Source organism: Kryptolebias marmoratus, linkage group LG16 (genome assembly GCF_001649575.2).
Source record: "Kryptolebias marmoratus isolate JLee-2015 linkage group LG16, ASM164957v2, whole genome shotgun sequence".
NCBI lineage: Eukaryota > Metazoa > Chordata > Actinopteri > Cyprinodontiformes > Rivulidae > Kryptolebias > Kryptolebias marmoratus.
In genome coordinates this window covers 18,305,902-18,370,144 of record NC_051445.1, presented here as the reverse complement: position 1 = coordinate 18,370,144, position 64,243 = coordinate 18,305,902, and the positions used below count along the sequence as shown (strand labels likewise).

General features: G+C 37.5%; 1 protein-coding gene across 1 annotated transcript; it reads right to left on the bottom strand.

The window, feature by feature from the left end:
• Positions 1-25,116: 25,116 nt before the first annotated feature.
• Positions 25,117-29,739, bottom strand: irx1a (iroquois homeobox 1a). Its single transcript, XM_017409824.3, has 4 exons — positions 29,114-29,739; positions 26,995-28,072; positions 26,578-26,653; positions 25,117-25,761 (listed from the first exon to the last, which is right to left on the bottom strand). The coding sequence occupies exons 1-4, from the start codon at positions 29,354-29,356 to the stop codon at positions 25,686-25,688; spliced, it is 1,473 nt and encodes a 490-aa protein (XP_017265313.1). The 5' UTR covers positions 29,357-29,739; the 3' UTR covers positions 25,117-25,685.
• Between the last annotated feature and the right edge of the window lie 34,504 nt (positions 29,740-64,243).

Here is a 64,243-nt window from a genome sequence, read left to right as displayed (position 1 = left end):
AAGTACCTGGGAATACCACAAGCAAATGGCAACCTCGATGAGGCCACAAGGAAAGGAGCCACAGCCAAATACCTCCAACGAATAAGGCAAGTCCTGAGAAGCCAGCTCAATGGCAAGAACAAGATCCGTGCGATAAACAGCTATGCCTTACCATTAATCAGATACCCTGCAGGAATAATTACCTGGCCAAAGGAGGAAATGAAGACCACAGAATATATATATATATATATACACTGCATGTAAATTTGTACATTCAGGATAACTGAATATGGTTTGTATGTTTTATTGTTTGTTGGACCACATCACAAGAATCTGGTGGTAAGAAGATTTGGAAAAGAGAAAACTGGAATACATATGAGCATTGTTTCATTTGCTGTAATGAAAATCAGGTAAAAAAGAACCAAAAAATAAATAACAGCGATTACTTTAACTCTGGCAAAGCAAGAAATGTTAACAAACATCAGATCTCCTTACTAATAAATAACAAATTTATTCTAGATACAATTCAATGAATAAATAAAAAAAGATAACTGAAACTGGGAGCTGTTAAAGGTAAGGAGTCACATATTGCCTGAGAGCATGGAGTGAAAGCTGGGTCACAGCAGAGTGCAGAATATTAACTGCAGAGCTGAGAATGTGTGTGATAAATCTTGGTGCAAAGTGTCACATTGTGTTTATGGTGTAAAGATTTCATACAGCTTGTTTTCTCCACAGCTTTGGCCAGGACAGACTGCACTGACTGGTTGCACAGACGTGCTAAACTTTTGCCCTGATGCTTTGAGTATGTTGTCTTTAACAACCTGGCGAACTAGCTAACTGAACAACAAACTGAGTGGTGGATTAGGTCACAGCCTTACAGTCTGATCAGTTGTTTTATTGCTGGTTGGCTTGATGCCTCAGAGCCTGACTGGTTGACAGATTGGTTTGCTGGCTGGCTGTCTGAGAGAAGTTGTGTGATATATGATGTGGTTTAGAGTGGGTGCGATTAACGGATTGGCAGAACAGTTGCATTCATTAATAACTCCACCCTACAGGGCTGGAACAGACTCTGTCTGCTGTCTCTGACTGTGCTCGCATCACTGTTTTTTTTTTGTTGTTGTTGTTCTTCTTTAAGAAACATTTATAAAGCTAGTTGTATGATTTGTAGACTGTCATTTTGAAACGTGTTTACGCTTCCATTTGAGAGTAAATATCAGCTAAGTCGTGTTTGTGGCAAAAAAGAAAATCATCAGAGGTGTCATCATCACTATGCCTGACTGTCAAAGCACTTCCCTGCGCTGCATACAGATCTTTGAATCTCACCCACTCATTGCTGCAGGGTTTGAAGAATTTAAGTTAATAAACTGGCTCATATGGGAAGATTAAAGATGGCATGTAATTTGATTAACTGAATGGGAATGAGAGAGGCCACAGATGGGAAAATAAGCTTTTCTAGGGCCTCATTAAAGGAAACAATCCTGTAAAACCGTCTGAGTAAAATTTTACTGTGAAAGAGCTCTGAAAAAAGGATTTTTTCAGCAAACCGTTGAAAATTTTCTGCAGAGCATTTTGTAATATTCTCCACTTTCAATGGAAAACATGCTTTTAGTTGTTATTTCTGTTCTGAAAGAGAATATCCTGCACTTGATCCCCATTAGTGTTATTTTTTTTTTGTCAGAACTTGGTTAGCCTTATTGTTTAAACTTGATAATTTTGTTTCGTCGTTCTTAGTCCTGCAAAAGGAAAACATACATACAGTGATAATCCAAATGTGTGACTAATTCCATCCTAAGCTTTAACAATATTTGTGTTCTCAGTTGTATTTTATTTTATAAAAGGTCTATATTTTTAACCAAAATAGTAAAACATCAAGTCAATAAAACATGAAGAAACAACATTGTGTACTTGATCTCATGGTAATGTTTTTTGCCAATTGCATGCTTTCAAAGTGAATAATACAATCTATATCTTTAGTCTTATTGCTTTAGAAAAAATACTCTAAATGTAAAATGAGATGACTGCAGACAAACTACGCCAGGCACAGTTTTACATATCATCCATTAGCTTTGAAATGTTCATCTAAGAACTTTATGAAAAAGAAAGAAACCATGTGCCAAGTTCATTCAAATTCTTTCTCAATATGGGCACATTTTCAGCACTGTCTGACTTCATTCCCTCATCCACATGTGCAGGGAGATCAAGATTAGGTGTCTGCAGAATGAAAACCCAGGAAGCTCACCTGCTCGCCCTTGATATTACTCTGGAAATATAAAATCCATCCCCAGATTTAGACATCTCTCGCCACCAAAAAAAAAAAAAAATGTTCTTTTCTGTCTGGAGCTACAGACTGCCTGTCTGCAGCTTCGTTCTTTATTGGCTCAAACTAGATGTCTTAGTTATTGGGATGAAGAAATCCCTGTCAGTGGACATTCATGGGAGAATCCCCCACTTTTCTCACTCTCAGCGAGGTGAGGTTAATTTATATTTCTCAGACCTGTTTCTTTCTCCTTAGAAATAGATTCAGTTGAAGTGTTGGCGCTGGATCGTTATCGCCGTGCTATCATTCCGCTGGGACAGCCTAGCCATCGTCACAAATGGACGTTTTTCACTGGAATAAAACATATGAATTAAACTTCATAAGCTTATCTGGTCTTTGATATGTAGAAAGCCCAAGGTTTATTTCCACATTAATCCCCACACCCGCCTATTGCTTTGGCTCTTTGATGCATGAAGGTGGGTTTAGAAACTGAAATTTTCCAGGTGTATATATAACTGCATGTTTTACCCATTGCTTGAGCTTCAGCCCCTCTTTTCTCCCATCTTCTTTTCTCTCTGTTTCTCTCACTGACACAGGTTTTCCCTAAGAATTTCATTACAAAAGGTAGCCATATGCATTGAAATACTGCCGGCAAGCAGGGGTCATGTAGCCCGATACTGAATTTCCCTTGCCTTTGTGCAATCTTAATTGTCTGTCATTTCTGTCTGCAGTCCAGTCTATGCGTGCTCCAAATAAAAACCTATGGAAACATGAAAGGCGGAGCAGTGCCCTCACTTTCATCAAGAGATCGCTTACCTGGCCTTGCTGTGGCTACCTCAGGCTTGTGTTACGTACCTCATAAAAGTAGCTCTTGTTTCACCAATGCACTGCCCCATCTGAGCGCTGGGTTAATCTGTCAAGCCGAGCTCCCAGGCAAATTCTTCTGCAGCGTAATAGACACTCTTACAAACTCCACTGCCTGCCCCCCCTCCCCTTGTTTTACCCCCTCATTTTTGCAGCGGGATCCCCTGATGCCCTCTGATGTTGCTGACAGTTGAAGCTGCGGATGCCATGGCAAATTTATACTGTGCTACTGCATCTGTCATTGTTTTCACTGAGGTGTTGACCTCCACACGTCCTCATCAGAATGTTGCCTCAGTTCTGCAACTCCAAGCAAAACAGATACCCACGACTCGGTTGCTCACAGAGGGTATTCCAGCCATAAAAATTTCCTCCCATTCTTTGATAGTTGGAGCAAAACTTTGACAGGCAGTTGGAAACCTCGAGGGAATTAGGTCACAGAGGGATGGGAGAGACACAGAGGCCTCTGGAGAGTTGGGCAGTGTGTCTATAGTGCTCACTGTACACTGCCAGCACAGCATATATTCACAGGACTGAGATACTCTGTCAAGCTGTAACCTATCTAGTGTCCTTCATGCTTCACCCTGGCAATCCTTTTGATCTTCTCAACTTTGATCTCAATGTCAGTTTTAAGCCCTTGTTTCCATTATTTGGAAAAAATTCTTCTTTGTATAAGTATGTGTGGAAAGTGCTCCATGAAGGACATTATCGCTATAGAAAGTAACATGACTGAATAGCTCAAAATATTCATTGCTGTCTTGCTTTTATAGCAGCTGATATAAAACCTATTCTTTCTTGCTAAGTGTGGACGGCATCAAGGCAGACATATGGGCCAGAGTAGGACAGAAACAGTGACAACCTTTCTGTTTTTTTGATGGCTTGTGCCAGTTACTGGGCCACGAACAAAGCAAGACAGTCACCGAATTGAGTTTATTACCCTTAAACCAGACTCGAATGATCGCATCCTCCATAGGCGAAATACAAGACAGTCATGGTATTTTAAGCAGATTTCCTCTTAAAGAGGAGGAGAAGCGGGCTTTTCTCCTTTAAAGTGGTCTTATCACCGTGGCTGTCGACTCAGTGGAAAGCCTGACAGCTACAGCCTGCTGAGACACTGAGTGGCCGTGCTGTGTCTTCTGCTGTTAGCGATAGACAGGGAGGACAGCCGTGCTTCTCTGCCATTCTTTCCATTATAACCGAGAGTGGCATAAATCTTTTGCCTTTTTATTTATAGACCTAATTCTATTTTACATGTTAAACTGAAAATTAATAACACCAATATATCTATGATACTGGCAACTGAGAAAATCTACAGTACACAAACAATATCTCCTCCAGTAAATAGAGCATTAGCCCCAATACATTTGCTTACATCCAAGTGAGAACTTCGTGTTATAACTGTTTAAGCTACTACACACCAGTCTCTATCTAATATCAGACAATGATGTATTAAGAACACCAGTTTCTAGATCAATTATAATTCTATGCAAGTAAAAAACAAAAGCATAAACCATTTTTTTTGTCTAAAACTATTTTACCATTACGTTTTATATATATTATTCCTTAACATTACCTTACTTTGAAAAGTTGAGTTATAATTATAAATGAAGTTAGGTATTTATGCATAAAATAATTCTCCTATCTGGGCCGGGGGTCAATGTTCACTTACAGGTCTTAGTCATGTGAAGTAAACTTAGTCCTGGCGTTGTATACAGAGGGGCCTATAATATTCATTATCCTTAACATCACACCGAGTTGAAAGTTAAGCTCTCCTCGCATTCCAGCCAAGTTATTAGTCAGCATTGTGGTTTATTTGTCCAGAGGTAAGATAAACCAGAATTCTCAGAGCCCCTCTCGCTCTTGCTCTGGACCTGCAGCACTGACTGATTTGTTTGAACAGAAGAAAGTGTTCTTTTATGACAAATAGTCTAATAACACAAGATAATGCACACACATATCTTTGCTAACAGATAACACCACAGTCGAGCTGTGATTAAAACCTACTGGGCCTTTACCTTTTTCCTTTCTTTTAGGTGGACTTTGATGTTGAGTTTTCCAACATCTATAGTTGATCAGTTATTACTACATTAGGACATAATGTATGAGTGAAACCCAAGAAGAAACTTGTTGTCTGTCAACTATATTATATTCTGAAAAGAAGATAGCTGTTTTACTTTACCTGCTTTCTTTTATATAAAAAAAATGTCCCAAATATTCAATTTTTGAACATATCATCCCTAATCATTTGACAAACATTGGAAGATAAATGTGTTGTGGTGCACAACAGTGGTTCCCAAACCTTTTGACTTTCATCCTGCAAAATAAAACCCACAGAGACTTGTGATACCGACAAAACATTTTTAAATAAGTCTTTTTGACAAAAATAGCCATTATTAGTTACCATATTAGTGGTTTTAATGCCTTTTGGCAGTTACAGCGAAATATGCAATTGGAAACCACTTTTTACATTATTTTGATTTCTGTAGACCTTCTTAGGACTCCACACTTGATCTTTCACAACCCACATGAGGTGTGGATCTTTGGAAACACCAGCATAGAACACATTTAGCACAGTCACAATAAATCAGGATCAAATTTGTTACTTAAAAAGTTAAACCTATACACTGCCAAGTTATGTGATAGTGTATCTGTGCTGTATTATGTGGCCAAGAAGACAAAAAAAACATGCTGCTTTTAGTACTGTTCACGTTGTCCAGATGATCTGACACAGTAACATTGTCCCAATGATGACACTCAGAAGCTTGAACTAGTGAACAACCTTCATCAATATTCCCAGGTGCCAAGTTGCTGGTATAATTGCCAGACAACTACAAATTGGTCAGCCTTGATTCTAAAGAAGTTCATTCCAATGCTGACACAAAATAGGTTCAGTTTTAACATTCATCCTCTTGAAAACATATATTTCTTAAATACCTTGCAATGAAGAAAAAGTTACATAGACAAATAAATATTTAAAAAATGTTATGTTGATGCTTGTATTTTGTGCAGTTTATAAACAAGTAACTCATCTTGTCTTCATTTCATCAGACACACACTAACTCTAAAACAATGGGAGTCTAGGACCACATAGCTCCACAAAGACTGAATAAAAAAAAATACTGGATAATTGAGTAAAATATTTTTAGAATACTACTGTCATAGTTTGGTGGTCTCTGTTTTAGCTTTTGGCATTTTGAGTTTATTTCAGTTTGGTATTAGGTTTCACCATGGTTTTGAGTAGTTTTGGTTTTTCTGTTTTAGGTTCCGACATCCACACTACTCCAGATTTTTTATTAAACTGATATATTTTCTGCTGCTTTTTAAACTCTTGTCCACACAAAAATAAAGCTTTTAGTGAGAAAAAGGCTATTTCTTTCTTTTTTAAATAAAGCTGTCCTGTGTGGAAAATTTATATATAAAGCTGCAACTTCTTTGTGCCTGTAGAAGATTTGTACAAAACCCAAAGTCCATACCACAGTGACTCAATGGAAAGCTTCATTTTTTGAACTGCCTGAAACCTTTATTTGTAGTCCAAGCATTGTCTTTACTTATTTGTCAACATGATGTTGGCACAACTCAAACAAAGAATGGGCGGTTGTTGCACAATTCACCATTTGGAGGCAACTGGTTGACAAAAGAGTGCAGTTTGAGCTTTTTGAAACTTGGGCTTTAACAAGAGCAGTCAAAATCCAATGTTTTAGACAGGAAATGACAAAAGATGTTGAGAAAAATAATGGATTGTTTTTTGTTTATGTATAAAAATGTTAGCCCGTTTTATTAAATCCACAATAAAAAAAAACTATGTGTTAATGTTTAATGCTTTTGAGTTCTTGACTGTGACAGCATACGGACTTTGCATGGATATTTTTAAGTGACTGATGAAAAGTTGGTACAAATCTAGGATGAAATTAAATTATGTTTCAACAAAGAGTTTTCTGTGACTTAAGTTCAAGCATTTTTCATACAAAGACCGCAGATAATGACAGTGAATAAATAAGTAAAGGGGTGACCACCCCACCCATCCTACCGACACACACACACACAGGCACAAAAAAAGCCACATGCTTTGTCAAACAACTCAAACCACCCATGAATCTACCCGTTTGCTTTTGACTGCCTAAATGTTTTTAATTAACTAGGAGTGGTGGTATTCCCTCTGTGACTGCTTACTGCTGTCCTATCTCACTCACTAACTGATGTGTCCTGAAGATGAACTTTGGGGGGGAAAAAAGCATGGTATAAAAAAAATCATCTTCTTTTTCTTAACCAGAACCAGACTAAAGTGAGGTGGCTTGTGGGTTGCCTGCTGCTCCACAGAAGATTCCCATTAGAGTCATGTTCAATTGTCCCATAATTGTCCTCTTCTTTCTCCCCAGAAGAAGTTGCTGACATGAGAAATTAGGCAATCAAGATGGCATTGGTGCTCGAGCGGAGGACTGGGCCATGGTTATACTATAATGTATATGCCCCATTGGGGGTGCAAATAAGCAGGAAAATACTCAGATCTCCCTTTGAAGTGATGGCTGCTCCCAAATTAAACTCTTAGTCACACTGCTATCAAAAGGATATGGTTCTTAGTGGTACCCTGCACCGATCTAAGTGCACTTTTAAAAAATGTGGCAGCTGATTGAAGCCCTTTAGGGTGGATCACTGGGAGGACACTTACATATTCCTGTGCCTTTAATGTATGTCTGACAAAAAAAGTAGGGGTTACTATTCTACTATTAACACAAGTACGGAACAGAAATGGGACTTTCATTTAATGTGGTTTAATGAGAAAATCAATTACTTTGAAATATTATATATGTTAAATCATGATGATGGGAAGAAGAGTCTTGCATTTTCTCGGTAAAATGCCTTGATTAAGTAAAGTAGTTTATCATAGTTAAAGCTACATAGTAATCAGTTTTTACTGATGACTATCAAGTTTTTGCAGTGAAGATCTGGCAACCACAGCTGCCAGTATTTTACTGCAAATTCAACTGTTTTTTTCTTTGTTTTTCTCATTGTAAATGAGAACTAATTTTAGGGTAGTCACATTTGTCTCTTTAATACATAGAAGCAGTAGTCAGAACGAGAAGAAATAAATAGTAATAATAAAAAAGACTTTCCAATATACTATATGTTGAGTAACCTTTGTTACAGTGATATTTCCAGAAATGTTACAAAAAAGTTGTTTTAAGACAAAACCTAAATAAATAAACAAATAACTTTTTGTCAAAATGAACTAGGTCACGTATAGCAGTAGGAAATAAAGGAGGGGTTAATAAAGAAGAAAAGTTCCTCCAAACCTCCTGAGGGACTCAATGAGATTACCCCACCACCACCCTTTCCCGCCCCCACTAAAAAAAAAAAAAAAGAAAAAAGATTGAATTAGTTTAGCCAACAGAAGGAAGAAATGCTAGAAACTAATGGCAAATAACAAGCTTGTGACAATTCATCAGGGAATTTCACAGAGGGGAGGGCTTCAGTGGAATGCCTGAGACGGGACCTTTCCCCTGTGCTGTGTTATTCTAACAAACAATGTCAATGAGATGGCATCCTACCTCTCACCAATTTGCATGGTTGTCAGAGGAGTGAAAGCCAGTTTAAAGGTACATCCTTTATGTGCTGAAGAAAGGATTAGGGCCAGCCCCACAAAGACGCTTTGATTTTCTTGCAAATATGTATAAGAAGTTTGGCTGAGAAGAGTGAGTTTTCAAAGCTGCAACTTTTCCAAAGCACATGATTTTCTTTTTCCTCTGGTGTGCATGTGAGTGTGTCTTCAAAAAAGAATATATAAATAAAATGTTACAATGAAACTTTTAAATGGTGTGAAATTTAAAAAAAAATAACAAACTGAAACAGTTTCATTTCATTTTAATTGACGTTAAATGTATACTCCAAAAATTTTGAAAATTTCTTTAAATGTCAGATTCTTTCTTTCTTTTGATTTCTTGGTTTGTTTCTGACTGAAATGTGCTCAATGCTCAGTTCAATGATCGACACGCTGATCCTGTTTGAACACAAGCAGCAAGCCTGTGCTCACCATATGCACTTAGCAGTGAGGTTAGAGTGCAGTCCTCATTAGCATGTATAAACTCCCCATGTCAAGAGGTTGCCTTTGACCCCAGCACATAAAATATTACTAAAAACTAGGCCGACACAAAGTGCATTGATGTGCATTTGGAGCATGCACTGCTGTTTAGTTTTTGTTAGTGAAAGAAGATTCAGCGCTTAAGTTCATTCAAAACCATGCCTAATTTTAGTAATTTCCCCTTAATTTTAGTAAAAAAAAAAAGATACATTTTTTGTTTATTTTACATACTTGGCAAAAATTGGAAATGATCATAAAATCTTTACATATGTAACACAAATGCCTCCTCATATGCCAATGGTCGTGTAAAAATTATGCAAACATTTTAAATGGTATGACACACTAAGTAAATAGTAATGGAGAAAGGCTCATTTTTTGTATATTTTTTACTGAAAATAAGAGATGCAGCAAAATGGCTTTCCTTCAGTCCTTTTTAAATCAGCACTCGTCTACATCAGATATGAAAATCCTTAAGTGTTTTATTTGTACTTTACAAGTTTAGGTCAGTAAACAGATTTATGAGTACAAGGTGACAATATTTATAAATGATCCTTTTGGCATTAAAGGCTGTAAAACACACACACAGCCTCACACACACAAAAAAACTTTTTCATGCTTAAAAAAGATCACCACAGAGCCGATGTCTCTTCGGTCGCAGTCCAGCACAATGTGTTCCAGTTCACTTTCATCATGTTGTACCAGCTGAACATGGTGTAGCTTTCAGCCCTGCCCTGTGGGAAACCAGCCTGTCTTTTCTCTCACTGTGTGTTTGTGTGTGTGTGTGTAGGGCTGTGTGTGTGTGTAAGACAGAGATGCTGAAGAGCTATGCTGTCCCAAGCTTTCAGCAGCACAAACTCCCTTTCCTAGGGCCTCCAGCGTGGATTGGCCACTGTGGCTTCGTGTGCCATGCTCGAATGAATACTATCCTGATTCTAGGAGGCTACCAATGCAACCCCTTAAAGCGTGTCTGCTGGATGAAGCCAGGCTGCCAAGAGAGGACCACTTTCTGCATTTATTGTTCGGATTTTCTTGTTGTCTTTCTTCCTTTTCTTTTTTCAGGTCTTTCTCTTTAAAGGTAAATAAATTAACTGGGTCTCGTGTCCTTCTCATCTAATACAACATTTTCACAAACAAGCAAATGTAAATGCAACCCAGTTTTGTCTCCACAGCGGTAATTAGCACCAGCTCATGGGAATATTTCTCTGTTAACACCTTGTAAAAATGTTCCTTTGTTCAAAACATGAAATCTGATCATGTGTGTAGAAATGATAAAGTGGTAGTTCAGATCTTTTGAAGTAGGTTTCTGTGGAAAGGTTATGAACCTTTAATATTGTGTTGTAGATAGCTCTTTGAATGGCAACAGTATGGCGAAGATGACCTATTGAGTAGTTGGAACAGGGCCAAGAGCAAAGTGGATAACTGATGTCTTAAAACAACTCTGACCGCAAAACTCATGTGAACCCTGTTTTATGAGCTTTTATCACTGTCACTCTCACAGTACAAGATATTTTGGGAGAAATATTATATTTGAAGGGCTCCGGGCTGCTCTGGAAGTGCTACAACTAGCTGCTGCTGCCACTATTTGTTTGCAAACAACTGTCAAATTTGATGTAAATACCTGTAATTAAAAACTGACAATACTGTAAAAGTTTATGAAACAGTGTTTGCATTAATCGCTATAAAATTCTTGAGACTTGAGTTGTTTTAAGATGGCATCCACTTGGATTAGCTTGGCAATTCGGTTGGAACTGAAGTCTGTTTTTCCAAACCGAGGCTGTTAAAATAGCTATTTAAAACAAGTAAGATACCAATTGTTGACAATCTGTTCACAGAGCCTCATTTCGAAAGATCTGATCCATCTCTTTAATTCTTGTCAGAGTCCACTTTAGACTTCATCAGACTGGGTGCAGCAGTAGTCAGTAAATTCCCTGCCTATAATTGTTTGATTACAGCATACAGACTGGGACACTGGATAATGTAATCCTTCTCCAGTCAGCACTTTACACATGCTTTTTGGGTTTTTTTTTCTTTTTAATTTTTCTCTCCCTTTCCATCCCATCTTTACTCGAGTTCATGTCAAAACAGCTGTCTGGCAAACAAAGGTCCACACTAACTTGATTCAACAGGTTTATGAAAATAACAATGTTCTCATTGTTTAGATAGGTCGGTGCTCCAGACATTCTGAATCTTAAGCCAGTTGTTCTCAAATACTTTGAGATAATAATTCTCTCTCTCAAGGTTACTTAACATGACCTAATAACAAGTGTCCTTATTATTTTTGTATATAGATTTGACATATATACTAGTCAGCTCCATCTCACTTTACGTGAACATGTTGCCTACCACAATAAATTAAAGCCCTAAATAACATAAATGGGAGCAGGAATAATACATGAGAATTCTGTTCAGCCTTATACATGAAGGGTGTAATCTAATTAGATGGTTGTTTAATTCAAGTATCAATTCTTGTCTGTAGAGGGAGGATTTTAATCACATTGTAAGTCAGAAGGTCTTTGGGCCTGGCTGCTTTTTAAAACCTGATAGAGATAGAGATCTTTAAAAAACTTTATGCAGTTTATCTTAAAGTTTTCTGCTAGTCAACACTTCAAAATGAGGCCAACCACAATGTCCATTACATTTTTTATTAACTTTTTGGAGTTGTTACATTTCTTCAGAGACTTTAAGCAGCTGTGGACGTTCTGCCGGTTCACCAATTAATACTTAGGGGCCAAATGTTCCCTGTCTCGAGGGAACTCAAAACTAAACAAACCCCAGGTTTCCACTTTCAAGCAACCTTAGAAAAGTCAATGTGAGAGTTTGAATCAAATATCTCAGATGTCCGCTTTGTTTACATTTTGCTTCCTTTTGTATTCCTTTGGGGAAGCTTGGGAATGGTAATAATGTCAAGGCATGCTATATCTTTAATGGCTCAGGCGAGGTGGAGCTTGACTCCAAATGTCCGTGTAAAACTAACACCACGTGGTGGGTATATGTAGAAAAACCCTAATCAATTCTGAAGCTGATATGTAGGTAAAATAAATGAGACTTCAAACAAGGTAAAGTTGTCCCCGAGTGATGAAAAAAAGGCACAGGGGTCAGTGCACTTTGTGTGACATACACAATGTTTCACCTGTGAAACATGCCAGACACCCGTAGCCTGTTCAATTTAAACTCAGAGTTCTTGAATTTGGTGTCAAATCTTGTAAATAATTAGCTGATTCAGAGCAATGTGGAATTCTTCAGAAAGCCACAAGGCCAGAATCGCACAAAAGACCCTCTTCCAGGATTATGTTGTTGTTCAGAATACATGTGCATTGCAGGTTAAAATAAGGTACATAGTTACACCTCATTTTCTCATTTCTTTTAGAAAACAAACCTGCAATCTTTAATAAAAGTAAATTTAGGATTATGGTTTGTCAGTTTTCTTTGGGTATAATAATTAAAAGCTCAACAATTTCAAAAACACAAAACCTTTGTATTTTTATAGGAGGCAAATCAATTTGAAATATTCTTGCTTAAAGTAAATATTAGATATTTAAATTTTGACATAAGCAACCTGAACCATTTTAAAAGAAAATACTTTTTATTTTATAAATAATTGTTAAACTTACATTAACATACCGTATACAGATTTTTGCTGTAAAAAGTTATGACACTGTAAGCCAAAATATTGACACTGATTTATGATTTTTGTCATCAAACTGCGCATTCTGACCTCCTAACAAGGCCAATTTCAATCTAAGCAGATGTTGTTACTTTCAGACTTGTTAAAATCTTGTCCTCTATGATGACTGAAAAATAAGTGACTCAGCTCCAGGAAAGCCAAAAGCAGCAAATCCTTCCCAGATTTGCAACGTTTGCAGTGATTTGCTGAAACCTTCTCGTTTACAAGTGAAATCAGTCCTCACAAATGTCTCTGCTAACCAAACATTATCTGTTGGAGATTATGCAGCACTGCTGCTGATGGAGCAAGATCCAGTGGACCAAAGTGGCCCCAGAGAACCCTCCCTTACCTTGAAAACTAATGTTTACAATCATTTAGGGGCGTCTTTGGAAGCCATACAGGAGACACAGGCATATGTTTGTCTCTGTTTTCAGGATTGTGGCTCAGCTGAAACTCATCTGGCAACCTTATGTTGCTTATCCACTCCACAGCGTATGTTGTTTCTCTCTTCCCTTGCTTTTTGTTTCTTTTCAACCTCGTCTGCTTTATTTTGATTAAATAAGCTGTTTGTTCCTCTTACATTTTGCATAGGTTTTAAAAAAATCTTTTTACTGGTTTCTGCTCATTCTGTTGAACAAGTTTTATCTATTGTTGTGAAGCCACTCATTGCATCAGTTGTCTCTAGTTATGTGTGCCATCCATATGTGCTGATGGCTGAGGTTTAGAGATCTTTCATGTGTGCATCATGTGTTGCAACGGCTGGAATGGGACGTAGCTTGAGTAAATCAATTTGTCATATGAGTAAAATCTGCTGAGCGCAAAGGGGTCATGAGCAGGTTTTGTGGCTCATTTTCTGTTTTCCCCCATTACAGATTCAGTTTGTGCCAAACAGCGCCAGATATCCATCCAAGTAACATATTTACAGAAAACATATTACTAATGTTGCAGGGTTTTTTTGGTTTTTTTTACATGGGTGATTACAGAATGCTTATCGTTGCCAGTTTTTTAAAGCCATTTAATTACATACAACTGTCTGAGTTAATGCCACACTGACATAATAAATATATTATCTGGCTGATGTTAATGTATGTCTGAGAGTCGTAGCAACTTATAGAAAGAACTGGTAACAAGTCTTTCATTCTGAACAAGACCAAAATATTAAAAACAATTATCAAAAGGTCATGCAAAATGACTGCATGCAACACAGCACCAATCGTCTGAATGTGCCGGAAGACAATTTTTAGAATGGCTTCTGCATAGAATAAGGTCCCTTGACCATGTTTTTAGAACACCGTCAACCTGTAAAATGTAAAATGAAACAACCATTATTTGAAGTCTTGAGTTCCAAAATTTTAAACAACGGTATTATGTGATCTATTAGCACTTGTATTGGGAATGACACCTATACCACACCAAATTTTAACTCAATATGTGTAAAACAGACTAAGTTATAGCAATTTTTAGGTTTGCTAAGTTACCTGTGGTGAACCATCTTGAATAACTCTAAAGGTTAATCAGGCGTAGATATACATGAAGGGATTATTTTTGGAGAATTTCATTAGTTTGTCAGTAGTTTATGAGATATTTTGCTTAGGGACAGACAAGACTGACTTTATCATTTATTGGCAAAGTTTTAAAGAAATCTGTTAGCACTCAAAGAAAGTGTTGGGGATGACTCTCAGCTCCTACCACACCAACTTTTGCTTAATATTAGAGTTATAGTCATTTCTGTGTTTGCCAAAATCAATTAGCTGTGCAGGCCATATGGATCAGGTTAACTTCAAAAGTTAATAAGTTTTCAAAGGACACCCAATGATTACTTTCTGTGAATTTCATTCAAATCAGTCCAGTGGTTTATGTGACATTTCACTAACAGATAAACAAATGGACACACACAGGCAATTATACAATTGCCCACCTTTCATGGCGACAGGCAATAATGAATTTATTTTGTATACATGGAAACTAAAGCACAAGGTAATATTCTATAAAAATGAAGAAAAGGGTAATAAAGGGTAACAAGTTTAAGAAAAAATAGTCTTGACAGTGAAAGGCTGCTGGAACGTAACGGTGCAGTGGTTGGAGTTGTGGGAAGCCATCTGTTTTCAACTTCACATAGCTGAGATTTAGACTGCTTAAAAAATGCTTTATCTGCTTAAAATCCTTTTTTTCTGGGGGCAAAAACTTTTTTTCCTTACTGAGGCATAACAAAAACCTTTGGGTTTTGGGGTTAACCTAAATTATTTCTGAAGAAAGTGTATCCCTAATTTTAATTTTCACTGTTACTTTGTTGAAACAGTTGTTAACCAGTGTATCTTACATTCAGAGGTCCAAGCCCTTGCTGTTGTTAGTCCTTTCTCAATTTTTTTAGAGAATACATTATGAAAATTGAAAATTTAAAAAACATTGGCATCATTATTTCACTGCACTACATGGGTTTGATCAAACTCTATATTATGAACAATTGTCCTGGAATAAAACTTTGCAACTTTAGTTTTTACAAATTATGGAGAAATGTAATTCTACATCATAATACATGTCAAATGACAGCCTGTAATCACTCTGATGTTATTGATTTTTTAAATGCAGATTTAAACAATGGATTTTGCATCATACCAGGATTTGTCATGAACTGAGTAGTTTTTGTGCCCAAACCACGAGAGTCTTGTGCCAAAGATTTACAGCACACTGGATCTGTGGAGTGCAAAGCTAAACAAAGAGAAAAAACAAACAAACAATTCTCTCACACACAAACTTAGTTTCTCAAAACAAATCTCCTGGGTCTCATTTAAACTCCACTAGTTCATACTTTGGAACCAGATGGTTTGGTGGTTGGCAGTGGATGTTGTGATTGTTTTGTTGGTTATTTTATGAAATGTAAAATTTAACCCAATAAAGTGTTATACATTTGGAAACATTAGTCCATCTAATAATTTCTTACATTTTTTTGTTGTTGTTCAATAAAACCATTAATATGCACAGGTATTTATAAAATAAATAAACACAAATCAGATTAAACAACAGTTCAAAAAACCAAAACTCTTACTTCCTCTTCAAAACAAAACAGTAACAGTGTTTGTAAATTTTTTTAGTGACCATGTTTGGGTTGGCTGATGCACCAACTTTACTTGTTAAGTTTTTTGCACCAAAAGCACCTGTTTAGGGTTAGGGGAAAAATGCTCTTCACATAGGATTAATAGGTGATGGAAACACTGTTCTCCACTGTATGAAATACATTACACCTAAAGATCTTCCTGATTTCCTGACTTGTAAATTAGCAACATATTTATCTAGTGACCTGACTGGTGCAAGAAACACTGTTGATATTCAAGCTTGTAGTTTTTAGTAATGCACAGGGAAAATGTTTTGTTCTAGCTCCTGAGTCTCTGAAGGTTTTGATTTTCAGCCCATCATAAAATCATAATTAATTTACTGATTCCAAGTGTGATTCCATGTTTTTATTTGTAAAGCTTTCATTCTAGGATTTTTCAGATAAGTTCTTGAATTGTATTCATAGACACACAAGCACTATTTCATCTCACTGCAGGTGTTACTAAACAGCTAAATATCACTAACACACAGCTAGTAATCCAACAACACCCCCTCACACAAGAGAAAACACGGCTGAGGATGAAACTGTGTCTTGGGATCTTTATCTAAACCTATGTGTTTGTTTTCCTTTTATAGTGCTCCAGATTGGAGCTATGTGTGTGAGGCGGTTTGTGTCTGTATGTGGATAACAAATTGGTGATCATTATCTGTAGTTAATGTTATTAAATGTTTCATTAAAAAAAATCGTGTTTTTAAAGGGACAGGCTCTTTTATTTTAGTTTGTGTGTCAAAGTGATATTAAAGTAATATTTTCCATTTTGCTGCACTCAGTGAAGAGGTGGTAAAAGTCCTATGCCTCTGTTCTATACTAGTGTAAGTAAAGGAGAAGGACCAGAGAGTGAGCCTGAGGTCTGAGTGTTGGATAAACATTTGCTTTTCCCTGCTGCCTCTGCTTGTGTCAGGATTATGAAGGGCAGATATACAGCACTTCAGAGTGTGCCAATTAACAGCCTCAGCAGCAACAGCCACACAGGAGGGCCCTTCATAAAGACTCACCCGATGGTGTAAGTCCTGCCACTTCCAAGTGCTTTATCCAGGGCCGAGCCCGTATACACTGCTGTTAAAGTGGTGGATTTTTAAGCAGTGCCAGTAACACCGACAGGCCCAGGAGTTCATAAAGATTTTCTCAGCAAGTGCCCTCCAAAGGAAAGATAAAAAGATGAGAGTAAGGAGAAGGCAAGGCAGCTGGCAAATCAAGTGTGCTGACCTTGCTAAGAGAGGAAGAGCCACAACACTTCCTGGCTTCATCCCCCTATCTGTCACTCAATCTAGCTATCTCTTTTTTTTGTTCTGTTTTTCATTGCACTCTCTCCCCTCTCTGTTATGTTTTTTATGTGAAGAACCAGTGATTGCACGGCTGGGCAAGCCAAAAACAAGCATGGGGTGGCTTGCTGGGATCTTGGAAGTTGGAATAACTCCAATCGTCCAAGCTACTGACACCCCTGCCTGCCACATACCCACTGCTGGCATTTGAACAGCTTTGATACATATTTTAAAAGGCTGCAGAGCATCACAACTGTATTAATCTTAGTTAAAAGGCAAGGACACATATAGGTCTACCATTTTGTCCCCTGTAAAAAGGCGCCGTGACTCATACTGCAATTTCCTTCTGCTGAAGGACAAACAACCAGTGGATGAATCAGCGTAATTAGGAAATTAAAAAGTATGGTAAAACTATGGTCAATCTATCTATCTATCTATCTATCTATCTATCTATCTATCTATCTATCTATCTATCTATCTATCTATCTATCTATCTATCTATCTATCTATCTATCTATCTATCTATCTATCTATCTATCTATCTATCTATCTATCTATCTATCTATCTATCTATCTATCTATCTGCTTTGCACATCAAAAGTTAAGATATCTGCAGTAATGAACTTTTAATTTTAGTTTCTGCCAGTTTTCATTTCATTAAATTAATCACACTCTTAATTATGTCGCTACACTGTTTGAATGCATAAAATGAACCATAATAAAGTTACAAAAAAACAAAAAAACACATTGTTTTCAATTTGAATTACTAACAGTAGTTAGCCTGCTACTGAGCACACCAATTAGCATATCTGAGTGCTTTGCCAACTTGCAACTGGAACATGTGACTAAGTTGCGCATGGCATCTTTCCCAGATCTAATGTCCGACTTGTGGGGTAAATGAAACACAGCACATCATCTATCTAGTTAGCAAGCAAAAAGATAAGCTAGATAGCAGTGTATCTACATAAAACCTACCTAACTAGCATATTCTTTTACAAGATATAGTTTCAAACTTTATTCTCCAAAACTGTTTTCTGTTTTAGTGACAGTAGAAGGAGATATCCATCTGAAAGAAGTAGTTGAATATGCATCTGTTCATATGGCTGTTGTGTTTGTGCCTTGCTCATAGCCTAGAGCCCACTGCCATTGTTCTCGTGGACTAAAGCAAAGATAAATCAGTTGAAAGTGAGCTGACCAAATGCTGAGCAGTATTTGCCACAGATGTGCCCAGATAGATCACAGAGAAAATGTGATGGCATTTCCTCAAGATGTGCGTGTGTATTTTTAAACTTTGAAGTGAACATGATTTGCCATGAAAAAAACGCTTTGTTCGTGTGCTTCACATGGTCTCAATAACAGGGCTCATACATATTGTATGGCTATATCAAGAACTTCTTTTTCGTCTTACTGTAGGTTGATCTTAGGACATTTACTAAGCATGCAGAATAAGCTTTTTAGTAAAGAAAAGTTGTTTTTCTATATAAATATGTCTTTGATGGCAGGCATTGCATTCACTGCATATAATATTCTCCATTGTGAGGTCACACACAGCAACAGGGCCTTTGCTTTGGTTCTTTTATGACTAAATTCCCAAGTAGTTAGTGTAATTTAATAAAATGCAGTTAAATGTTCTTATCTAAAAGCTACCAAATAAGTGTATTTAGTGAGTTCGAATTGTGTAGATGTGCAGTTGTATTTTTTTTTCTATTATAAATCAACAAACATTTTACACCACATTTATTCTGGGTTATTGAGGCTCGTGATTGTTTTGCAGACTTCAAATAGTCACTCTTTTCAGTGGTCATGTTTTAATAAAAATGATGCTTATAGGCTCCAGTAGAGATCTGACAGTCAAAAATCAAAGAGCTGCCATACTTGGCCAGGGATCTGCTGGAAAATAGTTTTTTAATCTCAACAAGATTTACATAGTTAAATAAAGATTATTAAAATATTTAATTTAGCCTTTCTGAATGATATTTTCCTATGACTTTTAAAAGTATCTGTAATTTTTCATTCTTGATTGAGTAACTTGGTGATGATTTTGCTCATATGGTGACCCAAACATTTCTTATACTTTTTAAAGAAAAAAAAAAATACATGGATGGACATTAACCAGGAAGAATGGTATTTAGCATGCTCTTTGCAAAGTTTTGTTGTTAATGTTTCACAGAGCTGGCTACTGTTGAAACTCCACTTTCATTACGTGAGGAACCAACTGCAGGTGTTAAAAAAGAGCCCACAGTTCAAGCAGAGGGGAAAGGTATCAGTGCAAGGTTGTCTGGCTGCTGACCGGCCTGCTCTGTTTGGTTCAGGCCTGCGTGTGTGTGAAGTGATAGTCCCAACACATTGTGTTCTTGTTCTGCTCTTCTTCTGTTTCAGCTTTGGCAGGTGAAGCAGCGTTGAATGCACTGGCTCCTGTTTTCTAGGTGACAGCCTGTGACATTGTAATTGTCTGCTTTGGGCAAGGGAACAGAGGGTGTAAAACATCTTATGTTTCTCTACAAAAGAAATTATTGATAGCTAGTGATGAAGGGTCTGCTGAGATCACTAACCTGGTCTGAGCGAATCCTGACAGTGGTAGTTTACATGTTTCACAAAATACTTCCTTAACCTCCATCTCATTGTGTTAAGTTTGCACAATTACAGTATTTTAGCACGACTTTACTCTTCACATTAGTTTACTGTACATCTATGATTTTTTTTCATAAAGCCGCAAGTCATATTTTGTGTAAGTGGCACAGCTCTTGAAAAACATGCAAATTCACTCTAAGTTCAAATCATTTGCCAAAGAGAAAAGAAGGAAACACGTGGGGAGTAAAGAGGGTCTACTGGACAGGAGTAAAGATATGACTTTTGCAGAAAAGAAAACGATGCGTTGCATTTGATATTGCCCTCTGCTCCCCACATGTGCTGGGAGCACTCCAACAGCACGAGAACGGGAGAGAAGCATCCTCCGCTAACTGGAAATTCCTGTCTTCAGCCACAGCTGTGGTATGACACTTCAGATGGCTGTACTTCCTTTTGTACAGCCCACTGGAATTAGCCCAAACCACAATGGCATCACATCAGAAAAGAAGACAGGAAAATCAGACTTTATTATCTGCCGTTATGAAAATATTTGCGCAGCGAGGAAAGGGGGTAGCTAAAGCCCCTGGCTTCCTTGCCATGTCAACCTGAAACAACTGTCTTGAAGAAAGTGTCCTCTGTTATAATACTTGTGTTGAAGGGCACTGCGCTGAAAGATGAACAACTGCATTATTATGATAATCCTTCATTCGTTTGTCGGAATTTGAAATAATTTTTTTTAAGTTATTTGTTTTATATATAGCATGTAGCAACAATTAGTGCAGCGCAACAATTTCCCATCAAACTGACGCAGAAGAAGAAACATTGTTCATCTTGTGCTCTGAGGCAAACTCTGCGCTAACGAAGAGAATAGGACTTTCCATCAAAATGAGTTTGGAGAGGAGATTCACTTCAAAGGGATCTTAAGAACAGTGCTGTCTGTTTAATTTACGTTTTCAAGCACATGCCAAATGTAAAAAACTCTAATTTTGAAGAGTGTATAATTACAGAGTGGAAATAAACGACTATAAATAACACCATCATTACTAGTCTCTCCTGAAGAACATGATCCATACTGAAGGATAATTAAGGCAAAATATTTCTGATCCTCCAACGGTCTGTATGAGGAATGCGCGCACATGTATTTGTGCTTCTGTGTGTATGTATGCGCTTATGTGTGTTTCAGATACAGAAAGTGTGTGGGTGTGTGTTGAGGGGAAGGCATTCTTCCCTAAATATAGGACTGTTGAATCGCTATGCACAAGTTTTTCAGGAGAACTCAAGATATAACCAGCCTTAATTGGTTTGTGAAATCATTAATACAACAGAAGCACAAACTCGAGTACATTTGTGTGTATATTGGGCCCTGTCAATGGCCCTCAAACAACCACAGACACATGGAAATAACTTTGATCAACAAACATGTAACAGACAAGACAATAATAATGAACCTCCATGTTCAACCGAGGTCTCCTAAAATAGATCATTTTGAGCAGGATGTATCAGACTCTAGGATAATATTTCTAGATTAGGCCAGCTAATTAGTGCCCCAGTATTTGGCATGGGTGGTTTGCATAAGATCCAAATAAGCATATTGTCCTCATTGCAAAAAGGCGCGAAAAGAGCTTTTCTGTGTTCCTCTCTCAGAGTGGGAGAGAACATTTCACTAGGTAACAGGAAAAAAAAAAAAAAAAACTTTACTCGACTGCTCTCACTGCCTCACTTTGTTATTTCTTTCTGCCTTTCTTGCCCGATCAAAACATACGAATGTCGCTTTGAGTAGCCAAATGAAAGGGAACCAGGCAAACATGTGCGGGAGTCCGTGTTTACTTCTGGTACATCTAGAAGCCAGGCCAAATTTTTCTGTGTCAGCGGGGGTCTGCATGGGTTGGTGTGAGTTGTTGCTTAACCGGCAGTGCGTCAGCCATCTAGCCAGCCAGCCATTTGTCTGGTAACTAACAGTTTCGTGCTGCTATTTGTGTTCGAGTGTAACCGAGAGCCTCCCCTCCCTTCATTCTCCCTTTCCCAACTGATTCGTCCAACCTCTTCCTGTGGCAAGAATCGTCTTACCGCAGCATATTGCTCCAGCAATGAAAAGCCTGTGTCCGAGGCATTCGTTCCTTTTACTACCATTGTGTCGCTCAAACAAGGAGCAGGCCAAAACTAGTCAGCTATACATGATGTAGCATGGTTTGAAGGTGGCCCCGCTGCGGCTGCTGCTGCTTCTGGGCTCCAGTGACTTGTTGTTACTCGTTGTTGTTGTGTTTCCTCCCCCCCATCTAAGACTTAGGAGGGGAACAGTCAGTTAGCCCGGGATGGCCTTTGTATTACCAGAGCAACACTCCTGAAGCTAGATAAATGGATTAGAGGAGCACAGATATGGGTGGGCATCTTTGAGAAAAAGACAACGGAGACGTTGAAGGGGAAAAAAGGGGAGCATTTGAAAAGAAGGAGGCACAGACATTTGTGTTGTTGGACAAGAGGTCGAGTCTGTTGTAAGAATGGCCCGCTTCTGCCAAAAAAAGACAAGACAGTGATAAACTTTCCTCCCCACGCAGCCACACACCCCCACCCTCTACACACTCTTCCTGTTACACATGCACACACACAAAGTGTCACAATGCAACAATTCAGCACTAAAATGAATGGATTGCTCCGGCATGACACATCCCAGTTGCAGGGAGACGGTCCTTGTTCAGCAACAAAGGGCATTAAGGTGAGACGGCAGAACGCAAAGATGTTTTAGGGTCAACAACTTATTGTCTTTGCATGAGCTGAAATTTACACAACTCTTGAGTAGGATCAGTTCAGAGATGAAAATACAACTTTGAGCCTTTTGGAAAAAAGTGATTTCAAATGTTAAAGGAAACAGTGTTTGTTCAGCTGTTGGGGAGACTTTTAGCTTTATATAAAAATTGGTGATGATAGAAAAAAGCGGCCAACTGATAAAACATTAAAAATAAATTTTAAAAAATCAAAGGCATCTATTACCTAAAATGTTGTTTGTTTGATTTGTTTTTTTACACAGGAAAACATTTTTTTTTTCGTTATTTATTATTAACATAAAATACTGCTAACTAAATACTGGCGTTAATTTAAAGTGGACAAATAGGTAATTATAACTGTATGCACATCATCACTTTGTTGTTATTATTAGAAATAATTGTTTTATGGGAGCAGAAAGCTTCAGAACAGATGAGAACAGATATTCTGTGCAAGCACAGCTTTTCATATATTAACATTTTTTAAAGCAAGTGAAGTGTGTTTTCCCGTGTAATTTTAAAAAACTTTATTATTAAATTTAATATATTCATTTGTACTCCGTTTTTTTTTCTTAATTTGGTAGTATTTATTCCCCTCCTCCCAGCCTGCATCGTGGCCCACAGCATCCAGGAGGAAACGGCTAGAAGTGACAGCCTAATTATCAGCTTCAACTGCGCTCATTAGCCATTAGACAATCCACTGTATATCCACTTACTAAATGAATAATTTTGTATTTATTATGGGGACGCAGCATTATGGCCTGCAGCTAACACTTCAGCGCCAACCTCATGCTGTTTGAGTACAAAACAAATAAATGGGACACCGAGAGGTTATTTAATTTTAGCCCCTAAAAGCCGCCCGTCAGAGGGGAAGGGGCTGAAATACACACACCTGCCGTTTCTGTTACACTTATTACAATCATCAGCAGCAGACATTACCTCCGCTGAAACTAATGACAGACAATCCTGCTTTTAGATGAATAAATATAAACAAAAGGCTGGGACATTTTACATGTTATTTATGTATTTATTTTTGTTTGTTTGTTGTTGTTGTTGTTTTTTTTATCCCACATTAGAAAAGAAAGGATATAAAACAAATTTCTCATTTAGCTTGCGAATTTGTTTGAAATGTTGTGTTCAAGTTTCTGGAAATACTAAAACAAAACAAAAAACAGTTTCGTGACTTTCAGTAATGGTCTAACACGGTGCGTCACGGCCAAGAATGAGAATTAAAGAATCAGATTTACGCGCAGAGACACCACCTTCTCTCACACAAACACGCTCCAATCAACTTTGATTTTTTTTTAATCAATTTGCCACATTTATATGTGCAAATACTTGTTATGAGTTGATTCAGACAAATCTTATTTGGACAATATTTATACGTGTAAAACAGCAAATTATTAATTGCAGGTTGATATTAAAGCGTAAACAAATTCATTATTTTAGAGGTATTTGCACTTTGCTTTTGTCCCTGATAAATTCGTTATAACTCTGCCCAGCGTGGTTCATTTAAATATTCCACCTAAAAGCGACTCATTTGGCGTCAATCTCCAGTTTTACTTGATAAACTTTCAGGTAAAAGAGTGGAAAAACTGCGTCAGCTTTGATGTGATCTCCCTCTGGCCTATAGAGGTCGCTGTGCTATTGAGAAACAGAGAAACGGACTCGGCTCTACAGGTTTATGACCGCTGGAGTAAGAAACCCGTTTGAAACACATGAAGAAGCAGCTCCTGCTGCCATTTAAAAACTATTTAAACTCGCTAAAGTCATTTATTTTACCACTCACACACAATATAAGGCGAGAGAGTCAGCTGTTTCCCCCAGGAGAGAGGTTAAATATTAGGATCACATTGTAACTAATGATTGAACTTTGCAATCAGGTTTAACTGAGATTTTTTTTATTTTAAATAAATCTGTAAATTTGGAAATAAAAAAATCAGGACATATTTGAATCAAAACAAACCATTGCATTTTATCGTATTATATTGTGTTAAATCATGACTGACTTTTAGTCACCGATGGAGTTTTTAAATAAAATAATAATAATAAAAGCTGCTTTTAGTGGCTAATGATTATTATCAGCCTTGAAACAGACAGGGGCCCTCAAAACAGCCAACGTGCTCTACAGGGCCCCTGCAATATTCTCCTCCCCTTTCCCACCCACCCCCTAAGAAAGAAGCAAAAAAATATATATATTAATAATTTATCTTCGAATCGACTTCTCCCTCTGACAGATTAGATTTTAACCATTTGATTTGTTTGGACTGGGCGTTCCCATATTATTACTTAATGACGTTCACAGCTGCTCCTGTCCATTTTCTGTCACCAGCAACCATCTGGACTCTTATTAGCACCTCAATGCATCCACGCTGCTTTCCTCTCAAACTGGAATAAAATTAAGCCCGCTTTGCCTGCAGACTGCCAGTACCTCTCCCTCTCCCTCTCTGCCTCTCTCTCTCTTCTGTTTCCCATCGGTTTAAAATAAAACTTGTAGCAGGCAAAAAAAATCCATGTTCAATAATAATAATAACAATAATAATAAGAGATAAAAATAGGCTGCAGATGTGGAGTTTTCTCTATAATTTCATTTAGTTTATTAAGCAAAATATACGATCTGGACAAATTCCTTCAATGTTTTCCTATGTACAAATTTAAATCAGCTGCTATTTACATGAAAGAAATGACACCAAAAACACATGACAGAGACAAATAATTATAATTATATAATAATAATAATAATAATAATAATAATAATAATAATAATAATAATAATAATAATAATAATAATAATAATAACGTAAAAGGCCTACCAAAAATGGCCCAGCCAGCCCGGGCAAAGTGGAAGAGAGAGTAACATTATAGGCGCGAATTATAGGCTACACAACAATAGAGGAAGTGATCCATCCATCCATCCATCCATCCATCCATCCATCCATCCATCCACAGGATATTACCAAATTACGCCATTTGTTCGACTGAATGCTACACTGCATTATTATTTGTCATTGTCCTTTTCTTGCGGTGCAGTCTCTTTTCTTTTATCGTCTTTTTTGTTCTTTCTTTCTTTCTTTTCTGAATGTGTGTATGTGTTTATTTTTTTAAGCACGGGAAGAAGAAGAAGAAAAAAAAAAAGAAATGTCTTGATCAAGCCGAGGGGAGAGCAGTTAGGACCCGTTGCGTGGCGTCTTGGGGACTCCTGGCGCTGGAAGGCAGAGAGGATCTGGATAAAGAATAATACAGAGAGGCAGATAAATCCCCCCGCCGTGTTTGGACAGCGGGTTTCAATATGCATCTCAAGTGTTTGACTGAAAGGGCTTGATTAGAAACAGGGTGCCCTCCTCTCTGTTCCTCCTTTTTTTAAAAAAATAAAAACAAAAATAAATCACAAACAATGACATTCATTAGTTAAAAAAAAAAAGAAAATATCTAAAGATGACAAAAAATACCCTGTTGTGCAAAACTGACAATTTATTACACAGAGACGAACTTTTATATATATGTATATATTTTTTTCTCCCTCTTCCCTATTTTTTTTCAGAGTTCTCCCCTGGGCTCCGGCTCTCCCAGGGGTCTTTAGGGAAAGCACAGAGCCCAGACAGAGCCCGTTTTACTCGGTGCCTTGATAAGTAGCCACACTCTCCCCAGAGGGGAGGAATTAAAGGGGGTGTGGGAGGAAAGTCAAGACCCCTGTCACCCGTAAAGCAAACAGTTTTTTTTTTATCTGCTTTCTTTTGTAGCCCAACACTGTTATACTTTCAAGCAAAAATAAAATAAAATATAATAAAACGTCAGACACAAAAAAATGATATAACTGAGCAGTTCCTGTAAAATTTTACAATCCTCATCATTAGTTTTAATAATAAAAAAACTACTTATATTTTCCTAGAACTAGCTTGATTTTTATATATGAAGCTGTCACAATTATTTTTTTAACTGGTATTATGAACTTTTAAACGAGTTAACATATGCCTGCAACTAGAACATACTATTTATAAAATAAAAAGACAAAATATGAAAAAGTCCCAAGTTGTCTCACCTGTCATGAATGGGACGAAAAGACGACTTCAGGGTCTGTGTCGGAGGTGAATCACATCTTACTCCGTTTTCATGCTCTAAAAAGAAAACCAAGAGGAAAAATAAACACCAGCAATGAGAACTAATATTAAGATTTTATTTATTTATTTATTTATCTATTTCTACTATATATGAATATGTCCAACTGACTCTAAAGTTGGCTGCTTTTATCTCAGCTCACAGGAGATCTAAGTGTGTGCAGCCTAATCCCGCGCGCATGCGTGCTTACGCTCCTTAAATGTTATAATTATGAACCTTTTGGGAAAAATAAACAGACACCAGTTGCTGCGTTAAGACAAAACCCTTTTAACTCCACACGCTTGACGTTTCCCTGTCGTATTAGTGCATGTGCGCGCACCCCTGCCCCCCCCCCTCTTACCTATGTGTTTGGGACTGGGGGTCTCTGCTGGGGCCTTGCTGTCGTTGCTGAGCGCTGCTCCCGGAGACACAACCACCGACGCGGACTGCTGCTGCTGCTGCTGCTGGGAGGATAAGTGATGATGATGGTGGTGCTGATTTACTCCCAGAAACGACCTGACATTCAGCAGAGAGTTCTGGCCCAGGAAAGCCCCATTTGTCCAGTTGGGGAACTTTCCAATCTGGCACGTGTACAGTCCATGACTCGGGAGGAAGGCCGGGTGCGTCTGGATCTGGTGGTGGGGTGCTGACGGGTGAGTGGTGGCCCCCGGGCCGCAGGGGGACGTGGGTTTCTGGGTTGAGCTGTCAGGACTCGTGGCGGTCTCTGCTAAAGACCATATTTTGGGTTTATTGTTGGACGGGAGGGGGAAGCCCCCCGGTCTGTCCGGGGATAAAACCCTCTTGTTGTTGTTGCCGTCCGAGTTCTCCTTCCCGCTCGGGTGAGCTGTAATTGCGCTCTTAGATTTCTCAAAGGCCTCGTGGGCCTGCAAGGCAAAGGCCCGTCGTTTCTCCAAGCTGTCCAACTCCCCGGGCGCCCCGACTCCCACCCTGTGGTCCCTGCTCCCCTCCGTGCATTTGTCGTCATCCTCCTCATTGCTCTGATCCCCGTCGTTGTCGTCTATTTTGTCTATGTCTATGCTCTCCAAGTCAATTTCCTCCTCGTCTTCGTTCTTCTCCGCTTCGTCCCCGCTGCCAAACAGGTGGCCGTCCTCCCCGTCCTCCTTGCTCCTGTTCCCCCACGTCACTTTGTTCTCCTTCTTGAGCCTCCTCCTGGCGTTGGCGAACCAGGTGGAGACCTGCGTCAGCGTCATCTTGGTGATGATGGCCAGCATGATCTTCTCGCCCTTGGTGGGGTACGGGTTCTTCCTGTGCTCGTTGAGCCAGGCCTTCAGGGTGCTGGTGCTCTCCCGGGTGGCGTTCTTGGGTCTGGCGGGGTCTCCGTACTGGAACTGGCCGTACGGGTAGAAGGCGGGAGACGTGTGGGCTGCGAAGGTGGCCGGATGGACACCAGGACTGTCCTTCAGCTCGTACTGGGACCCCTTCAAAATCAAAGATGGACAGTCATCTCACTGGCAACAATATTATTATGTAGATTTGTTGTAAAATACACGGCTAAATAAATACACATTTCTAATTATCCAAGTCAAGTATGGGAAAAAAAATATCCAAGGGTTACAGTTGCACCTGAGGCAGGACTTTCCACAAATAACCTTCTCAACTTGCTGCTCAAGGGCTTGCTCCTGCACAAATACTCCTCTAAAGAACTTTTTAAAACTAAATAAATAATCCCCATACGCCATCAGTGTGATGACGTATGAAGTAAACAAGCCGAGCGAAAGTTTACTGTGATAACTGACAGATTTTATTGTACAACTATAAACGTTTCCTGTTGCCCGGAGTAGGTTAAAGGCCTAAGTCAAGTTTTTTTTTTCCCCCACTCATTGCTTTTTAATGAACCTTGAAACATGTCCATCAATTCTAGCTAATGCCTGCATTTTGTTGTTACTTTTAAACTGCAGCACAGCAGTCAGTGTGGAACACGGCCCTAATGCATAAATTATGCAACGCATTAACACTGCAAATTACTTCTTTTTTTCCCCTCGTGTTCTCTTTTCACACAGCGATGGTCTGATAGGAATTCTTACACAAAGTTTGCACCCATTAAGTTTGTGAAGCTTTGTCTTGAACAGCATAGTCTGTAAATTTCTAGCTTCAGATCTTGGCTCTTGGGACAACAGATTTGTTCTTTTGCGTGTGTTTTTTTTCTCTGTGTGAAAGACACCGTCCATTTGCTTTTGTTTACGTTCTTCTTAGGATGAATTTGACAAAAAGAAAAGTCCACCTTTTATTTTTTTTAGTCCACCTTTTATTTTTTTCCCTCTCCCTTCTAATCATTTAATTAATTAATTTTCTTTCTGGTCAAACTTTACAGCTAACATAATCAGTGGATCATCAACTAAATCCCCAAGCATTTAAACTGAACGAACGATCTGGACATGTTGTTTTTGGCAACCATAGCATTACCAACCATTCCCCCCCTCCCTTTAAACCCAGTCTTTAAAGAAAACAGACATTCTTACCATTTGTGAGAACAGAGCGAGGTCCGCGCTGGTGTACGGTAAGAATGCGCTGTAGTTGTGTGCGTACGGGTTGGCGTACATGCCCAGCACCGAGGTGACGGCCGCCGCAGTGGCGGTCGGACTCCCTCCGATCTCGGTGCTCCCTCCCCGGGACGACGGCGTGAGCACCCCCGGCCTCTCGCTCCCGTACACCGCCTGGGAGGCACTGAGGTACTGTGGGTAGCCTAACTGCGGGAAAGACATCTCCGCCGCTGGATTGTCAGACAGCTTCCGACAGACACACACAAGCAAAAAAAAAAACTGTGCGTAAAAAAAAATAATAAAAAAGTGCGCCAAGGAGACAAGAAAAAACAAAAAAACAAAAGAGGAAAGAGCCAAGAGAAGTAAAAAAAAAAGAAAAAGGAAAGTCTTTAATAAGCCAGAGTGAGAGGGAAGCAGTGGGAACGAACCGCTCTTAAATCTCTGCTTCCTCTCTGTTTTTTTCTTTGCGCAAAGTCCGCTGGATGTGATCTGATCAACAATTGCGCTCCGACTGACGCGCCTGGCCCTGAGGTCTTCCAGGCTGATCTCTCAGATACAATTTGAAGTTGATGCTTTGATTGGCATCCCCTACTTGAGCCTGCAAGCTCCTCCTCGTTTGGAGCAATGTGGATAATGTGAATATAGAGCGTGCACATTGGCTGGGGCCTCCCTCTTCCTCCGTCCCCCCCCCATCTCTCTCTCTCTCTCTCTTTCTCTCTCTCTCTCTCTCTCTCTCTGTGTCTCTCTCTTCATGTTTGGACTTATTGTATGTTAAATGTTCAAGCATTAGAGTCCATTCACCGAAGGCTTTGATTGTTGTATGACAACCTGTCTACACGATTTTACAGCTGTCCGACACAGGGGGAAGTAAACCCGTCAGAAGAAGGAACTTACTTTGAATAGGTTTAATGTGTAATTAAAAAAAAGAAAAGGAGAGAGAGAGATTTTCCACAGAGGAATTAATGTTTGATAATGCGGGTTGCAGATGTTTTTTTTTATTTAATACACGTGAACCCCCCTCCCCCAAAATAAATAAATAAAGTTGTTGACATTTTTTCTTAGGTTTTTCAAAACTCCCGTGTTTGTTTAAAAATATTTTTTTTTTTTTGCCCAAGACGTTTTCAGGAGAAAACGTTAATTGAATCACAAAACAATTATGAAATAAAAAATTTATTTCTATAGTTTAAATTTATTTATACATGACATTTAAAAAGCATCTATTGAGGAAAAGAAAAAAAAACACAGTTTGGAAAACCCATCCAAGTTTCTGTAGTTAATTTATCAGTGATGCATATTTTTATTAACTTTTTGTTTTGTTCTTTTTTTATTTGTGCATAAAGTTTTAATCAGACCCCTCCTCCCCTTCTCCTCACCCCTCCTTCTGTTCCCCCACTTTTTCCTTCCTTCTCACCCTTTATAAGTGCGCGGTCCTGTGTGTGTGTGTGTGTGTGTGTGTGTGTGTGTGTGTGGACTCTGAGCAGATTGTTGTTGTCCTTTGTAACTACAGAGCCACTTCACGTTTTCTTGCTTTGTGTGTGAAAAGGAATGTGGACAAGCCGGAGACAGGCCAACCAGCGCTGCAGTGATTTCCGCAGGTCCCTGAACGCACCCCTCTCCTTCCCCCCGATTCTCCCCCTATTTTTAGTTTTAGTCTCTGTCTGACTCAAATTGACAGCAAGTTTAATAACGCAACAAAATAAAAAAAAAAATCAAGGATATAGAAGGGATATAATATTTTATTTGTCACAGTTTTCAATTCTTGGGCCCATGACGTTTTTATTTGTAATTTGGAAAACATTCCACAAGGCTGAATTTAGGGGGGNTTCTAGACGACTAAATATGCACAGCCAAGACTGAGAAGTCCAACTAAGGTAATCAATGTTTAAAAAGAAATGGGGGGGGGGGAAAGAAAAAAAAAATCAGATAGTACAGCTTTGGTCACCTTCTCTTGAAGTGCTTATCCAATTTCTAGCTCTCAAAAAAAAAAAAAAGAAGGGGGGGTCGAACCTCTGCTTCTATAACTGTCCACTCCTGTCACCAAACCAGACGCGCGGCGGAGAGGGAAGAGTGTTCACATTTTAGAACTGTTCTATTTTGATTTGATTCGAGTCTCCTATCGCCCACCTCCCGAGTCAAAGGGGTGAGGAGGGGGAGAGGGGGGGGTGTTCTGTAGATCTAGATTTAATGCCTTAACGACTGAAGCCCGAGAAGTCAGTCAGTATATATAGATAGATTTTGATCTGCACCAGATGGCTCCGAGTGGATATTGCCGCGCGCCGAAGATCTGTTAAAAATATCTGAGGGGCACTGATGGTAATCTGGGTAACACATCAGAAAGGAGGGGAGGAATGGCAATTGTGATAACCCGCTGGAAATGTGCGCAAGGGGTGGTGGGGACACAGAGAGGGTGAGGGGTGGGAGGAGGGAGGGGACAAATATGATGGTTGTGGTGGGCTGGTGGAGACTTGGCAGGAGGAAGACTTAAAAAAAGCATGATGGAGGAATAAATTAAAATTAAAATAAATATAATTATTTATAATAATAATAATAATAATAATAATAATAATAATAATAATAATAATAATAATAATAATAATAATAATAGGTGATAACTTGTTCTTTTTTATTTTAAACAAAGTTCGTTTTTTTACAAACTGAATCAAAAAGCCTTTTAGGACAAAAAAATAAAATAAAAAATTCTCATCTTTAACTGATTTATTAAGTTAAACTTTTAGTTCCACTTTGAACCAGTCTGTATTTTACCCTCCACTCATCGCGCTCTCTTCTGCTTCAGTTCCTCCAAACGGACGTCTACTTCTGCGTCGCAGTGTCCCGTGCGCGCGCTTGCTTTCATGCGCGTGCACACCGTCCTAACGATTTTCCGGCGCTCTCCTCCTCTTGGTTAAAAAAATTAAAAGAAAAAAAAAAAAGAAAAAAGAAAGAAAATCCCCGGGCTTCTCCTTTCATATCAGATAGTTTTATCATGTAAATCTGCAGGAGCCTCTTCATAAGCTGCTACGCCTTAATGGCCACATTCTAATAAGTCACACAGGTAGTCGATAATAATAAGTGCTTTTATTTAACAGCCTGCCTGCTCCACATTCAAATTCTGCTCCCAACAACAGTTTTACAGCATCTTAGTTTCTGTCTCTCTCAAATGCGCTGAAAACCTAATCTGCACAAGTAGTTTTACAGGGTTATTTTGTTAAATATTGTTTTTAAGCTTAGAAGCTAGTGGAGGCTAAGCACCATTATTAGAATAATAACAATAAAAGAAGATTTTCAGTTACTTTTATGTAGAAAACTGAATAATTTAAAAGTGAAAATGGAATAATTTAATCAGCTGTCAGCTTGTTGCACACATAAACAAGTTATTTAATAAAAAAAGAGCTACTAAAATGCCAGACAGTTACACGTTCATTTAAATGTAATTTAAATCACAGAAAAAAACAGGTTCCATAATCTTGTTGCATGAAATATATTTAGGGATTTTTTATTTTTTTCTGAATAGATAAAACCAGTTTACATAGATCATTTGAAACACACACACACACACACACACATATTCAAATAATAGCACTCACACAAAGAATAGAAAAAAAAAACAGATAACAGGAAGGAGGAAGGTGTGGAAGGAGAAGTATAACGTTTTTTTTTAATCTGCTTCCTTATTGAGTAATCAACAATATTTATAATTCTGGAAATGAGTTGCTAAGTACACTGTGTCGATACATTCACTTATATACACATAAATGTATTGGATTAGATCAGATTATTTTCAAATTTCCTGTCATTGCTTCGGTACAAAGCAACAAAATGCAGATATCTCTCGCCATATGTATATTTACACACATACATACACAAATACACACATTTACTGTATGTACCTGAACATGACAACCTCAGATATATGTAGATAGCCATGCACAAACCAACACATACTGTGTATTCACATTGCATGCTCATACTCACATATGTGATAATATGCATACCTGATAGACATCTTTAAATAGGCTCCATGCACTAAATGCACCAGTGTAAAAACACAAAACAAACTTATTTTGAACAACTGTCTGGGGTGTTGCAGCCTCATATTTTTTTATTGCCAGTGTCCACAGTTTGCCTAAAACACTTGCTCATAGTTCAGCATACAAGGGTCGGTTATATGGAGTGTTTTAGGACTGAGACAGTCGTCTGGGGGTCATGGCAGTGTCACTTTGAAATGCTGTCAGTTTGAGTTTAATTAAAACCTGCAGCATATATGTTCAAAGCCAGGTATGCAGGATCCAGGCCAACAGGTAGACCTGTATGACTTCAATAGAAGTTAAAGAGAGCAAACCTGCGTTACAATAACATCGGTTATGTTGACAGTTGGCTACCACCGCAGAGGTCAAGGGTGTCTCTGTGAACTAATAACTGTGGTGAAAGATACTCCTTTCCTGCCTCTGGGAGTGCCAAAGTTGAGCAAAGGTTAAGAATCCGCAGAATGCTTCTTTTGTACTTTTACTCGCAGATTATCAAATGAAGTGTTGAGACCAAAAACTCCTTTTGTCCCAGAGGGGAGAAGATTAGATGAATATCAATAATATTAATGGATCATCACAGCTGTTGAAATGTCTTCTTTGTTATCACCCTCAAACACATACTTAATACTCACACGTTGGATCAGTCTACTCCCTGAACTGCGTCAGAGGAACTGAACTGGTCTGCTGTGGGTTCGAGTCAGAGGACCACTGGTGTTACTGCGAGACATTTAATACACGTACAACTGTACCACACCTATAAGTTAGGAAACTAAGAATTTCCTGGATAATAAAAGATTTATATCCCTAGAAGCTCAAGACATTATGTGCTTACAAGCTAAACAGTCGGGTTTTGTTTCTCAGTTTTGCAAAAGAATGACTTTCCTGCTTCAATATAAAGAGACTTTAGCAGCACTTGACAGAAGATTACAAAGATAATCAAACAAACGTGAATTCATCTTTTATTTCACATTTTAAAAACTTCTTTCATCATCCAATTTAAATTAACAGTGTTCCAATTTAGGCCTATATCTGTATTTTTTTAACTGTCTGTTGTTTCAACAAATGCTGTAACACAACTTTATTAGCTGCAGAATAATTATATTAATTACAAAAATTTGTTTAACTTCCGAAATTAAAATGCGACTGCTGCTGAAATAACATGGTGTTTTTTGAACTACCAATTCATTTTATTTGTTGTAAAGTATAGTATTTTCTAAAAAGTATAGTATAAGAAACACTATAACACTGTTCTAGAAATGAGATACATTCAAAGCAGTGTCTTTAAATCAGAGGTGTTTTGTGCCCTCGCCATGCTTTTTGTTGTATATGTAGGTGGACTCATTGTAGGGCTTGGTGACAACTCTGTGCTGTATGGTATGTTTTAAACCTAAACTATAGGGGTTTAAAAGCCTTACCAAGCAGCTTGGTTGGCTATGTCGTAGTTGTGTTAATAGCTGCTTAATGAAACAGCAACTGAAAACAACTAAACTCAATGCTTTAACTCAAATTAAACAACATGCTTGAATTTTTAGTAACTCACTTTAACCAACCCATTAAACAATTGTTGGCTCTTTCATTTTAAACACTACTACCATCATTAGTACTGTTGAATGTAAAATAAATTTATAGAAACAAGGTTAAACATTGAAAGCAACAGATTTTACATCATTATCAAGTTTTGTCATTACATAATGTAAAAAAAAACACAAGTAAATACTAAATGACTTATTTCAAACAGAAAAGAAACGTCTATATATTCTACTTTATTGAAGAATAATCCAGCAATAAAAGATAACAATTTTTGTTACAAACCAGTTTAATTCTTTGGATTATTTTTGAATATTGGTCCCAGTCTAGCCAATAAAATATTCAAGTCTGGAAGTGGTAAAGAAAACATTATATACAGTGGATAAATCAGTACTGCTAATTCATTCAAGGCAAAAACACAAACAAATTAAAGGCCCAGCATTCCATGAAGGAATGCATATCACTCACTGCCTTTCATGCTGAATTTTAAACTTAGATCATCTTATGTTGAGAAAAGTAAAAGTTATAGCCATTTTGATTAAAATTTGAAAAAAATGTGATACACAATCTCATGCAATATTGTGAGACCTCATATAAAGACATAGGGCTTGGAGTATGTATTGTGAAGGACTCTCCAATACTACCCTATTAAACCAGCTCAACATCTGTTTAATTTGACTGAGTGTTAGATAAAGTTGATTAGCTGTGGCAGCCGTGCTGAATAAGATTGAGTTTAAAAGTTAACCAGTTGTAGGCGCACATCTAAAGATTACTTTCTGAGTAATCTGTTCAGTGGTTCATGAGATATTTGCTAACAGACAGACAGTGTTGACACCAACAGTTCATGCCAAAAGTTAAAGAAAAGAAATTGCAGGATCTGTTAGGGCTCAAAACATGTGTTGGGTACAATTTTCAGCTACCACCTCACTAAATTTTAGGTTGAATTATGTAAGATTAACTGAGTTATAACTGTTTTTGTGTTTGCTAAACTAGATTAGCCGTGTCAGTCATCTTTAATTGGGTTGTCTCCAAAAGTAACCAGTTATAGATGTACACACAATGATGGCTGTCTTAAACTTTTTATCAATTTCTGTCCAGTGGTTCATGAGATATTTTGCAAACAAACAGGGCTGACTCCAATAATTAATGTCAAAGTCTTAAGCAAAGTTGTGCAATGTGTAGCAGTCAAAGTATAAGTTGAAAACAAAGGTTAACTAGTTGGATGTGCATCTAGTGATTACTTTCCTAAAGGTTTACTAAAAAGTCAACTCCAATAATAAAAAAAACTAAGTTTCAAACAAAGATCAAGACCAATCTGTTAGTGCTCAGAGTCTTGGTTAGTCACGACTCTCAGCTACTACCACACCAAATTTTAACTCAGTATCTGTAAAATGTGGCTGAGTTATTTCAATTTCTCTGTTTACTAAGGTACATTCAGTACGACTGAATGGTTTCATAACAAAATGCAATGTACTTTGTGAGCAACAATACGGTTTTAAAACAAAACAACTTATTTTGCTCCTAGGAAAGAAAATAACAAAAACAATAAATATTGCTGAATGTTTAGTTTTCTCAGAGCTTAAAAAAGCAATATTGTTAATCATAAAACATTGCTGAAGAAATCTTAAAGATATGGTCTGATACCCATAACACTGTCTTAATGAGGAAGTAACTTGAAGAAAAGACATTCACATAAATACTACTGATTTTGTAGTATTGAAAGTTTCATGTGAAGTTTTCCAAGGTTCAGTACTGCAGCCATTGTTGTCTCTCATAAATAAATATGTTGCTTTTGATGGTGTTTGCAGGTAACACAGATATTCTGTTGCAGGAAGAATTTACATCAAGTCCTGTGTACAACGGGGGCAAAACATAAACTTAATTTGATATTAATAAATGAACCTTAAAACTAGGTTTCAAATTTTTGATAAACTTTTAATTAAGTTAGCAAACAAACATATGGAAAATAATATTGCATTAGAAAAAGTGTCTGAATTCAACTCAGGCTTGATTATATAGGCTATGATTTGTCGTTCCTTTATACTTCTATATACATCGCTCTGATATACGCTTGTGTGGGGAAATACATACCATTAAACTAATACCAATTATGATTTCACACTTCAACAAATGCATCCATTATCAATTTAAATACTTCCGTGTTTCAGATTGCCTTTAGTGAGAACTGATGTCAAGCAACATTGTGTTTCAGTTAAGGGGGTGGATTTATGGAACTCTGATGAATTACAAGAATGTACATTATTAAAAAAAAAAAAAGCTGAAAGCTGTTTTTAACAATAATAACTACAAGTCTTTGGGAGTGTGGACAAGCAAATGTACAAAAAGATTACACAAAATATAAAAACAGCTTTTGTTGGTCAGTGTTGTATTCATTTGTTTTTCCTATATGATTTATTTAAACAAAAATCTCTTCTTCTTTTTCATATTATTAGAATAAAAAAGAACGCTTAGCATTTATAAGGTTTGCTTTGACCTATAACCTTTTTTCAGACTGTATATGATGTTGGTTTTGGATTCTGTAAGTCTGTGTTTATATTTGTTGTTGGGTTTTTGGTCATTATCATTATCCTTGTCATTTATGTACTTGAATTAAGTAAAGACTCCAATTATCCTCAGGTATCTCATTAAAAGAAAAAGAAAATCCCATTGAGGCAAGGCTGTGCAATAGGTTATTATTGTTGACAAGTTTCTTTTAACTCCTCCTTTCTAACTACATACCACACAAAAGACAACAGCCAAGGAGCTGACTTGTTTCCTCCCAGGGGCATTCTCAGGGGTGGGTAATGAACGGGTGGGCCCAGATTCTGATGTGGTTAGGGGCCAAGGGGAAAGAAATGTGAGAAGGGGTGTTAATTGTTTTGGCTCTTTGCTGGGGAAACATATCAACATTAGATCTAATGGAGGTTAAAGACTCTCATTGCCAAAGGGGCTGGAGCTAATGAATAGCTTTAGCTAGCCAAGAAAACAGAAAGACGGAGGGATGCAGTGAGCAGGAGAAGGAGAGGATGTATGGAGCACTTACTTGGCTTTAAATGGTTTAAGCTGCTTTAAAATGTGTGTTTTGTTGCTTTACTCACCTAACAGGATTAACATTCATGTAATCATGAAAATATGTTTGCAGAACAAATAAGCACAAATATGTGCAGCTATAGTTGGGACACTATACGTTTTGAGAAATATTTTACAGCGTCTCTAGTCAGTACAATTGGTTAATTTTACTTGATCTTTTGTGGTATATGAGCTGGCTCTGCTTTAAGACATGTTGCATCTGGATTTACATATAATACACAAGTCAGCAGATATTTGAGCACCACAACAAGACTGTGAAAGCAAATGAACCATTTTGGCAATTCACAAACTAATTCCATTACTGGGTATTTAACTTCTCCATGAATAATAAATCAAATTTCATTCAGCCAGCAGGCAGTACGCCACAGAGTCACTGTTTATACTACATGTGCATATCTGTGCATTTCAGTTGCAGATGTATGCTAAGCACAGTAAATGTGTAAGATGTACAAAAAGAGAGAGAATTTGGACAAAGAGAGCAGTGATAACTTGTTTTGTCCCATGTATAATTTTATGCTAAATCTAAATGAGAGGGAGACTCACAGATTGGTATGAAAGCTCCGACATATTCATAAGAGTTTCTCTCATTTCAGATGCTGATTTACTGCTTCAGAAATGGTGAGGAAAAAAAATGGAGCATGCAAATCTGCTTTCAGATGATACAATTCTCACATTTATTTATGAGCAGAGTTAATTGAATTTTAAGAAATGGTCTTTTTGGAGAAAAATGTTTTTTTTTTTTTTACTTTTAGGTATTCTTTTGAAATTACATCCTTTGATAATGGTGTAAAGTGAAAACTTCTAGATAAAATGATCAACAGACAGCATGACAAATGGAATTTTAATGAGGTTGTTTTTTTCATCGGTTATTATGTTATGCTGTCTTTTTGCTTTGATATGTCTTTGTTCTAACATTTGATTGCTGTTGAAACCTGCTGGTTTTATGCTGCTGGACATGCTCCCCGGGACGCCTCGGCCTCTTGCTCTCCCCAACACTTCCATCACCTTGATCACTGATCAGACTGACTCTGGTTCAGCTGCATTGGGGTTTCACTTCCTGGAGAGTTTAATTGGTTATAAAAACTGAAGTAAAAAATATAATATATATATATATATATATATATATATATATATATATATAAAATGAGAAGTAGAACTATTTCACTTTCAGTTTGTACTAGAAAGTTTGGTTTCAATGCTTTTTCATTTCATGAAAAACAAACAAACAAAAAGCAAAAGAAAAACAATAACATTTCCTTAGATGACTAACCATCGGACTGCCTATAGTATTATGCAGGAAATTTAAACGTTTGACAACAATAACAAAAAAAGTTTAAACATTAGTTATGATCAGCAGAGAATCCACCCTGCAAACTTGTTGCAGAGCAAATTAGTGTCTGAAGTGACATACCACAAACACTAACGACTAAGAAAGATTTGACTTTAGAAATGTTCAAATGAAGCATGTCAAGAATGTTTTTTTTTTTCTCAGTCAAAGCATTCCACATGCTTATAATTAAAATAGCATACTACCATTGACAAAACGCACAACAATGTTGCTTTTATTTCAAGCTGTAGTCTGCCTCAGTAGTCTCCAGTTATTTAGCTGTGCATGTTTTCGCAATGAAGTTTATATATATATATATATATATATATATATATATATATATATATAAATATATACACAATGCACAATGCATTTTGAAAAAGAATGTGGTTTTTGAGAAAAGTTGTCCTCCAAATGTCTGACATAATATTGTTTTGTCAGGACTCTTTTATGACACGCTGAGAGAAAGAAGATGCTCTAAAACTCTCAGGCATGACATTAGAGTGTGTAACTTACTCCATAATACAAGGTTTGCTGCTTGTTGTGTACACACACACTTAGGGTCACCTTTAGAACTGCTAGTTAATCTAACATGTAGATTTTTTGAGTGAAGGAGGAAACCTAAGTATCTGAAGAAAACCCACTTTTGCACAAGGAGAAAATGCAAACTCCACACAAAAAGGCCCCAAGGGAGTTTTGAACCTGCAGCTTTCTTGCTGCAAAGCAACAATACAAACCAACTGCACCCCCGTGAAGCTATTTGTCTCTCTGTGATGAACTGACAACTTGTCCAAGATGTACCCCACCTCTTGCTCAGTGACTGCTCCACACAACCCTGCAGAGGATCATGCAAATATAGAAATGGGTGGATGAGTAGGTGGCCTTAAAACAGGCTGGAGTATCACCACATGCTAAGGCAATATGGATCACATTAATATATCTCATCTCACAAGCTTATTCACAAAGAAGAACAGCTGTTTAAAACTAATCACTATGTGTCTGTGTTATTTGGATGGGAGAACAATTCACACCTGATTGCTGGTAGGTTATGGTATATATGATCATAACGGGTTAGTATACTGGTTAAGGTAAAATGTGTTATGATCTTTTCTTCTTTAGCAGAGGTGACTCATGAAGATAAACTCCTAAATCATATCTGGATGACAATTTATTTTTTGAAATTATGTGGAAGACAAACAATCTTTTATTGTTTATTTGTGTTTGGCTGCTAACAAAATGGGTTTTTTTTCTATATTATTACCTCGGCCAAGTAGGTTATGTTTTTGGTAGTGTTGCATGGTTGGTTTGTCTGTTTGCAAGATTACTTAAAAACTTATGTAAAATAAACAAGTCTTTAAAACAACTATTGTGAAATGGTGGTAAAAAGCTGGCTCCGGTCCACAAAATATTTAATTTAATTTTTTTTTTTAGTAATTATAGACAATCCAATATAGGAATCAGTTAAAGTCCAGTACTCACTCACATCACATTATCAGAACTGACTTTGAAGCCTAGCAGTGGGAGGAAAGACAACATAGAGCTCCAGAATGCTGTATTAGGTTAGCTCAGTAGGATGCAAGAAGAGCTAAGAAGACAGTGATCCTGAGGCTGACACCTGCAGATTTACTTTATTTGTCAGTCTTAGCTGAATGCAAAAGTTTACTCCACATTCACAACTTTTTTTAAAAGCTGTCTATAGACATTTTAGATGGCATTTAGACATCTATCCAGGCCTCAAATATTCATTGCTTTCTGAGCTTTATGTCGTGACAGCTCAACTTCTGACTTAGTAAGTTACTAAAAATAATACAATTATTAAAAAAAAAGCTGCATCAGTAGGTACTAGGCTAAGTTTATGAGTTCAAATGAGCTAGGAAGTTAACACTGTTAGTTAGCGTCTGACTAGTGACTAGCAAAAGTATCAACTCCAAATGTAAAACTAGTTCTGTGGGGCTGTGTTGCAATTTAAGCAGGGCTACAAAGCAGATTTGTTAACTGATGAAGTAATTAATATTATCACCCAATGCCATGAAAGACTGGTGATCATGTATTTGTGTGTGTGAATGTTTGTCTTTCTTTCTGTTAGAAAAGATATCTCATAAACCACTGAAAAGATTTGAAACTTTTTAAAACAATCACGAATTGCACTTTTGCACATAATTAACTTTTGAAGTAAACCCGATTTAAGATGGCTGTCACAGCTAATCAAGCTTAGCACATACAAAGATGACCACAGATCTGTCAATTCTATAGATATCAAGCTAATATCTAAAACACATACTGTGGGTTCTAACAAATCAAATGAGATCTTGGATTAAAACTTTGCATGCAAGATTTTGCATGCAAAATGCATTCTTTTAAGGAATACTACTTTCATTATTCCATGTTTGTGTTGAATGCAGGGACATGGAATAATAATGCAGGATTTGTTTTCCTGTCACGTGAAAGCAAAACAAATTCTCCTGCTCACTGTAAGAACTGTTCACTGCTTTTGACACATTTCTTCAATCATTAATGTTTCCTGACTCAAATGTACCATATAAGTTATTTTTGATAGAACTTATTAACATTGCCTATTACGCATTTATCATAATCATATTTCCCCACTCTTTTATGGTTTTACAGTTTTTTGCAGTTATTTAAATCAAATCAAAGGCAGATCCTTACACTGTTGGCTTAGAAAAATTCTGGCCCAGAAAAAATTTTGTTGATGGACCCTTCTTCAAAAGAACAGGGGTCCAGACTTCTGTTTCCAGAGTAGTGAAGGTGCTACATGATGTGGGTGGCAGGTTGCAGCATGGCCTTTCACATCACGCCCAGGTTAAAGCATCATTGATCCCAGCTGAAAAAGAACCCATGGACAATAAGGTTCAATAACAACTGACTCCCATCTCAAAAGGGGCCAGCTGATCTGGCAGAGTGTAATGCTTTAGCATTAGTGGCACTCAGCTGTTTCTGCCAAACATTGGTCCACACCATGAAATCTCTTGTTAAGAAGAGAGAAATAGTGTTCGCCTTGTAATTGAACCATTTTATACTCCCACCCCCCTCTCCCATCACTCTTTTTACCCCTTTTCTATACCTCTGTCCCATCTTGCTCATCCCCACAGTTTGGTTTTTTTTTTGCTCACCTCATCTTAATGCAGACACACATTTACCCCTCCACACACAAACAAACACACACACACACACTCCTTTTGTATGAGGAGCAGCACCCATCAAAATCTGGATCGATCCCATCATGTCATTGTGTGAGGAGGTTATTTATGTGGGCATCCAATCTGCACCTGCTGTTGTGTTTGAGCAAGAGAGGAACACGGCCAGAGTTTGTTAATAGAGAGAGGAGGAACATCAAAGCGGAGAGAGACAGAGAAGAAGAAGGAGAGAGGAGCCACCTCGGAGCCCCACAAGTCCCCCCTCCAGCTCGATGCCTCGTCTCTCGTGAAATGAGCACTTTCACAGTCAGTTAGTCTTTAAGTAATAGATATATTGAGTTCATCCCTTGTAGCGTTAGACAACTAATTTATTATTATTTTTCTCATCCTTTGCAGGCCCCCCTCCCCTTCCATTTCTGCCTCTATCCTCCCTCTGTGTCTCTTTTCCTAATCAACACAGGATTATGAAGGTTGAATAAATTCTGTCAAAATGAATGAATATTGCCACCAACCTCCTCCCATGAAACTGACACCACCACCTCACTATTTCTCCTTCCCAAAAAAAAAGAAAAAAAACAAACTCAAGCCCAGGCTATCTGGCGGCAGAATGAATGATCCTATTTATGTTAATGCATACATGAACGTTACACAGGTTTTTCCCCTGATAAGGCGATAGGTTAATGAAATGCTCATTTCATTTTACCAGTTGTTTTCTCTGTGAAGTTCCGATAAGTAGCAAACCAATGAAGCTTGTAATTACAATCTTACAGAAACCCAGCCAATCTGTGTATAAATCTCACCATCCAATTACAAGATGTAATAATTTTGCAGTCAAGCTGGTAATGAGGTCTAATACTCATGCATGTGATAATCCCCCCTGGATGCTGACTCTATCAGATGTTAGCTTTGTAATTATATGAGCTTGAGAAAAAAAAAAATCATTATTTCATGTTCAAGTAGAAAATGAGGTTGGTGGGAAGTTAATTTTCTCTATGCTCTGTGAAGCGTAGACAAGAATTTAATGATTTAATTACAGTTGTTAGTCCTTTTTTGCAAGAGGCTTAAATTGGGCTAAGCATTTTTCATAGCCCCCAACATCAAGAGTCGGGGAACATCAAAGATTTTGACAGCATGCAAAGTGATGAGCAGGCGCACTAACTATCAGATTTTCTTACATATTTTGGTAGTCATAAAAAAACCTTTCCTTTCCTTTCCTTTCCTTTCCTTTCCTTTCCTTTCCTTTCCTTTCCTTTCCTTTCCTTTCCTTTCCTTTCCTTTCCTTTCCGCCTTGGGACACCAGACCTCCCGGATAAAAGCAACATCAACAAATATTAACCGGTCTGGCTTTCACCACCGGCAGCTAATCTACTGTATGTGAATTTGTCATATCAGATTACTATGACAGTCATGGTGCAGCGCAGAATGGAAAGCATCCTCCTCCATCCTCAAAAGGACAATATAGTTTTACTCTCCACCTCCTTTGAATTTCAAAACAGCCCATGAGTGGTGTCTGTAGTCCTCTGATTTCCATACAGCCTTTATATGAGAGAGAGAAACTGTAAATACGTTCCTCAGAGTAATCTCTAGAAAAGGAATGACTGCTTTTGGCACTTTAAAAAAGGGGTCTTTGAGCACTGCAATTCAACTTCAGTGGCTCCTTGGCTATTCAGCAAGCCATGGTGTGAGTGTGTCTGTACTGCTGTCATCCATTTCTATCAAGTTTTTGGAACCTGGTGTCTGGGGAGTTTCTGATTCACATTTTATTAACTTAAGCTTTGAAACTTGACATGAATGAGGATGGAATTTATGAATTATTTGTGACTTTACAGTTTCTCAATGATTGACTGTTGGGATGTTTTATGCTTTTTAGATTCACAGACCATCCAAGAAAAATCTACTTGTTATGTGATTGAGATAATCTGATCAGTTGGCTAAAACTTAACAAATATATCCATTACTTTGTGAAGTGTCTACTACAAGAACTTAACAAACTTAAAGAAATAGTTCATATCTTTTGAAGTGTGGCTTTGAAGAAAGGTTATAAACACTTAATATCCTACCTGTTGTAGATGGCTTTTTGAACAAAGATAAATTAGATATGACAGAAATGACAATTTAGTCGGAGCAACACCAAGATCAATGTGGATTACTGTTCTCTTAAAATAAGTTAAATCTGCTGTTTTATAAACCTTTACATCACTGTTAGTTTCACATTACTTAGTTATTCTGGCAGAGATGTTCTGATACCAATGTCCAAATTCCCCCAGGTTGCACCAGAAGTGCTACAGCTAGCTGCAGCAGCTGCTGTTTCTGCTTGCAAATGACAAAAACGTTCTAGTAAATTTGTATGTATTGCAAAATCAGTGACGATGTAAAAGTTCATAAAATAGAATTTACATGAACTGCAACAAAATATTCAAAATTGGAGTTGTTTTAGGACAGCAGCAATCCACTTTGGCCAGAAAAAAAACTTTTTTTTTTTTCTCCAAACTAAGATTGTGCAAGAAGCTTTCCACAACAGGTTGGTTAATAATTGTTTATAATCCTTCTACAGAACCCCATTTCAAAAGACTAGAGCTGTTGCTTAAAGCAACTTGAAATTACTGTAATCTAGAGAATTTACTTTTGTTGAAAGTTTGAACACTATTTGACTATTACCTCAATCTCTTGCTAAATTGATTGCATAAAAGAAAAAGAAAAGTGCACATCAGAGAAGTCTAAAGTCCCAAAGTCCAGAACACTGAGCAAACATGTCTATTTATTCATGGAGCCTTTAAGTTTTAATTTTTTTCTTAAAACACATTTGTATAACAATAAATTAAACACCTGATCACAAAGCAACTTATAGTTAAACCTACATTTATCAATTCAAATACCTTTTTAAAACAGTTAAACAACTTAAAAATAATGAAACACACAAATAAATGCTTCCCTAAGTACACACTCCTACCCTGTTCTCCATCAAATAGCTCCAACCACCTTTTCTGACCTTTGTTAATCCTTCCCAGCCCTTTCAGTTCATTCTCAGTGCTCGGCCATGTCCTGTTAAACAAGGAAATTGTTGCAGTGTTGCGACCCACAATTGCGAGCAGCTTCACGGCAGGTTTGTGCAGGCCTTTTTTCTGCTCTCATGTCCAGTCTGCCACCATCTGCCACTGCCTCGCCATGGTCCCTCTGGGGGGAGATGGGGCTAATTCTGCAGTCAATTAGCAGAAGGGCCCACTTTTTGTTCTCCCACTGGCTCCCATGGGCCCTATCTGCTTCAGTGCTCCCTCGCTCTCGCTCCATTTCGATGGTTCTCACTTTCTGTCTCATTTATTTGTTTATGGTGCTCTATCTCTCTTTGGTTGGATAATTTCTTTTGTTTCAAGCTTCTTCTTTCCTGGTTTCTTTTTTTTGGAAGTGCATGTCATTACTTTGTCCATCACATTCTCCATATTTCAGTCCTGTTTCTCCCTCCAACCTGGATCTTTTGAGGTATTGGGTGTCTTAATTGCCATATTTTCCTTCCCGACTGTTCAGTGACCTTTGTGACATTGTTGGCCAAACGGTGTCTCTGGCAATCATGACCCATAAAAGAGATAGAATTATGGTAAATATTATCCAGCTGTTATTGATGTATTTTACCATTTGCTATTAGTTTAAACTTCAAACATTAGACAGCAGGCTATAAATTAGGAATAATGTGTTCTTGGCTGCTCTTTTGTCTTTTCATTTTTTTTCATTTTACAGCATAGTTACATATTGTATCAGAATGATTGTTGTCAGTGTTTTTACATTGTGAGGATTGAATCTTTTTACTCAATCAGCTTTTAGTTTTTTTTAACAAAAATATATATGTAAAAAAAACCTTTGAAATAGCATGAATTAAAATAAATTAATGATAAAAGAAAAATAATCTAAGAATTCCTTAGTTTAGCAGTTAGCCTTGAAAATATTTAAAAATTATCATAATACATGCACTGATTTCTCTGCTCAATGTAGTTTCAGGAAAAGTAGGGGGAATTTTATCAAGAAAAAAAAATATATCCTGTGTAAAATATGCTATAAATGAGCCTTTTCCCTTTGCCTTTTGATCGATGCAGCACCCTGTGGGTCTTACCCTGCTGTTGTCCCTGTGGCTCTACCTGGCCCTACTGAGCGGTACCTGTCTGAAGTTAATAAATCATTTTGGCATTATAAAATATTCAAAGGAGGAGGGGATCAGGAAAGGGCAGGTTAAAGAATTTCTTAAATTTTCATGGCATGACAGACTGTTCCACATGCCCCCCCAGCTGCTTCATGTTCTTGGTTGTGTGTATGTGTGTGCGTGTGTGCGTGTGTGTGTGGTGAGGGGTTGGGAGAATCTCCTGTGTCACTCTAATAGTCTAGAATTACACTTGTATCAGTGTCGCTAGCATATGGGGTCTATGTATACCCTTAGGCCCATCACACTCCCTTCCACCTTCCACTGTCATGGCATTTAAAGTGATACCATTTGTGCAAAGCTAGTTTCGACAGAAAAAGTGAAAAGCTGTTTCCCTCCTTAGCCTGACGACAGAGCTGTGCAGCCACCGGGGGCCCCTGCCACTGAGCAGCCAATCAAATGATATTTTACAGGATAATGATGGAAAGAGGGTTTGCCTCCTTAGTGAGTGCTGTCTCCCTTGCTGTCTCTTGCTCTTTTTTTCACTTTTCCACATCCTTTTCTTTTCCTGTGCTGCTCCACCAGCTCCTGCATCCTGCAACCAATGATAGGAATAAAATCTTTAAAAAACATTGTTGTTAAATGACTTTTTGCCAATGCAGTATAACTATCTTATTTTGTTTTTGTTCTGCTTTTCTAATGAACTTGTGCTGTATTACTCTGAAATGATTTGTGAAACCCCATTTATAGTATAAAATGTTTCTTGGAGCTTTGCAATTACAACCCAATATATAACGTCTGTGCTGATATACATTACTGTACAGTGCACATAAACTGAATTGATTCAATTTGAACTTATAAATCTATTACTAAAAACCTTGTTTTAATTAAATACTTTATCTTAAAATTCAAGTTCTCTATGTAGTTTTTTAGCCCTGCAAATATGAGAAAGTATGATAAATTTAGTGTTTTAAATAGAGGTGAGCATATAAATATTAAATGTTACTAAATTTCTGCCACATTTATAGAGTTTAATTTTGTAATTTGTTTAAAAAAAATTTGCTAAGTGTGATTTTTTTCACATTTTTTTTGTATGACAATGAATTGTTGAATATTTTTTATATGGGATTTATATTGAATGCCTCATGAGTTGTACTATTCCCTCACACCAAAAGAGTTCTTGTTAGAATAACTCAACATTCAGTATTTTTTTTGGAGGAATTACATTTATTTGCTTTCCAAGTCTGCATCTTACACTTCATCCAAGTTCTTCTCAGGTTTGTTTCATTGCTGGGCTTTCCCGTCCCTTTGACCTTTGGAGAACTGGTGACCTAAGCTGTATGGCTGCAGCCCCCTGTGACTATTTACAACATAAAACAGGTTTGGATGCTTGATTTGTGTGACTTTTTTCTTTTCACAAGAATTACAAATCACCGAAATAAAAGCAAAGCCCTACTCAGCAATGGAATGAATGAAGTCCTTCACCTGCTCTGTTGAATAAAGTTTTGTTTGCATTGTGAACACTGTTTTCAGAGGTAGAGTGGAGATTGAATCACCCAAGTAAGATTGTTGTACAAATGAATCATTTATTCATATACTGTATTAAAAACCTGGAGATCCCTAAAGTTATAACCTCAGAAAGGTTAAGCAGCATATAAAATAGTAGCATATTGATAGATAGAGAGGTCAATTAAAGCTTATTTTGTTTTCCTGTCTTCACACATTAATGTCTTTATGGAAATAACAAACCAGAAGCAAATAAGATTTTTACTTATGCTGGTTATTTTGGACAAAAATATTAAAATATTCTTGATGTATTCAGGCTGTACCAGAAGTGCTACAGCTAGCTGCTGCTTCCGCTATTTGAGTTTGCATGTAACCATGAAATTCTATTTCCATTGTTAGAAATTGAGAGTTGTGTAAATGGTTATAAAATACAGCAGTAATACACGTTGAGCTTGGGTTTGTTATAATTGGTCAAAATTTGACTGTTTCTTTAAGCTAAAAAAAAAAACAAAGCTATTGACAACAGGAAAGTATGTTTTTAACCTTTCTACAGAAACTCCCTTCAAAACATTTTAACAATCTTTAACATTGGCTGATTTCTACATTTATGATAACATTGATAAAAAAATGAAATAACTGACATGAAATCATTAAGATCTAGACAAATCTTGGCTAATGCTTGCTTTTTGTTTCTCCTCTTCAACACCGACAAACAATGCTGCTTTACTGAAAATGAATCACACACATAAACACACACGAACACACACACACGTGCAATATTGATATGTATTTCCCTTTTTATCTTTTTCTATCTTGTCACCCTCTCTGCCTTGTTAGTTTGACCTCTGAGAAAATTTCTAATATATTCCAATAATTGCACATCAAACCTCAATGCGTTATTTCAAAAACCAAATTCTTCTTCACCAACATTCCTACCCATACAATTCTACATCTACACAAATACACACCAAGTAGGGGAATCTCACACAAACGCAAATATATGAATCTGTGATGGCTTGTGAATTTGTAAGTGCACTTGCATATATTCTAAAGCAAGCTTGTAGGTGAGATTTTTGCAGACACACACACAGACACACGCAAACATAGCTCGCCGGCCTGCCGATGGTGTTGCACTCATGTATTTTGATGATATGAAAGTTGACCACATTTACATGCAAATCGAAGTCCCAGATTAATAGGGTCTGTGGTGAGGGTGAAGGAAGACTGCATGGTAATATGCTATTACGGCTTTTAAATACATTTACCAATGTTTTGATGCAAAATTAGTATGGCCCCAGCACAAGGAAATCATGTTGCCCTGATAGCAATTTAGTTTACAATTGGGAATACAATTTCATTTGGTCCAGCTGTCGTTTCCAATAATCACTCAGATTGTGTTCACTAAATTGAGAATTCTTTCCCTGACTATTTTTTTTACTTCAACCTTGGTGAATAAAAGAACAAGCACCATGGTAACAAAACTACTTTCAGCTCGGTATCAGCTACTCACAGCAACATCATTAGTCATTTATTAGAAAGGAAAAAATATTCTTGCATGTATATCAGGACTTTCATTTTAGAAAATGCTTTTAACTTTGGAAAGAAAGTTCTGGATTGTCATTGGGTTTCAGCGTAAAGGTAAGAAAAAAACTGGTTGACACCCCTGGTTTTCAGCTAAAGTGTACATTTGCATGTTCCACATGTAGAAAAATTTGGCCTGACTCTTTCAACTGATGAAATAAATATGACTAGTCATATCCATGCTTGTCATTCAGAGCAAAATGTCAGTCACCCTTCAGCCAAAATGGACCTGACAGCTAAATACAAATCCCATATTTCCAAATTCATTACTTCAGAATAATAAATGACATAAGAGATTGCTTCAAGCTTTGCATTTTGTTGCTCCATATTTGCCTTCAGAATGATGAATTCCAGCGTGAAGACTATCGACAAAACTAAGTGTTCTTTTTGCCTACAAATGATTAGACTGTTGACTGACCTAAAAGGACAAGCTGCATGCTTTCTGCTATTAAACGACTTCTTCTTAAACTTTTCTTTAAATTAATGTACTGAACTGTACCACAGTTTGATTTCCTTTGAGCACACAGAAATAAGGGAAGACACAAGGAAAGAAAACCATAAAGGGAGGCAAGAAAAAAGAAGGGTGGAGGGGGGGCATTCATCATCCTTGGGTGTTGGACTTGTGATGTATTTCCTTTAAATTTCCACACTCAAGAAAAACAAATAATTAACAGCCCCATGGGACATAACACGCAAATAGAATAATGTATTTGTGTCAGTCAAGTGCCTTTCCATAGCCATGCAGAGAAAACATAATAAATGAATATGAAATAAGTAAACAGAGCCTGGATACCATCCAATTAATAAATACCATTTTTTATCATGTCTACTGGGGGCTAAAATAGTTTTCAAAAACTGTAGCATGGCGTTTTGGTGTCCTTGTCAGTTTATGTAAACAGCCTGAAACTGTTCTAAAGGCAAAGAGCACAAGGAGATCATAGATTATTAATGAAGTTTGAAAATAACAAAGGCTGTGTCAGCTTCGTCCTTTTCTATAGTATCATTGGTACTTGGTACTCATTAAATTACACAAAATGTCGCCTATCTGTACAATAAGTTAGTAATAGTAATATATACGGTTAGTAAATAAAAATTGAAAGGGAGGAAAGGTTTTCAAATGTTTTATTTAGTGATGCCCTGATACATTGATGGTCTGCTAATTTGGTTGTGTTTGGCTTCAGTCGAGGAGTTTTTGCGAGAAACTGGTCTGATCGGACCAGAAATGTTATGCCTTTGACATTAAGGATTGATTCCACTCTGAGTGGGCTGAGGGCAAAGAGAGAGAGAGAAAGAAATGAGGATTGTAGCAATGCATGCCCCCTCTCATTAGTGGGCCATGTGGGAAAAGAAGCATCAACGAGACTCCTCTTGTGGGACTCTAAATGGGCCTATGGCTGATGCTTTTGAAAAAAATAACACAACAAAACAGCTGGATTTAGCATTAAATTAAACTCTTTTCTTAATGGACTGGTCAGATTGCTAAGTATTGCATGCAAAATGGGAGGCAAAGGCCAAATTTTATTTCATTTTCACCCTTACTTTTAGTGTTGCCATTGTTTTGTACAATTGCACCAGGGGAAAGGGTGTCTGATTTGTTTTTATGATGTTGTGCAAAGACAAAGGGTCTGGCTTGTCTAGCCCTTAAAACTTTGGTGACACACTTTGAAACAAAGGCTTGTGAGCTACACTTACAAAATAATTTTAAAATGTTAATATTTTTTCCATTAAAATTGTTGTACTGCCACTAAACACTACACTGCAATGCATTGAATATGAACAGGAACATTCCTGGTTGTTCAGCTTTGCAGCTGGGATAAAAATTAGCTTGTTTTGTGTTTTATTGATAAATATGTATGTTATTTATCTAAATCTTTAGGATTGAACATGACAGTTATGAATATTGCTTTATGCATGAATAATCAAGCATCAGAGTTCACAACATAGCTGAACGATTTTAAGAAATAGCCCTTACTATTACGTCTTTATGCTGATGACTCTTCAGTATATCTTCAGCGATCACTACCAGTTGTGGTCATAATAAACAGGAAAGCTGTTTACTATTTTTGCATGGACACTGGCAGCCAAGCCAAATCTTGACCACTGATTGATCTCTGATAAGGTCTTGCAGGAAAAATTTGTAAAGACTGCACAAGTTATGCTTTTACTGACTGCTGATGATGTATCAGCTTCTTTAAGTACGGTAGTGTCCAATGTCACAGTGCAATATTTCAATCTCTACTATTCGAAATTTTGAATTAAGAAGCAAGGTGGACACAAATGTGTTGGCAGGGATGGGCTAATGCCAAAAATGGGATTTTGTACAGAGATAGTTATGCAAAACAAGCATTTTTGGTAAGCAAATTTGACTACATACACAAGTGCAGAAAAAAGAATAATCAAAAGAATACATACACAAAAATAACACACCTCTTCTAATGAAGTACCTTATAACAGCTCAGCATTTAAAATTGAACTCTTTAGTTACTTGCAATAAAATGTGAACAGACAAATGGGCTGCTTTAAGGAACAAGTTTGAGATGAAGGGTTCAGATAATGAGAGATTAATCATCTGCATTAGTTAAGTCTTTCAGGACTAATTTTCCTAAAAACAAAATCATGCGCATGCTGAGCTAATCTTCACCTTTCATTTATTAATTTTCTATCTAGAGGTTTAGCACTACACTAATAAGGCATACTCACACAGTCATGCAGTATAGCCCCCTCCTTTCACATACGTGCAGATTAAAAGAGGTTAAGCCACAAACTGCAGAACAAAGAGTGAGAGATTGTAAGCAGATAAAACGTATACTCATAAGGAAATACAGCTCTTAGGATAATGAGGCATTTTAGGCTTTACTAAATGAGCTTCTCTTCCTTTTGCACACTATTTCTCCACCTTTTATCTTATCTATATAAAATATGTGAACCACATTACCAAGTTGTTTGCTGTCTCTGTTTTTCTGTACAGAGTTTTGTCACAACAGAAGAAAACTGTATTTTAATTGTATTTCCCCTGGTATGGAGCAAACACCTGAATTTCACTAAAAACTCAGACTCAACACCAACTGTAAAGTTGTGCTCCTACATTTATTAAAAAGTAGATATATTTTCATACATACATATCTTAATAGTGTCAATATATATCATCTGCTTTCACCAGCTGGGGAATAACTCAAGTTGAAGTGCATTTGGAAATGTCAAGTGGTCTCATTCCCCAAGCCTGTTTTTCCAGAAGACTCTGCTATGTTATTTTAAACAGACTTATATAATGAGATAAACATTCAAAGTGAGCAAGCTGGAGACAGAGCAACACCTCTCTAATGGATCGAGATGTCAAAAACTTATATAATCTTGTGTCTTAATCACTTTCATGGCTTCCCTTTGGTTCACTCGGCCAACAACGCCTAGGAAAATTCTACTGTAGGGATGAGAGCACACTTGTGTTAGTGCTGAACTAATCATGTGACACTAATTAATTATGAGACAACATTTATCAAACATAGTTTATCTGAGGCAAAAAAGCAAAACCTAAACATAAGCAGAGGTATGTGCCATTGTAGGCATACACCATAAATTGGAAAGGCTGCATTTTCTCCAAATGAATTTGCAGTATGTCTCACATCATACATCAAAGTCTTGTATTGTTTTTTTTTTTTAATTTAAAAGTGTGGATTGTGAAGATGATGGTGAAACATCCCTTTTTCTGTTCTGTTTTTACAGCAGATTGCCTTACAAACATAATAGGAATTTGAATTTAATCTTGATGATCCAGTAGTATATTGTTATAAAGAAGATTGTTACACATACAAAGAAGAAACAGTGCAAGGAATGAGAGGTGAATCAGCTGCATGGACCACCAAAGGCCCAGAGATCACAGCTAATATGAGACCCTAAGGCCTAATCTTCTTAGTGGGGTGGGATAAATTGAGTATCCATTACTGCATCAACCTTCATTCCATCCCACTTTCCTCACAACTGGCACCCCTACTACTCTATGCCTTTTTCCTCTGCTCTCCTCCATACTACCCCACCTTCCCTTCAGTGCAAATGCTAGCATTGATAACCAGCATGGAGACAATTGGCTGACTCTGGGCTCTAATCAGGTATTAACCACTAAAGCTGTAAGGGAAGACTGCTAATCTCTGTACTCACTTCATCTGTAAAGGCAAGGCCTTGCTTTTTTTCTGTCCCGGACTTATGGCTCAAAGATGTCTGCTAGAACTCAAATTAGAGTACAGAAAAAAGCAGACGTTTAGAGAAGTCCAGAAATATGTTAGACCTTTTTCTATCTATGTTGTTGTTGTTGTTGTTTTTTTATTTTACTTTACTTTTAGCGTGATCATGAAGATGATTAGGTGAATTTAGTCACTTAAATATAATCTATTCCTAGTTGAAACTAACAAATGAAAATACATGTGAAGGCAAGACAGTCAAGACAGAACTGAAATGGTAGTGATGTAATAGAGTGATGACAGATAGTACATGCAACTAGCCAGCCTCAGTGATAAAATTGGAAGATGTCCATAAAACATTTTATGTGTAGTCCTCCACATCAATGCTGCAGGTATTGACATGGCACTTCCTACAGCTCCACAGCCCCAGCAACATTTATAAAAGCTCACATAATCATGAGATGTGTCCAGCGCGACTGGTGTATTTATGAACAGCCAGAGGCAGCTTAAAGAGTAGCATGTCTTTGCAACCATATTCTTAAACTGGTTTGAGAAAGGGGGCTACAGCTTGTAGGAGTTTAGAAGTCTTAAGCTGTCATTTGAGTCTACACAAAACTGCATTCACTTCTGTGTTGCAGTGAGCCTAAAGAAGTATCTAAGTGTCCTAGTGCTGACTGACATAACAAGTAAAACCTACATGTGGCCATTAATAAGGGCATGTTTTTTCTTCTTTTTATAAAAACTGTGCCTTAACCGATAACATATACATTGAGAAATTGAAAGAACAACTCACCTCTGATCTAGCAAATGTGGAGTAAACCCAGCTTACTTGTGAAGTAACATATTTTCATTATGTTGTAAGAAATTATAAGACTCCTAGGTTAAACCCCTCCCAAAAAAAAAACACCCACTCAAAAACACTGGTGTAAAATGCATGGTTTTGTTACTGACTGAAGAACATTAGTTTCACACATTTCCATGATGGATTCTGAGGTGGAGGTGGTCCTTCCATTCTCAGACAAACTCCTGCCAGAGTGTCAAGGGACCCCCGGACCCCCCCCCCCCCCCNCACACACACACACACACACACACAGAGACACACAAACACTCCACTGTTCATCCACTTTCCTTCTTCCTAAGGATGGTCAAGGGCAGGCGCCCTCAAGGAACTGTCATATACTCAGAAAAAAAAAAAAAACTGTTGCACTTTGGTGTAAGAAAATTGGACCACAGTAATTTTAAAATCTTAAAATATAAAAGTAATGCATTATGTACCCTCTACTCTAAGCCATTTTATATCACTGTCATTGCTCAACATTGTGAAAAATCTTTTTTTAAGTTTAGCTTTTATATTTTTTGCATATACAGTAGAAGAATTTTGCCTCAATAAAAGTGGTCTCATACTTTCTCGTGCTAATTGTACAGGAAAGTATGGTTCTGTGTGAGCATTAAATACTCGTGGAAAATGCACACATTTCCTGCATTCTCCAAGGGGGACAGCCTGTCCTTAGCGAAGCAGACAAATGTTAATTCCCTTCAGTGAGCACAGGTCTGACCTCCAGACTTCTTGAGGAGAGCACACACACATACACCATGCACACACACACACCCATCTACACACACACACACATAGAGCCTTCTCAGAAGGTCACAGAGCAGATGACACCAGCCTGTTCCCTGTTTCACTTCGATTGGTCCATCTTTTCTCCTTCATTACCACACACAGCTGTGAATAAGAGAGTTGGTGTGTTTGTGTGTCTGTTCCCCTCGTCTCTGAAATGGCTAAGTGCTGTTAGTGCAGTTTTTATCAGCGAGGCCTCTGGCAAAACTCAGGGGAAAAGACCGGGGCTATCTCTCACTGCCGGCTTTGAAAATTGATATTGAACATGGAGGAGGAGTAGGGGAGAAATCTCACATGCTGGTAGCAATTAGCTAAAAAGGGATTTGCAACTCTGTGATTCATCACACCAGAGATCGAAGTCATTTAAAGACAGTGTTTTTTTTAACCCCCAATTTCCTCACTTTTTATTTGCTTACCTCCTTCCAGGTTATGCCGTCTTCAGCCTACTTGCAAGGCAGTGTGAGATTTCCTATTTTCCTATTTAAGGTTTATTTATGAAAGCCTGCACTATGCTGAAGAAAAAAAAAAAAAAAAAAAAAAATATATATATATATATATATAAACAACTTTGATTTGACTTTCCATGTGTACATACCTAACACCAGGGTGCTAAACTGATGCAAAGCCACTGTTGGCTTGGTTTGAGCAGCAGAGGGAGGGAACCACAAAATCACTAAGGAGGGAGGGAAATGGTTCAAGTTGAGCAAACTTTCTTCAACACACTTGATGCTTCTTCTTTACATCATTCATGATCTGTTAGGGCTAGTTTGCACTGTGTGCTTTACAAATACTTTGACCAAAACATCAGCTTCAGCATGTGAGGATGAATGAGTAAAGCACACACTCACTTCTGCGCTGTCAAAGTTTATATTGAACTGAGAGAAAAGAGACACATTCACCTCATGTTGTTATTTTAACACAGTTGATGTTATGAATGATGGAGAAGGACCGTTTTGCCAATTCAAACATGACTTTAATGGAACTCACATCTTGAACTGAGAGAATGTGTGCAATGCGAGTACGTCTAAACTTTGTATTCATGCAAGTGGTCAAGTTAAAAACGCTTAAGGGTAAGGGCTCAAGCTTACAGGACAACATTATTGTTTTACATTTTGACACCAAAGCATATAATATCGGGAAATACATATGAAAATTCCACTTTAGATCAAGCTAAAAAATGGCAACCTTCAAAGAAAGTTTGAAGTATTACTGCAGAAATGACCCAGTTGTGTTATAAAAACAAATCAGTATTTTTGCACCTCTTTAGTTTCACAGTCTAATTAAAAACGCAAATCTCTATGCAAAAATAATTATGTATAGGTAAAATAACACAAAAAGATGTATGGATATCAACAACGTTCTACATCACTCTGGGATGCTCAGCACCATTTTTAATGGTGTCTTAGTGAGTTAAGGGTCCAGGTACAAAACATTGATTTGCTTGGTTTTCACATTTATTTAGGTTGAACACAAATCTTTGCCTGAATTCTGGTGACAAGCTGACAAAAACAGCATTACTGTTTATTAGAATAAAATGTAAAAATGGCATCTACAGTAAACAGTTGTTTTGAATGATTTAGCCTGGTAAGTAAATAACATTAATAAGAATAACAGTATGAATAATTATAAATTATTATATTTCAACACATTATCAAAGTCCCAAAGTGCCTTGTAGAAATTTTGTTAATCAAATGCCAGAGTGATAAGAGTTTTTTATGCAAATATGCAGATATACACATTTCCTTTCCATATAATGTCACAACAACTGAATAACAACAAGATATTACATCAAGATTTGAGTAAAAAAACATTTAAAGTGTGTTTTCAAAAGGGATTTGTAAAAGATACACTTGATCACAATTAGCACATCACCCTACAGTGACAGATCATGGCAGCAAAAGCCTATTTTCAGTCCAAATGTTGGACCCTTCAATAGAAACATTTTTGGAGAATATCAGACTGCAGCCAGACTTTAACAGGGTTTACTATTAATTGATGTATTCAGTATAGCCTTAAATGGGCTTTTAAAAAGAATAGTAAGAATCTTAAATTTCAACCAGCAAACACAAGCTAAAACTGAGCTTTTGTGTTAGTTTTCTGTTCCTTTTTGTTGCAGTACATTAGAATTATGGCAGCTGCATTGTGAATTAACTGAACTTTGAGAAGATTATGTTTGCCTACATATTGACTGATCAAACCAATAACACGTCAACTTATTTTGACGCTTAATTGGTTTGATTTATTTGTATTTTTTTGGGTGTGTTTCTAAGTTAAAGAGCTGACTGGGACTAGGGAGACTTGATCCAAGTTTTGAAATGCTTAATAAAGTTTAGTTTGTCATGAAGTTGGCACCAACATTTTGCAGCTGGTTGAGAATGAGCGAAGAATAAAGTGTTTTGCCTAGATTTAAGATAAAGTCTCCAGAGATCATAAAACAGTTTTACTGTAAGCAGATCTGAACCCTAATTAATAGTTTTTGAGTATGTAGTGTGTGATTTAAAAAAGTGTTAAAAGAGTAAAACTGAATGTCATCCATACAGAACGGAACTTGGTGAGGTTATGAATGATGTGTTCTAGTTGAAGAAAAAAAGGGGGACCCAAAGCCTGACTTCTGAGATCCTGTAAAACAGTAGCATTTGCCAAATAGAAGGGGAAGCTCTAAATAAAACCACTTTAACAAAGATCAACAAAGCCAACACATTTAACACAACAATGACTATGAAATGATCTTTACTGCCAACTGTACAAAGGCTCTTAGAAGGAAAAAAAAAATATTTTTTTGCCACTATTTTTAAAGAAATTAAGGGAAAGATTAAAGTTTGAAACTGGAACAAACTTCTTTAAAAAGGATCGAGAGGTCAAAGATCCATGTTTGTACAAGACAGATTTTAAAAGTCAAAAAATATCGGTATAAGTGACACATTACTGTTTAAAATGTTAACAAAATATACAGTATAATCTCTTAACTTAAAAATTATTTGGAGAATTAGACTCATTAAAAGTAATAGAAAAACAACGTAACAATCAAGTGTTGAAATAGATTTGTCCTTTTCGAAATACAGATTCAGCTTGCATTTGATGAAAAGGAAGAAAAAAAGAAAAAAATGGGGGGGGGGGACATACTTCTCATACTTCTTACTTCATTTAGTAACGGATCAGTAAGTCAACTGAGTAATAAAAGATTATCCCTGTTAGGTTGTGTCTTTCAAACATAATAAATTAGAGGATATTACCACTCAGTGACAAACTGCACATTCAAATAGTTAAACACTTTCACATTAAAAGATTAAATGTTAATTGATATTTAACACAGGCTGAACATACAGAGAATTTGGAAATTTCTCTGTACGTAAGAAAGAAGGCCGAAAGCCAACAGTTGATTTTCCATGTGCGTATACAAACAAATACACACATTCATAAAGCACAAATCAGCTGTATGGGAGCCTTGCCCTATTCAGTAAATCTCTACAGTTTAAAACCTGAGCTGCAGCCGTTTATGGAGCCGGAGATGACGGATGAGTTCATATGCCATGCAAGTGGCCCTAGACAATCGCTTTAGCCTGATGACAGATTGCATGACCGTAACCCAGTTAATGTTAAACTCATTCTTGCTGTTCAATTTCACAAGTGTAATTTTGTCGAGCTGCGCTGCATTGTCCTCGACTGTGGGTGAAGTGCCGGGGTGTGCTCTAGAGCTCACAATCCCTACTACTGGTAATGATTCCTCGGCTCTTTTCTATTGTATTGTTTTCTGCATAATCAGGTTGGTAGTCAAGGGTTTGGGTGACACAGCCATCTGTCAAGTTCATTTGCTCTGCAAAATGCAAAGGAATAATGGTTGATCCTACGGGAGCCTATCTGTTATCAAATAGGAGAGGTGCCCCCTGTTTATGGCCTTGCTGCACTCTACAGCAGAATGGGATTGAATGAAAGGGATACACATGCACACACACATGTATATGTGCATGGTGTTTTTATATTTTTACACAAACTTGTACAGGGTTATTGCAGTATCTGTGCATCACATGCTGACACATAATGTTGTTAATCCTTGGCTTGATCATAATTTCTTACTCCAGCAGAATAGTACAGAAATGAATATTATTCATTTAACACTTTTGTGGTGTGTGTAGCACTTTCATATTTACAGATGGTCAATTTGTGTGTGATGAGAGAGTGACATGTGTGGCTTGCAGGTGTATGTGTGTTTGTGTGGTTCCTCTGTCACACCAACACATTTTGTGCAGTATGCTTCTGTTTTTTTTCTATAATGCACGATACACATATCTGTAAACACGTTTAAAAATAAATTTACAAATTGTGGTGATGAATTTAGGATTTTTATAGAAACAATGGGATGCAATAAAAAACAACTTAGTCTTTCAAAACAAGTAAGTGATCTCAGAGAAGTTACAACATTAGCACACAAAAAAAGCTAAAGAAAACGACAATGTTACTTTTAACAAGTAATTTGAATACACTTAGCAGGCTTGCTGAACAAGCATGATTTCAAACACAAAAACAAAATTGCAAGTTGAAACAAGAAAACTTTGCACGTTCCACAGCTTGAGTCAAATGTTGGAGCAGTGTCACCTCAGATGAAGGTATGGGGCATGCAGTGATTAACGTGAAGTGACGGTTAAATTTAAACAAAACAGTCCTGTACAGTCAAAAAACTGTTAGTAAGAAAACTTTAGGTGAAAAATTAAAAAAAAGACATTGTCCTTTTGAATAATAACAATGAAAACAAACAAACAAGAAATTTCTGTTTTACAGAATAAATAAATAAATTCTATGCTTTAGATTCCAGCCACGGTAATGTACAATTGCCACCATCAAACCCTTAGGAGCTTGTTTTTATCAATGCTAGAAAAAAATAAAATCACCATAGAGAGTAGTATGTTTTTTTAAATAAATATCTAGTTTATGACCATGATTTTAATACTATTTTGTTTTATTTTGTTACTAACATATTGTACATATATTTTAAATAAACTGTGTTTGAATAAATCTATTTGAATGTTCATTAAATATCTTGCATTTAAAAACTTTACCAAAAATAGACATTTTGAACTGCAGCCCTATTTCCTAGTTGTCTGATGACGTTAAGGTTTTTAAATCAAGCTGACGTGGTATTTAATGCATATTATGCATCTATTAAAACATTGATTGTGTTTTAAAAGGCTGTAAAATCATTTCATTTAATTTTTAGATGCAGTTTTTTCTGTTTGAATGAAATATAATTCTTTCCCAGAATATTTCTTTGCCAATATTGAAAAAAACAAAACATAATAAATAATAAAAACATTCTGAGCTGTTCTTTTTATGTTTGTAACGTATTAAGGCAATGTTATGTCACTCTCTCTGCAGGGATTGTCACTATGGTTACATGTACTGACTACTAACTGTCGCAAAGCACAAAGGTTCTTCACCAACTATAAATCTCAATCATTTTTAGTGCTCCCACTGGGCTCTCTTTTCTACTGTCACATTCCTTTTTTTCCTCTCTCTCTCTGCTCCCCTATCTAACTCATTTTTCTAGCCGTTGTGTAAAAAGAGAGCTTGCTCACATCATTCAAAGGCAAATCTCTGTGTTTGACGCTGCGTAGCATCCACATCATCACAAGCAGCCGCTAATGGCTCTCTCTGGATCCAGCAAATCGCTCCTCAGCTCAGCCTAGCGCAGCACAGCGCAGCAGGGCCAAATGCTATGGGCACTACAGTGCTGCAGCCAGAGCCAAATTTTGCCCTAATGAATTCGGACCTTGCCAGGTTATCGCAAAGAGGCAGCCACGGCCATCCAATACCCTACTAGATGATCTGAAGCGACTCCCGTGGCCGCAATTTATGCCAGGGAGTCCGGTGCCATGTGGAAATGAAGGGAAATGGAGGTGAGGGGGTGTGGAGCCGCTTTTGTTATTGGCATTCGTTGACTTCGAACAAATCATTCATTCCTGCACATAGATGCCCATGGAATGTCCTACACCTAAATGCAAGCACCAAAAAAATTAACTTTTAGGTGCAGGGCTCTAATGTAAATGAGCTTTCATTTACCTGAAGATAATGGCAAAATATTCTACTATTTTCAGTGTTTAAATGTGTGTTTTTTCTGCATTTTCACAATGACAAAATTGACTTTTTTCTCTCTAATTTGCCCGAAAGCTTTCCCACACTGGATATTGAGCTCCGGTGCAGTCATTGAAATTCACAGCTTTTATGGGTTTTGGGAATGACTTGAAAGGTAATGAGACGGTATGGAAATCTGTTTGTTAGCACAAATTTTTTTTTCACATGCATTTTCCCTGTTAAAATGCCATTTTTAGCAGATGCATATTTAAGGTCTCCAATATGTTCAGCAAATTATCCAAATACTCAAAGTTAACCACTCGTAGGCCTCCCACATGCCAGTCCACGGCTTTACTGGAGCGCCCCAATTTCATTAAAATGTATCAAAAGTGAGCAGATTCCAACAATGTCCTGTATCTGTGCACCATTTAATAGCTTTTTCCTTCTGTTTCCAGCTATTCCTTTCCTAGCTGTCCCCATCATTCTTTTACTATCTTCCTCCATTCCTATGTGAACTCATTCCCGCCATCATCTCATGTAACACACACACCCTGTTCTTTTCTCCCTGCCTGTTTTCATCTGTCCAATATGCTCAAGGCCCCCCAGCTCTGTTACAGGTAGCGAAAGTCTCCTTCAATTAGACATAATCATCACTCACGGTCAATGATTGCGCTAAAGGCTAACTTCCAGTCTATGAGGGGGCCTTCGCATCTAATGCACTGATTCAGCTTGTCTCGGCCAACTTCTCTGTCTGCCGAAACCAAAGCAATTTATTCGTCGCCCAAGGCTCTTTTGGCAACAGCCAGTTGAGCAAGCTAACAGAGAGACAGATAGAGAGACATGAGGGAAGTGTGAAGGAGGGGGTGAGCTGCAAGGAAGAGCCCCACCCCCCCCAAACCCCCTTCCCCTCTCTCCGAGATACAATTTAATCAGAGACATCTGTGCACAGGCAGGCAGCTTTTCCTTGGAGGAGACTTAAGCTGAGTCTTAGTTAGGGGGTTGCGTTTGAAGTGCAGGGGAATTATCGCTTTCTTCCAATAACAGTGCCAGGGATGGAGAGAGACAGAGAGAGCACAGAGAAACAGAAAATCTCGTTAATCTGCTCCATCCCGGTGTGCAGGGGTGTGCTCTCCTGGACACACGAGAACCAAATCCAATCATCAGACAGGAAAGGCACACAGCTGACCAATCAAGTTGCCACACTGGCTGGCCAAATGGGAGAGACTGGAGGAAATTAAGTGCTGTAGGTTTTGAAGTGGGAGGCGGAGCAAGGAAATGTGTGTGTTTTAATGTGTTCGCTCTAAGTGACACTTCAAATAATGCACTGTGTGCCACCCTCAAGCGTTTCAGCTCTGCAGAGAGCTACATTACAAGCATGAGTAAAAAAAGTCCAAGGTGCTTAGTTAAATACAAAACTATCAGATTTCTGAAAGCAACCGTCTGTGCCCTTTTTAATGACTTGTTTTATTATCTTTATAACTCATTACTCAAGTCTGTGATCTTAATTGCCATGAGTCATATTCCAGAAAAATGTAGGTTCATTTTGTTCCTCTTTTATTTTGCTGACATTCTGCTCAGAGCAGCCGAGCCGCGAGGAGACATAATCTAGGTGAAGTCTGAGAGCCAAGTGATAACTGCAGAAGAACGGGCCAAGAGGGTTAAAAGGAAAGACAGTTCTTGTCATCGTTCATTTCTCAAAAGGTCAAGAGATGTTTGGAAGCTGTGTGCAAATGTGTGCTTGTGCCACTCAGGTGTGGGATATATATGCGTGTGTGTGTGAATTCTTGTAATTGTTGTGTGTGCGTGGATCTGAGTGTGTCTTAAAATAGTCAAGTCATGGAAGAACAAATAAGATAAAGAGCTCGAGTAGTTTTGGAGTCACAGTTCAACGAGGCTAAGTGTTGCCAGACAATGCCATCATCACTGTTTCTTCAAAGCCTATTGGGTTTTGTTTTTAAAAGGAGTTGTGGATGTATTTTTATGTGATTACCCCCCTCTTAAGGTTTGACACCATGTGACTTATTTTGCTTTGTGGAACATGCTTTTTTTCTTTCTTTTTTAGTTTGAGCTCAACTTTTGAAATGTTGCTTTATGCAGAACATGAATTGGAGTTCCTTTTATGACTTAGTTTGAATTTAACAAACTGGACTGCATAGCGTCATCATGGAGTCATCATAAAATGGTCGAGAGATTGAATAGTTTGCAGATTTTTAAGTTTTATTTGGATGAACTAGTTTGCTTTTGACTCATAAATATAAAGCTAATATTTATACACATTACATTACAATGTAATAAATAAAAGAGTGGCTGAATCAATTTGCACCAGGATTTACAGAACAGTCTGTGAAAATAAGTACAAGGGATAACAATGAGCTCTAAATCAATGAGTTCTTAATTCAAACTCTTAAATTATAAGTACTTTAAAAAGCAGCTTTGTGTTATTACACAGACAGCTGCTCACATCTGCATTTCTTCAATGACTATAGACCATTAGTCATGACATTATTATTGCCCACCGCTAAAGGTGAAAGGGCATCTATGATGGTTGCCTGCATTTTTGCTGAAGTTTTTTTTTGTGTTCATGTGTTTGTTTGCCTGTTTGTTAACAAAATATCTCATGAACCACTGGATAGATTTGAATGAAAATCTCAGAAAGAGAAAATTGCATATACAAGTGCAACCGATTAACTTTTGGAGTCAATCCAGTTCAAGTTGACTGCCACAGCTGAGCAACCTTAAACAACATGAACATGGCCATAACACAGTCAATTGCACAGGTATCCATCCATCTATCCATTCTCTTCCGCTTATCCGGGGTCGGGTCGCGGGGGCAGCAGCCTAAGCAGGGAGACCCAGACTTCCCTCTCCCCAGCCACTTGGGCCAGCTCCTCCGGGGGAATCCCAAGGCGTTCC

What these genes read in the sequence shown, in the direction of transcription:
- irx1a (XM_017409824.3), bottom strand. Translation starts at nt 29,356, where the DNA reads ATGTCTTTCCCGCAGTTAGGCTACCCACAGTACCTCAGTGCCTCCCAG. An exon ending in TCGCTCTGTTCTCACAAATG is followed by an intron (nt 28,073 to 29,113) that starts GTAAGAATGTCT and finishes TTGATTTTGAAG; the next exon opens with GGGTCCCAGTACGAGCTGAA. An exon ending in CCCCAGTCCCAAACACATAG is followed by an intron (nt 26,654 to 26,994) that starts GTAAGAGGGGGG and finishes TTTTCTTTTTAG; the next exon opens with AGCATGAAAACGGAGTAAGA.